General features: G+C 40.7%; 4 protein-coding genes across 4 annotated transcripts; 3 read left to right on the top strand and 1 right to left on the bottom strand.

The window, feature by feature from the left end:
* The first annotated feature begins 632 nt into the window (after window positions 1-632).
* On the top strand, window positions 633-9,063 carry LOC149289733 (eukaryotic translation initiation factor 2 subunit 3-like). The gene is made up of 12 exons (XM_089490202.1): window positions 633-701; window positions 3,179-3,242; window positions 4,221-4,348; window positions 4,575-4,696; window positions 4,900-4,994; window positions 5,225-5,383; window positions 5,681-5,815; window positions 6,105-6,199; window positions 6,746-6,890; window positions 7,233-7,402; window positions 7,577-7,749; window positions 9,000-9,063. Exons 1-12 carry the CDS (start codon window positions 633-635, stop codon window positions 9,061-9,063), a joined length of 1,419 nt encoding a protein of 472 aa, XP_089346328.1.
* An 8,947-nt stretch (window positions 9,064-18,010) lies between these two features.
* LOC149289732 (zinc finger Y-chromosomal protein 1) lies at window positions 18,011-26,372 on the top strand. Its single transcript, XM_089490303.1, has 7 exons — window positions 18,011-18,077; window positions 19,090-19,635; window positions 20,282-20,431; window positions 22,905-23,048; window positions 23,668-23,805; window positions 24,394-24,546; window positions 25,180-26,372. Exons 1-7 carry the CDS (start codon window positions 18,011-18,013, stop codon window positions 26,370-26,372), a joined length of 2,391 nt encoding a protein of 796 aa, XP_089346429.1.
* Window positions 26,373-35,666: 9,294 nt separating this feature from the next.
* LOC149289731 (lysophospholipase D GDPD1-like) lies at window positions 35,667-57,261 on the top strand. The gene is made up of 11 exons (XM_089490250.1): window positions 35,667-35,802; window positions 44,116-44,158; window positions 47,155-47,290; window positions 48,596-48,641; window positions 50,146-50,157; window positions 50,273-50,379; window positions 52,695-52,784; window positions 53,393-53,526; window positions 54,797-54,856; window positions 55,785-55,836; window positions 57,139-57,261. Exons 1-11 carry the CDS (start codon window positions 35,667-35,669, stop codon window positions 57,259-57,261), a joined length of 939 nt encoding a protein of 312 aa, XP_089346376.1.
* Window positions 57,262-59,902: 2,641 nt separating this feature from the next.
* Window positions 59,903-71,815, bottom strand: LOC149289730 (myeloperoxidase-like). The gene is made up of 13 exons (XM_089490249.1): window positions 71,740-71,815; window positions 69,670-69,763; window positions 68,461-68,636; window positions 67,878-67,998; window positions 67,308-67,437; window positions 66,319-66,525; window positions 65,760-66,078; window positions 65,182-65,342; window positions 62,477-62,729; window positions 62,187-62,357; window positions 61,385-61,622; window positions 60,971-61,182; window positions 59,903-59,925 (listed from the first exon to the last, which is right to left on the bottom strand). Exons 1-13 carry the CDS (start codon window positions 71,813-71,815, stop codon window positions 59,903-59,905), a joined length of 2,181 nt encoding a protein of 726 aa, XP_089346375.1.
* Window positions 71,816-72,089: the final 274 nt, after the last annotated feature.

Here is a 72,089-nt window from a genome sequence, read left to right as displayed (position 1 = left end):
ACTTTATCTTAGACTAAATGGAACATTGTATGTTACCTAAATTACTCAATTTCTTATAGGATTTTCCCAGCATGAAGCTGCAATTTTGTGGATGGAGTGTTTCGTTGATACCAACATAGCATGCGATGAAAGGTTAAAAATAAGCTTTTGGGACCTCAAGGATCTCTTCTTCAATATTCATACAAATGATCCAATAATGGTGGCTGCGTTCTACTAATAAATGAAAGGCACAGGCGATCACATTTATTGGGTTGGGATTGCATCATGCTGAAGGGCGGATCCGCGAGCTATTAGCTCACTGCCGTGAAGGGAACACTTCCTGTTGACCCTCCATCAACCCGTTCTATTCAAACGGATATCGAGCGAAAGGCTATGGGCTAAATGAATGAGCATTCGCTATGCCTCATTGGCGACACGCTAGAATTCGGCAGTGAAAGAGTGAATATTCTGCAAACCTGTCCCTGGGCGGGTCGATGAGTTTCTTTTGACCAATCGTCTATTAAGTTGCGAGTGGACGTAGTAAAGGGGGAGAAATCCAGGTCGAGGCGTGGAACGCAGCGTGTCCCGGAAGAGTCTGCATTGAGTATTGCGGGTCTGCCTCTAAGACAGCGAGCAACTTCCTTTTTACCAAGATGGCGGGCGACGAGCCGGGAGTCACTCTAGGCCAGCCTCATTTATCCAGGCAGGATTTGGCTACCTTGGTAAGTCTTGCTAGCCCGTTATCACATTTCAATTCACCCGGCTTCTACGGAGTGTGTATCTGCCTTCCGTGTGATGCGAGGGGTGAAGGAAATGTCGGTCTCCGGCTTAATGCTGACGGTTTATCTTTAGCCTTCTGCGCTGCGAGCTCTGCGCTCGCTCATTGGCTTGTTACAGCCGTTCCCCGCTCGTCCCATGTGCTCTTGGGGTTTTTCGCTGCTGATATAACTGATGGGCGCGCAAACATTCGGCCTGTTATACCCGCAGCCGCCCTGAGGTGTTGGTTCGGATACAACTACCCTGCCCAATCGTGCCCCTTCCACATCGAGCGTACGTTTTATATACGTTTCCGTTATACGTCCCACATTCATTGTCTCTACAGTACGTTCATGCACTGGTATCTATATACTGTTTCCATCTCTACAGCTGATCCTGCCTCAGCCATGCTAAGGCACCATATAGTGCTTATGTATAACATAATGTTTTCTTGTGGTGTAGAACCCACACATACACACACACACACACACACACACACACACACACGTACATATATATTAGCCATTTTTGGATTAAAAACTATATATGGCTTAACCTTGGTACCACCACCTTCTACTGAAAAATAAAACGGCAGCTAGTGCATGTAGTCTGTCTTTTTACTGGCCGGATGGCAGGCATGTTCAGACCTTGGTGCGGTTCTGCTGTGGGTCACGTTCTAGTGAAATAACAATAAAGGTAGTTCTATCTTGCCGGTGACATCTAGTAGCACAGGGCTGGATTAGGAAGTACAGTTGGATATCTCCATTTAATTTCTTCAGACTCTACTTGAGGTATTTTGGCGTACCCTTAGAAACATTACGTTCATTCGCTGAAACATTGTAGAGTATCAGACATTGTGGAACGTGAAGCAAATAATGATGAGCTTGAATCCGTCCAAACCCAACGACATCCATGGTTATGTATAAGGAGGCATCCGCAGCATCGGTGCTACCATATGGGTCGCTTTCCCATACCTCTTACCCCGATGGCCGATGGAATATGGGTGATCGGCTAATGCTGTGCTAAAGATGTGGAAGAAGAGAAATATCCAACTGAAACAGAATTTAAAGACCGATACGAACCATTTGGCCCATCTAGGCTGCCCATTGAGTCCTTGGTCTTGTTTTAGATCGAGGACAGCTTAACGACTGTCCCATGTATCTGACAAAAAAGGCCATCAAGCTCCAGAGTACCAGGCAATTATATATTATATCATTATATATATATATATATATATATATATGAGTGCCAACTGATTCCATAACGTAGCCTGGAGTGAAAATGAATGGGAACGTTAAATGTGGCACTATACAATAACACAAACACGTGCAGACAGAAGAATGTCATTGATTATATGTAATAAAACAAAGTGTCACCAATAACGTGGACCAGGTGAAAAGAAAAAGTGAAAAAGAAATAATAATAAATATCTCCTACACGGTCTGCAGCTCCCAAACAATAAACACTCCTAACAAATATTCAGGACAAGAAAGACTTCACAAAATTGGGGCGCAAGTACATGTAGAAAGAAAAAAACAACAATAAAAGTGCACTATTATTGTTGTTTTTTTCTTTCTACATGTACTTGCGCCCCAATTTTGTGAAGTCTGAGAATGTCATTGAGGCAGGGTTGTCACAGCTAGGAAGTTGTAACGCATATAATATACAAGATAAATGTACTCCTTCTTTAGCCTTGGCATTTTTGCGTATGGTTGTAACCCCTACACAATAAGTGCGTCATGGTTGATACTTTCAGCTCCCACATTAGTCTCCCAGCCTTACAGGTCTATAAGGATTGAGTTTACGATTCTACCCTTGATCTTGTCTGGGCTTTGCTGCCTATTCTGTAAAGTTATCGGGGTGCTCTGTGTGCTTTTGCTTACGGTTGTCAGCGGCCGATGTTTTCCTCTGGATGACCTGTGTCTACTTTGTGCTGACTTTGCAATGTCTGATACTTGCACCCACCAGCAACTTTCCATTCGTTGTGTCCTAGCGTGTGTGGATGCGGTTCTGTGTGATATAAAGAACTGTCTGTCGTGAGCAAACGTTAATATTAACCCAGTTTATGTCACTCCTTTACTCGGTCTTTGTAGTCAAAACTGGTGTTCGACAGCTTATTACGCTAGACGCGATGTTGGTTCTTAGACAAGCTTTCCCTTATGACATTGAGTCATCCATTTAAAACCAGCTTCTGTGCCCTTGTCATAGGGACATTCTCTATGCAGAACAGCTTAAATATATGCATTCTGGTATTGAAGTAGTTTTATATTTGAGGAGCTAAAGATCTGAGTGTTAAATTTCAATAGAAAATCCCCTCTATTACTAATGCTTGAATCTTAAACAAAAAGTACGTGATGCATTCTGTTTAGTAACCCTTTGCATTTCAATGTCCTCGTTATATGTATTTACTAAGTAACCTGTTTTTGTTTTGTTTTCAATATAGGATGTTTCCAAGCTGACACCTCTTTCCCAAGAAATCATCAGCCGACAAGCGACAATTAATATAGGTAAGTTGAGTGGGGTTTTCCTTTTGCATGCAAAGAACCCTTTTTGGTTTATGGAATCATAAAGCATCAACCCGTATAATTGAAGTAATCGTGGATCGTTGGACAGCAGCTTTTACACGCCAGATGTTGATGAATTACAACTCGTGTTGATAGACAGTATATTTTGGTAACAGCTGTAGAGCCATCGGTTGTGTGGCCGCCATGACTCTATTTTTAAATACAGATGACATGTTTTCCTGTTCGCTGTGTGCACCATTTTAACTCTCTGCCATCTGGATCTACTTAGCCATATACTTGCTGTGCTTGCTACGTTGTGTTGTCCAGTGAGTGTGTATAGTGCATTACTGGATTACTGAATGTGTTTGCATTGCTGCTCATATGCGGAGACCTTGTACAAGAATCTACTCTTTGGAATGGTGTCCTAGCTGTAATCGCTTGTTCAAATGCCAAGCACAAAATTCATCATTTTCTCCTGCAAGAGTCTTGTATTTGGAGCATTAAATGTGGTTCGAGAGAATCTCATCTACAGTTTTCAACTTTATGTTCCACCAAGAACCTCAGCAAGACTAAAAATTTCCCTGTGCACACTTATGCTACTGATTCTATTCCGATTAAGGGCTGTTGGCAATTTGCGTTTTAAGACTTCTAACATGATTCAGACATCTGTGTGCATTTGTGAAGTATTGTATTACTTTCTTTAAATCTGTTCAGTCAGCCTGTGATCAGGAAATGCTATGAGGAAAAGTGATCTCGCGCTGCAGATCTATTATCTGCACCAATATCTAGTAATGTGTCAAAGGGAAAAATCTAGTTGAAAGCTATTTTTAAATTCAAAACTAGCACTGTTGTGATTCACACTCTGCATTCATAGCGAAACATCGGTGCTCATACCTCCTGATAGAAGCATTTTACTTTTACAAGGTCCTAGTGGCGTAAGAGTTTGGTAACGTTTTTCACTATGTGCTTTTTCTTGTCTAGGCACGATTGGCCATGTAGCTCATGGTAAATCCACAGTAGTCAAAGCCATATCTGGTGTGCACACTGTCCGATTTAAGAATGAACTGGAGAGAAATATTACCATCAAGCTGGGATATGCCAATGCCAAGGTACATTTTAATTCTTTGCACCCAAATGTATGTTTTGTTTCTAATAAAGTCTGCATCCTCTTGGACACCCTATAGTTCACGTTATAGTAGACCTTGCATTAAATTAAGACCATGTGCCAGAAATACATTGTGAGCGTATTCAAGCAGTTCATTATTGAAATATTGCTGCTGACCGTTTCCCTTTAAGCGTTATTCTAATGTTAATGATGTTTCTTTTATGTTTCAGATCTACGAACTTGATGATCCCAGTTGTTCCCGGCCGGAATGCTATCGTTCCTGTGGCAGCAGTACACCGGATGAATTTCCGACAGACATACCAAACACCAAGGGCAACTTTAAATTAGTCAGGTAACTGTGTGGTTTTTTTCTTTTCTTTTCTTCTTCTTCTTCTACGATCCATGCAAAAACAAATGGTTAATTCCATTTATGTTGGGGGGGGTTGTATTTGATGAAAGGTGCATAAGACGTGGGATCGTACTGTTTACAAATGACTTGTTTTACTATACAAATTAGGTTCACACAGACTATAACTTATTTCTTTTGTTTGACAGACATGTATCATTCGTGGATTGCCCAGGTCACGACATTTTGATGGCTACCATGTTGAACGGCGCAGCTGTTATGGACGCAGCCTTATTGTTAATAGGTGAATTCGATCAGGCTGTCTATTTTATTTCGCTTGTGTGTAGGCTTCTCCTAGTTTTCTTTTCTCATAGTACTTTGTAAACCAAGAAGGTATCTGATTGCAGAACTATCTTTTGCAGTAAAATTGATCAAATGTTCTATGTTCAAAATGTGCTTTTATGAGCACTGTTATACTTAATACTGATTTTGTGCGTGTCATATAATAATACAATAACATTTACTGGTTTCCAGCTGGCAATGAATCCTGTCCACAGCCCCAGACCTCCGAACATTTGGCTGCTATCGAAATCATGAAACTCAAGCACATCCTTATTTTACAAAACAAGATTGATTTGGTAAAGGAGAGTCAGGCAAAGGAGCAGTATGAGCAGATCCTTGCATTTGTACAAGGTATGGTTGAATAAATCAAGAATTTCTATTCCACAAAGCCTATGACCGATGGCGCCTACTGTTTTTACACAGCTGATTTATAGAGACTTTAAATCACGCTTTAAGTGGTTCTTAGGTAGGCAAGTACTTTGTAAGACCAGCTTCTGTACGGTTTTGCTTCTGTAGTTTTAATGGACTGGTGGGACTTAACTTCAGGCCGTTACAGCACAAAATTGCTTGTTATAAAAGTAGGGAGTGCGTTGTCGGGGCCGAGCTTTGTTCTTTCTGATGTGTGACTCTTGTGGATATCTGTTACAGGTACCGTAGCAGAGGGAGCGCCTATCATTCCAATCTCTGCTCAGCTCAAGTACAATATCGAGGTAGTTTGTGAATACATTGTAAAGAAGATCCCTGTGCCTCTTCGAGACTTCACATCTGAACCAAGGCTTATTGGTAAGTGAATAAAAAATATATTATGCAAGATGTTTATAATGTATAAGAGTGCATATACCTTACATTTAGCTTCAAGGCTGGCATGCAAAGTAATATATCATTTGGTGTTATCCAGCGATCTAAAGCGCTTTGGGTAAACATTTATAATACGGAATGTGTGCATGTTGGCTCAGTCTCTGCAACTTAAATCCAGTAAGGTCCTGGGATTTATTTATATTTTTTTATGGATTGTAAGTGTCTTCCGTAGTATCTGACCTGATAAATTTGTATGGGTTGTTTTCAATTCCAGTTATCCGATCGTTTGATGTCAACAAGCCAGGGTGTGAAGTTGATGACCTTAAAGGTGGTGTTGCTGGTGGTAGTATTCTAAAAGGCGTATTAAAGGTATGCATGTTAAGCTCTCACGTTGGCTGTGATTGTTAGATTTAAAAAGATCGCCCAAGTGGTTCTCCTACTATACAAAGCTTCTATTTTTCTTCCCCACAGGGAAGAAAAATAAAAGATTAAACAGTAATTTTTCTTTATTTTGGTTATAGTTTAGGGATGTTGGTTTAGACTAGGCAGATATGTAAGTGACCTCGTTTAGACCCAAGGACAAATATTTGACAGCAGTTGTCTGATAACCTGTCACTGTTAAACTGAACTTTTAGCCCTCTCCACTGCTGTCGTTACACTGACAAGAGGTGCGATGGATGCTCAAATATACCCCAAATATAATGTGGCTTTTCTATACAGAAGTGCCTCCACCTATAGATAAAAAAAAACTACTTATAAGGCTATAGAAGCTACGAGATGGTTTGTTTTTTAAATGCAGGTAAATGTTGTACAAGCCATTAGCTAGATTTCAGCATGAACTGTGGTATTGTGGATTTTTGGTTCTGTGGTTATGCCGTACAGTGTTAAAATTGGAGTACTTAATCTTGTGTGCAGGTGGGGCAGGAAATTGAAGTTCGGCCTGGTATCGTCTCCAAAGACAGTGAAGGAAAACTCATGTGCAAGCCAATCTTTTCCAAAATTGTATCTTTGTTTGCTGAACACAATGATCTACAGTATGCTGCTCCTGGAGGCCTTATCGGTAAGAAGTGTTGCCTTTAACATGCGCATAGTTTTACACTGTGAGCTTTTTTACATTTAAATAGTGTCACACAATATGATCAGCTACACGGACCTATGATAGAGATGAGGTGAAACTTCATCACCAGGAATCCCTCTATAATGCGTTTTATGGGTGTAAAGGTTATTGTCGTCTTGCAGGTAACCCTGCCACTGATCATACTAAATATGTGGCCAAGAATGCAATGCAATTAATGCACAGATTTGCTATGTACTAAGAACCAGGACAAACCTTTTGGTTCACCGGTTATTTTATAAACTACTGTTTTTTGTGTGTGTTTTTTTTGTTTTTTTTTGCTATCAGGTGTAGGCACCAAGATTGATCCAACCTTGTGTCGAGCAGATCGTATGGTTGGACAAGTCCTTGGGGCTGTTGGTGCTCTGCCTGAAATCTTCACAGAGCTTGAAATCTCCTACTTTCTTCTACGACGACTGTTAGGAGTACGTACAGAGGGAGACAAAAAAGCAGCAAAGGTTGGTGCATTGTGCTTTCTGCTCTTAATTCAACCTAGCCTTGAATGTCATTTTTTGTGTGTCTTATACTGACTTTTAGTATTGTCTAACTAGACTGTAAGAAGGATAATGCAAATCTCATGTTTGTGGAATTATGTATAGAAAATAAACATTGTCCTCTTACTGTATTTGTAGGTGCAAAAGCTGTCTAAGAACGAAGTGCTGATGGTGAACATTGGCTCTCTTTCGACTGGAGGCCGTGTCAGTGCCGTGAAAGCTGATTTAGGGAAAATAGTGCTTACAAATCCAGTATGCACAGAAGTAGGAGAGAAAATAGCTCTTAGCAGAAGAGTTGAAAAACATTGGAGGTAAGATCACCCCTTTCTAGAGCATAAAATTGTGCAGAATCCATTTCAGATTCTTGAATAATACCATCTTTTTAAGTTGATCTTTACAGACGCAAACACTCTGCTTTTAAAATGGATTTAAAAATAGGCATGTCTCATCATAAATGTTAGTTCTATACACTAAATCCATGTAATATTATTTACAGATAAAAATCTGTAATGTATCTGTTAAAAACCTAACTTAAGTGAATACCAAGGAGAAGGATGTTAAGACACCTTTTTCTCAAGGTCTCTGTAATGTATTCCCTCTCCGTTGTGCTGACTGTTGATTGGTTGAGGCAGCCTTTGCATAGGATGGTAAACCTAAGGTAATTTTAGGACAGGGAATTTAGATGATGCTCGGTGTGATCATCTTTCTCTTTCCCTACAAGGAACATTAGGCTGTCTTGACAGCCTGGACTCTCCCCTGTCAGCAGAAGCCAGCATCATATGTAATGCGTAAGCATTACTCCGTACTCCGTTATATAAGTGTTGCCTGATCATGTAATCGGACGTTCCCCTTCTTGTAGGTGTCAATACCGACACTCACTAGATGTTTGGGAGTGACTCAGCAGGGTCTTTTTAAGCTATGGCGATGGGGACCTACTTGCTGATCAGTGTGATCAGGACAGACCAATCACAGGGAGGAGAGGGAGAAACAAAGTTCCTTTTACCAAAAAATGGAAACAGAAAAATTAAATATAAATAAAGGGATCTCAGGCCATACTGCATACAGTGCAAATGTTACTTTTTTTTGTATAAATAAGTGCTACAATATCCCTTAGCCCTACAACTACAAGTAAAAATGATGTATAAAAAATCACTACCTTATACATTAATACTAATATATAGTGTAAAATGTATGGATGTGTCTCTTTTAGACATATAAAAAACCAAATTGGTGTAATCGGAATGTGTTGTCGAATGTAAGTTGGGTCATTGTTCAGCTGCGGCACCTACTGTGCTTTTGGTTTATGTACGGTATCTCTATAATTTTAAAAGACCCTACATGTCCTGAACAAAACTATGTATAATTTGATGAGTTCATCAAATATGGTAAATTTTCTGGGGTAGAAAAAAAGCCCTGGTTCTGAACTGGTTGGTTTTTTGGGTTTTTTTGGTAGGGTTTTTTGTTTTTTTTGGTTTTTTTTTTTGCAGAAAGGGTTCTGTGAATTTAGGATGTATTTAAACATATTCTTGTAATATACTTAATAACTGATTTCTTTCTGTAGGTTGATTGGCTGGGGACAAATAAGAAGAGGTGTTACAATCAAGCCGACAGTGGATGATGACTAAACATAGCAAAAATGACACACATTTGCTTTTCTTATTAAATAAATGCCATTTTATTCATTCTTCCTGAAGGAACAGCAGCCTTCAGGAATTTTTCCACCAGTGAATGAATGTCAAAAATAAACTTTAAAAGACCAAATTCTTTTTCCATGTTTTGTTTCTTCTTAAATTATATAAGATTACTGTGTATACGGCAATCTTTTTTTTTTTTTTTTTAGGCAGATAACCTACTAAGTACTAGGTTATAATTATCCTTCTTGGTATACAGTCCATTATTGCAGTTATTATACATATCATTAGGCTTTCTATTTTAATAAACATTTTAGTGCAGTGATTTCAAAACCAAAATTATATGTGGAAACCTTTTTGTTGGTTTTTCTTTTGTCTTTGAAAACTATTTGGAAAGAGAAGTCATTAAATTGAAGTCGACCCCGAACCTCCTTATAGCCTGCTGACTTTCTTCTGCACCATGAAGACAACTTCTGACTGGGCTTTTCCAAAAAATAGATGGGTGTACCAGGATCCAGCTGTCTTCTGCCAATGCTGAGCTGATGGCACTGCTGGACATTTTCCGTTTGTGAAGGGAAGGAAGCATGATGTCTTTCCTCTGCCTGCGTCTACAGTCCACAAAATTGCCTGTTTTTGTGCTTCAAAAGAGCTGAGACAGAAAATCTGGAAACCCCTGTCTGCTTTGAAATTTCTGTCTGAGGTACATTGCTGATGCAGTATAACTACCTTGTCTTTTTGCTGTGCTTGGTCTTGCCATGGTCTGTGCAGGGCTGGACTGGCCCACCGGGATACTGGCCGACAGACCAACATTCAAAGCGTGTGCAGCCACAAAGTTCAAAACAGCCGCTGCATGGCTGCGAGCGGGATTGAAAGCGGCCGCCGTGCGGCAGGCTGCTGGCGCCTAATGCTCTTCGTCCCACAATAGACAAGAGTGCGCTTGGGCATCACATTAACCAATACAAAAGTGGCCGGGGCATCAATACACAAGGGAGGGGGTTAGTTGGGGCATCACATAAATCAATGCTGGGAGGCAATACACAAGGGTGTGGGGGAATAAATGCACAAAGGGGGCAATAAACAAGGTTGTGTTGTGGGGGGAAGACAGTAATCAATACTAAATGGGGACCTGGCTGGGGCATCAATATACAAGGGGACAAAAATACAATAGGGGGAGTTAATGACAAAGCAGTGTAGAAAATATTTTTTTATGCTTCAGTGTGGCAGAGCGTGTGTGTCTGTGGTAGAGTCCGTCCTGGTGGGTGTGTTGGTGTGGTAGAGCCCGTCCTGGTGGTTGTGTTTTGGTATCAGTGTGGTAGAGCCTTTCCTGGTGTGTATTTGGGTGTTGGTGTGGCAGAGCCTGTCCTGGTGTGTGGGTTTGGGTGTCAGTGTGGCAGAGCCTGCCCTGACTGCACAGACCAGTCAGGGTTCCCATGCTGACCTCTGTCCACTGCCAAAAGGCCTACAATGGGCACATAAGCATAAGAACTGGACCATGGAGCAATGGAAGAAGGTGGTCTGGACTGATGAATCGTGTTTTACATCATGTGGATGGCTGGGTGCATCGATTTCCTGGAGAACATATGGCACCAGGATGCATCCATGGAGGCCTCACCTCACAACTTACAGGACTTAAAAGGATCTGCTGATAACATCTTGGTGCAGATACCACAGCACACCTTCAGATGTCTAGTGGAGTCCATGCCTCGATGGCTCAGGGCTGTTTTGGCAGCAAAAGGGGGACCTTGTTTAGGCAGGTAGTCATAATGTTATGGCTGATCGGTGTACCTGACTTAATGTGCAGAATATAAAACTTAATTAGGAAGGCTCTCATCCCAAGCCCTTCAATATTCTCCTAATAACAAACTATAGGTATATAGATTTTTATTTCCAGTTGTCGAATAAAATATTAAATAAAAAGTATATAAGTCATACAACTTGTCTTTTTGGGAGATAAATGTTACCAGATGACCAGACGATTACAATTTGGAATCTTCATTTAAGCCCAGTGGTTGTAAGACTTCCAGGATTTACGTGACAGATATTTCTCCCTCTGTTGTTTTTATTTATTATTTTATGTTTTTTCTACTTCTTCTTTAAACCTATACTTTTTAACCTACTTATCCTTTGTTTCCATCCGCTCTTCCCTCAGCCTTTTCAACTCTTGTTTTGTCGACTCTCTTCCCCCCTACCCCCAATTTCAGCATCAGGGTATAAAATTGTCATCAGGACTTAAAAATGGCTTAAACCCTGAGTGCCACATAGGGTTATAGGTAGATCCACTATAAAAGTAAAAACTTCACCTTGCATCTCACCGCATGCATAAAGGCTATATGTGAGCACTGTTTTGATTGGCTTACAGTGAGCTTTATCCACCTATCACAACAGGTGTGAATGCAGGATGGGAGCAGTAAGATAGCAGCTAGACCAGAACAAGCAGGTATCAGCATGCTTTTGGAGGGGCATGTTACTGTGCTGAGTCTTATAATATGATGTCATAAATATGATGTGAATTGTGTGCATAGCCAGTCTGCATCAGCATAACCTATAATGACATGCCAGCTCCTCTTCCTGTTTCCTTGTAATTGGCAGGCCTGTTTTAAGCTAAGCTGCTGCTGTTTGTAGCAGTAATGATGAATCTTTTCCAGGTTTAAAGAAGAATCTAATAAAACATACATGTAATCTCCATTATCCTTCCTTGGAATGCAAGACAACTTTACCAGACTTGAATAAATGTTTCTACAGTGACACTAGAGTATGGCGGGCAAGTATTGTAATGGGCATTGGGTGCCCTTCTTTACATCAACCTAGACAGGACTAGTTGGTTTGCTACATTAAGATGTTGGGGTACAGCCATCTAATGGAGCAAACCCCTAAAGCTTTTAATCCTTACCCCTACATTCAAGCACCCCACCTCCTTTACTTCCATAATAGCTTAAACCTCTATCCATTGACAAGCAAGTTTCTGTCTAGCGGTGTAAAAAAAGTGGTTCATGAAACAATGGTGACCCACTGTAGGCCAGCAAAGAGTGCACACACTGCCACACTTGTGATGTGGGGTGACATAACATGACCCCACTGAGCGACCACCTCCTGACTGCACTGTGAAGCTTCTGCTACGCCATCTGGGTCCCCAGAGCTAAAGGAGCCCTAGGCACGGGCTTAGTGTGCCCACTTCCTAACGGACAATCTGACAATAATCATGCCCATTTTACCTGAACATTCCTTAGCAAGAGTTTCAGGCGCCATTTCTTCAGTAAAATCACCCTTCATACATTTAACAATAACATTTGTTGGTACTTTTTACCCGAGGGGGCAACTGAAATAGTAAGATCAAGTTGCACATTTTCATTGTATTGTTTTATGGATCTAATCAAAGGCAGCATTCTTTAGACAAACCATCTGCCATGTAATTTCAGCCAGACCCTTTGTTCCTATCACGTCATCCCTGAGCTATAAATACACAGCTTCATTGGACTTTCTTATTTAGTGTGCGCGTTGTATATGTCTATTGTTATTGATTAAGTTTTATGTATTTTATTTCGCACTGGGATGTTTGTTCATTTTCAATTAAACCAAGATACTGTGTTCCATTATGGAAAACGAAAGAATGGTTGGGTCTTGGTCTGTCCTAACGTTCATTGGCAGCAACCTGTCCTCTAGCCTTAAACTATTTAAATTTTTGCCCAAAAGTGGTGATAAAAAGCATTCCTGTCTTCGAGTCAGATTAATCATTAGATAAACCCACATTCATTTATAATAGTGTTCCCATGAATCACCTCATCAGGTAACCTAAGTCTTCTGGAGTCCCTGTCGAGTGTCTTCATGGTGAATCTACTGCGAGGGTAAAATGGTTTCTATAGCAATTCTTCAATATTTTGGTCATTGAGCAGACATACTGAATCACTGTGACGGTAGGAGACCATGCTGACCATCTTCTATAACTACATTTTGTATTTCCCACCCCATTCTTCTTTGACACCCAAATCCCGCAGGTTAACAGTTCCTGGCCTAAACTGAGCAAATGCACCCTACCGGTTGGCTCTTGCCATGTCTTTCCATTCACGCGTACAGACTTGGCTCAGTGCCGTGCCAGCTCAATGACCTATGGTTCTATGAACGTCAATGGCACTTGTTCACCTTCTTTTGACCATTTTGCAAGCTTTCATGGAAACGCCCTACTTAATCCCCAAAAATACACCTCTATAATTGACAGCTGACCTTGTTCATTACATTATTGACCATTTCCTAAACATGCTTCCAGTGTAGGTGTTTCCCATATCTTAGTCAGCTTCAGCTAAGTGGCTGGTCCATCCAGCACTCCTAAATTCCCACTTCTGTCAGACCACACAAGAATAAGTGGGTCCTTGAGCATCACTTCCTTAGAGGGTATCGCGTACTACTTCCTTAATTCCAAGTATACCCTTTCCCTCTGTGCTTCACCGAAGAACCTGCAGGCACATAAAAAGGAAAATGGATATATTGGATGTAACAAAACAAAACGGGTCTTTAGCTGATGCCTTTTCTTAAGCCAACACTAAAAAAGGTGCAATTACATAAATCTTTGGGGCCTGAAGAAAGGGTCTAAAAGGACCAAAAAGCTAACGAGAGTCGTAAAGACTTCATCTCGGTGGTGAATCACTGTAGACAACAAGGTGAATAGACCACTCGGTGCCTTGAACCACAACACAATAAAGTTGGGCTGGTATGTTTAGAAAAACACTTTTTCACCATTTTCAGTAAAATTCCATGTTTTCTATATTTGAAGTCACATGAACGTCTTATGCTCTCACAGCTTTTGTTTGTTAATATTATTCTGCTTTAATACTATTTACCGGATCCTGATCATGTGACTTCATACCATGCTTAGTTAATCGCAATTAACAGGGTTTTCCATATTTACGTACACTTGCATATTTTATAATATTAATATTTAATATGAAATGTACAACTTAAATATTAAAGGGTATAATACATACACTGTTTTTTTACACAATGCAACTGCATCAAAGAAATAAATCAAACGAATGTCATTGTTATCAGTGTATAAAATACACAGGCTGGAATATTTCACAAGCGATCGTGGATTTGAGGGGCGATTTCTGCCGTCCACGTTAACGCGCGTATTATATGTGCGTGATTCTAGTCGAGAGAAGCCACTACCATAAGCGGCTCGCCCTCCGCCCCCGGGTAACTCAGGTCCCGCATTAGGCCCTGGCCTTGGCTCTGTCGTCTAGCAGCTCGTCTACTTCGCACTCGGCCTCCCCCTTCCGCATTTTCCTGAGGCTCTGCGGCAGTGACGTTTACTGCTGACGGCGGCCCGGCCAGGAGAGCTGCCCGCTTTTTTTTCTTCGCTCCCTCCTTCCCCCATCTCTCTCACAGCCATCGAGCTCGGCCCCTCCCTTTCTGCCTCTCGCACTCACTCTATACCTTCCCCCCCTCCTCCCTCCCTTCGAATCAGCCACCGCGTTCGGGCCTAACGGACAGAGAACGCCGAACCCGAGGCGCGCGGGACAAGCCGCCAACGTTCTGAAGGTAAGGCCGCGACGGCCGGCAGATTGGGGCCCAGGGCGGGAAATGCGCGTGGGCTTCCGAGCACGGGGAGGCCGGGTACCCGGCCAGGCGTGCAACTGCCACCGCTTTGCTCTTACTTCGTGCAGGGAGCAATAGCGAAAACAAATGGGTCTGCTTGCTTTTTATCTGACGCTGTCATGGAGAGAGATGCCGTGATTTCCGTGCTTTTTAATCTAGGCCGGGGCGTCTGGATTAGGGCCGCGGCCTTCCACGGCCCGTTTGTAGGCCTCCGTTCGACCGCTTGCCCTTCCAGGCCTCAGAGGAGGCCGCAGCTAGGCCATGGTGGGACTGCAGGGAGGAGGGGGCGGCGGCGGCGGCTAAGAACACAGGCGCTTTCCTCTCTGCACCCCATTCGGAGGGTTTTAGGCAGCACTCGCGGGAGTGACGCGCAAAACTACACGGTCGCCGATGCTAAACCTGTGGAAGCAGGCCTTTTATTTTGTACTTTTCTGCAAATACAGATCGACACGCATTGTGAACAAGATGGCGGCCAGACACATGCTGCGTGAGAGGGAGGAGGGGGGCCTGCGCCGCCATCTTGGAATTCCCGGTGTGAAAAAATGTAGCAGGGCGTAGGAGGAAGGAACAAAAAAGAAAACGAATAGCTTTGTGCTAATACGCGCCTCGCCATATTCATTTAGACACTCCCTTGGTAATTGGCGGCAAGGCAGCTCTTTTTTTTTTTTGCTCCATCTTTTGTTAAAGGGCAACGCATGCGCAAGCAAATATATTATATGTATGTGTGTGTATATATATATATAAAATATATAATACACACATACATATAATATATCAATCACCTTTTATTGTTGTCTTAAATTTATATAAATATATTGTGATACAGAAGTTTTGTTTTCATGGGTAGGATAAATAAGATTTTTATGTATGTAAAATCGTAGAACAGGACTATGTATCTATAATCGTATATAGTGTATTTCGTTTATGTAATCTTATATAGCGTATAATATAGTTTATATAATCTTATATATAGTGTGTGTGTTGGGGGGGTTGTTTTAAACAGCCCTGAATAAATCTCTCTGTGGCTTTAAATTACTATGCGTTTCAAAGAAATTGTTGCATCTCAAAACCATTAGTTGTACTGATTGAAAAGCATAGCTGCTTTTTTTTTTGTCCTGAAAACATTGTAGTTTTCCCAATGAAGGTATTTTCTTTTGATCACTCGGATTCCCCAGATCTCAGGTGGTCCGATAATGTCTTCTGGGCTAGTAACGGTAGGGTGGGCAGGCTTCCCGTCTATCACCGGGGTATGAAAACGTATACCGCAGGTTATAACTCTGTTATAAAAACACCCTCTGTGAATTCTGGACACATATGTCAAAACATGGGGGGGGTCCTAGTATAAACCTTTCTGTTCTCGCTCTTCATATTATAAAAAAAAATGTAATATGTGGCGTTTTTTGTTACTGTAAACCATGGAAATCCGACCCAATTTAAGGATGCAGCTGGTCCGATGATCAACACTGAACCCCGCACCTTTTTGTTTTGTGCGATGCCTCGTTTGGCTATTAGGTCCGCTTTATGGAAATGCTTTTATATATTTTTTTTTCCCATTAAAATCTACCCGGCATCATTGTGCGATTGTTACTGCGTGTATCCTCTGGCAGCGCAGACACACACTTTAGGGCCCGTGGTTAGCATTGCTATGGGGAAGTGCCTTTTATTTAACTTTGTCATCTATTGTAAATAGGTAAGTAATATGGAAGTCTTTAATAACTTGTTTTCTGTAGTTACTAAACTCACTGTTGTGAGGGCTGATGAACAATGTTATAAACTCATAGAACCAAACTTCACAAGCTCTTAATAAAAAAAAAAAGGGGGGGGGTAATCCGGCAGGCAAGAGGACAAAGGGATTTGTTTCTCTAAAGAGAAACTGGAGGTGGGGGCTGGGGCGGAATTATAAACGAGTTGGCATTTCGTATTGTAGAGCGTGCCGTGCCGTGCCGTGCTGTGATTGGGACCTCCGTTGGGAAACCTGAAACTACCATCCTGTGGAAGGGCTGCGATGGACGTTCATAGTGTGGTGTTAGTAAATAACACCTCTCGCCAAACTAAGGACTGTTTGGTCTCAACTCCCTTGCTTCACTATTCATTCTGGTTAACGTTGCTAGGATTCTCCAGCATGGAGTGCTGAGCTGGCCCAAATCATTGTATGATTCAATGGATGAGGAGACCTCGCTGATTTCCCCGCAGCAAAATCTCATTGGGGCTGGCCTTTCAGAATGAATAGTGGAGGCATTGAAGCACAGCTATCCATTTAGTGAATAGACCCCAATAGTAAAAAAACATAGTCACTTTCTATTGCTGTTTGGTGAATAAACCCTCCTGTGTATCGTGATAGTACCTGGTTTGTGACCTTCCCATAAGAACCTGTATATCAAGCTTTAGTTGCAACATCAAAATGTATATTCAGCAAACCAATATTTAAAACTAGTATGTATGACGCTGCCAAACACACAGTTTCCATGGTTTTCATAGAATGGCATCATTGTCTTAGGTTTGGTAAAATGGGCCAGGCTGCATCAATACATTTTGTTGTAAAAACACAAATATGTAACTTCTCTGTGTTTAAAAAGAAAGGGAAAAAAGTGTTTTCATTCTTGGATTATTTGTTCGGTTCTCTGCGTCTTGTTTGCATTTACCGTTACCCTAGTTGGAGGGAACATCTCCTCGCTCTGTGCCATGATCCGAATGTCTAGTTACTCTCAGCCCCTCGTGTCTGGAAGGACTTGCAAGAACATATATTGTTCTGGAAGAAAACCTGTCACCCTTCAGCAGGACAGAAAAGCTAAAGCTGCCCATAAGCCTTATCATGGCTGAGAACCATGTTATCAACAAGAACGGACAAACAGATTTAGATGTATATAGAATCAGCTTAATTACCGCAAAAGGTGCGTCACAATGAATTCACAAAATTGGTTATAAATGGGGGTTTTAACAGTAAAAACACGGGAAGGACCACAGGGAAAGACTATTGTGAAAGGCGAAAGCCGTTGGTTTGAAAGCAGCAAGTGGATACCGTCCGTAATATTCCAAGAAGCATTCTGTGCTTTTGCGTGTATGTATGATGTGTATCGAGCTCAGACTTTTTTTTATATATATATATGGTACACATTGAGCATTATAAGCGTGTAGTTAGAGAACATTGGCTGCCGTGATTTGCGGTGCGTGTACCATCTGTCTGTTTTGCTATGAGTTACCAGGCATCATGGTATTATTAAAAATGTTTTTATTTCTGTATTTTTGGAAACGGATAATGTTTTTTAGATCTTTGACGATAAGTAACCTTTGCTTTTTTTCTGTGTTTCCCCCCTCCGTGTGTTCAGGGAAAGCTGCTAATGATTATTCAGTCATGGAAGAAGATGTAGCAGAGCTCGAACTGCAGACAGCAGAGCCACATGCGTTTTTTCATGCTGCAGGTACGGTGCACGTCGGATTTGTTCTGATGATGTCATTTTACACTTAAACAGAAATGTTACTAGATTAATAGTGTAAGAGGTGTGTAGTACATATCACAGCTCACCAACTCCACTAGAACTGAAATGATTATACAAAGTCAATCTCCCTCCATATAGTTAAGGGGGTAGATGCAGCAGACGTGAAACACTTGCTTCATGTTCTATTTACTACAGGGAGATTTGTTTCAACGCCTTAACTTCACTATACATTATGAAGTGCCAAACCCCAGTGGCATTCTGCTGCAGTCATGTGGAGCTACTGTGCCTGGGCACATGACTTGCCTAAGCGATGTGAGGATAGAGATGGTGTTCAGCTTGGCATCCATGAGTAATATATATATATAAGAACATTTAAAACGATATGTATTTCTTCATTAAAGGGACAGTTTAATGTCCCTCACGCCCCCCTCCAAAAGCATATTAAAGTACTGAGGTTTTTTTTTTTGGGGGGGGTTATGCGTTCTTCACAACAACAACGTACTTGCCTGACCTAGAAGCTGCAGTCCTGTTGCTGCAGCTGCCCTCCTCCTCAGCAGTGCATATGATGGCTGCAGTGTCCTTTTTTAAACCACTACTCCTTTACAAAAAGAAATAAAGCAGAATTGTCCTCAAATGTCCCCATCATACATGTTGGGTGTTTTGTTTGTTTGAAGAACACTTTTAGTATGATTTGTCCATTCTACCACCATCTGGTGATGGCTTTGGAAAGTGCCTAAAGCCCAAATTTTATTTTCTGTTACTTCAGCATTTTGCGCAATAAATGTGACATGACGGGAACAACCAGACAATAAGAGAACACATCAATTACCAAGTCCGAAACGTCTGCTTAATGGTTCAAGTAATACAAACAAGTCCTATAAAGCTATAATTATGAGCTCTACAAAGTCTTAATAGTATTCACATAGTTTTTAAATTAAATAAGTAGCATTTGAGGACGTTCATCTCCATCTCCATGGTTTTTTTCCCCCTCTAGGGTCTGGTGAGCCTCATCTTAATGGTAACGAAATAATTGTGGAGATCCAGGAGACTGTCTTTGTGTCTGATGGCGATGGTGGGATGGCGGTGCAGGGCTTTTCTGATGATCCAGAATCGGTGGTAATCCAGGACGTTATTGAAGATGTGGTAATTGAGGATGTCCACTGTGCAGACATCATAGAAGGATCCCGAGTGACAGAGACTGTCATAATCCCTGAGCAGGTCCTAGAGGATGAGGTAGACACAGCTATAGAGGAGCAAGAGCTGGAAGAGGATGAATTAACGCACTGTGATGTTCCAGAAAGTGTACTGAACTCTGATCTGGTTGAAAGCACGTTAGCGGCTTCTAGCACAGAGAGTGTTCATTCGGTCTCTGAACAAGTGGAAGAAGAGATTGCGGAGGCTGGCCTTGGGGAGGACATGATTTCAGGGGAAGTTCTGGTAGCAGACTGTTCATCAGAGGCTGTGATTGATGCCAATGGGATACCCATACAGGGACACGATGGTGAGGAAGTGAATTGCGATGACTACCTCATGATCTCATGTAAGTATAAACTCCTTGACCACACTATGCACGGCGTGATTATTAACAAAGCAAGCTTCAAATATTCAAATAAATCAAATATTTCAGCCACCCGCCTAGTAAATCTCCAATAAATGTGACTGGCTAGGCTTTGCAGAGTCGCATTTTAATCCATTGAGCACTTATTGCTTGTTGGTATATCCAAGAACATTCTGTACAAATGACACCATTTTAAGGTGTCAGTTTTGTGACAAAATCAACATGGACCAGAAGTAACTGCATGGATCGCATGCAACCCTTCATTGTACATTTGCACATTTTGGGCCTTATAAGCAAACACATTTCAGCTGATCTGCATACAAGCGAGTCCTTCCTAGATTACGTCTGCTCAGAAACTACTTTACTCTGCAGCGGATTGCTTTAGTAAATACCAGAGTAGTTATTGTAAGAATTATATTATTATATATTATATTGAATAAAGAGCTTAGTACATATAAAGCTGGGATTTTCTTTTACTCCCATACAGCCATGTCATGAAAAAGTGTATATGTTTTATAGCACGTTATGAACGCAAACTTTTTGGTTGTTTGTAGGGAACTAATGGTGCTTTTGACAAAATGTTGTGGATTCTAATGTTGCTTCAACCCTTTTATTCATGTGTATTTAGTGGATGATGCAGAGAAGATTGATGAAGATTGTACAGATGAAATGGCTATGGGGGAAGAAGTCGATGGTGACCCCAGCAAGCTGGATGGGTCATGTCCAGAAGTCATCAAGGTGTACATCTTTAAGGCTGATCCCGGTGAGGAAGATTTAGGTAAGAAATGGCCCTTAGTTTTAACCCCCTTCACTCTGTGTAGTAGGGCTGCAACTAACGATTATTTTCATAATCGATTAGTTGGCCGATTATTTTTTCGATTAATCGATTAATCGGATAAAAAAATGAATGTAAATTTTTCATTTATTTAAAATAATTTAATAAACAAATTGTTAAATACAAACATCAGAATAAAAAAAAACTTTGATAAAATACATTTCTTGTCTTTATTTCCCAACCAGCCCCCCCCAATTTATGCACGTTTGAGCCCAGGCTTGCCACGCTGCCTCCCACATATGCCACGCCACGCTGCCTCCCACATATGCCACTCCACGCTGCCTCCCACATATGCCACTCCACGCTGCCTCCCACATATGCCACTCCACGCTGCCCCCCACATATACCACTCCACGCTGCCTCCCACATATACCACTCCACGCTGCCTCCCACATATGCCACGCCACGCTGCCTCCCACATATGCCACTCCACGCTGCCTCCCACATATGCCACTCCACGCTGCCTCCCACATATGCCATGCTGCCTCCCACATATGCCACGCTGCCTCCCACATATGCCACGCTGCCTCCCACATGTGCCACTCCACGCTGCCTCCCACATATACCACTCCACTCTGCCTCCCACATATGCTACGCTGCCTCCCACATATACCATTCCACGCTGCCTCCCACATATACCATTCCACGCTGCCTCCCACATATGCCACTCCACACTGCCTCCCACATATGCCATTCCACGCTGCATCCCACATATGCCACTGCACGCTGCCTCCCACATATGCCACTCCACCCCCACATATGCCACTGTGCCTGATACGCCTTATACCCCCTGATACACCACTCCATCCTCCCCAGACATGCCACACTACCTCCCAGACATGCCACGCTGCCCTCCCCACATATGCCACTCCAGTCTACCCCCAGATATGCCACTGTGGCCCCAGATATGCCTTATACACCCTGATACACCACTCCGTCCTCCCCAGACATGCCACACTGCCCTCCCCACATATGCCTTATATACCGTATATGCCTTATACCCCCGGATATGTCTCTCCGTCCTCCCCTGATATGCCTTATACCCCCCAGATATCTCATGGTGCCCTCATAGAGTCACAGACCCGTTCACATCACACTGACATCATACTTTTTTAAATAAGTACTGGGTTAATCTTCACTGCCCCAGGATTTAGATTCCCCTTAGTTTGGCCCCCCTTTATCTCTAACTGCACCTTAAGTTAACTTTATTAAATTAATCAAATTAACCCTCAGTCCTCATCATTAAATTAACCCTAAACACCCCATTAACCATAACTACCCCTAAATTAACTCTAAATACCCCATCAAAACAACTACCCTAAATTAACCCTAAACACCCCATTAACCATAACTGCCCCTAAATTAACCCTAAACACCCCATTAACCACAGCATCCCCTAAATTAACCCTAAAGACCCTGTCAACCACAACAGCCCCTAAATTAACCTTAAACATACCATTAACCACAACTGCCTCAAATTAACCCCAAACACCCCATTAACCACAGCTGCTCCTAAATTAACCCCAAACACCCCATTAACCACAGCTGCCCCTAAACACCCCATTAACCATAACTTCCCCTAAATTAACCCTAAACACCCCATTAACCATAACTGCCCCTAAATTAACTCCCACTTACCCTAACTTTCAGCAGCCCAAATATTAATTTTATACTTACAGTTAGATGAGTGTCACAGCCATGTGGTTCTGGCCTTCTGGGAGAAGGAAGGGGGCGGGGCCAGTTGTCACAGTGATTACAGGGAGGGGCTGGTAAGTAGGAGCTGCTGCTGTGAGTCAGACTAAACGGATTATATAATGAGGGGTATTTTTCAGAGCGTTTGCTCTGAAAAAACCCTCATTTTATAATCGATAATAATCGATTCAACTAATCGATAATGAAATTCGTCGGCAACGAATTTCATTATCGATTATTATCGATTTTATCGATTAGTTGTTGCAGCCCTACTGTGTAGCAGTGAGTAGGTAAACCTTGAGCACCTTAAAACATATAAACATTTTGCTAATCATGTTTTATGTATGTTACCAGCTGTGTTTTTGTAGCAATTCTGATTGAGCTGACTTTGGGGAAACTACATCTGCAGCTTAATGTGTGATCACTACTTGATTCCTTTCTAATACAATGGTTGGTTGCTTTAAGCTGAATAAAGATGACATACATTCTCTTTCCGTTATTAAAGTGCTGAAGATTGTAAAGAATATTACTTTATTGTATATCATGTTCATTGTAGAACTTTCTGCACTTCAAAGCAGTTTAGAAACAAAAAAGCATTTTGTACGGTTATACACAGTTACAAAGTGTTTCCTGTGAATGCTTACATGATATTTTTGTGTGTGTGTGTGTGTACAGTTAAACACAAGTTCGTTTTTTTTTTGTTTTGTTTTCTTTCTTTCTGTAGGAGGCACGGTAGACATTGTAGAGAGCGAGTCTGAGAATGATCATGGAGATGGCCTTCTTGATGCCCATGCTGGAGGACGCCTGCCTCGTGAAAAAATGGTTTATATGGCTGTGAATGACTCGCACAATGAAGACAATGACCTTGGTTAGTAACCGTAACATGCCACCGTAACTTCAGTGAATATGTTGTATGTGCATTTTGTAAGTGGATTCAAAACTCTTCATTGTAGGTGGGGAAACAATTATGACACCTTAGGTTTAAATAACTTATGGATGAGCTGAAAAAATGAGCCCCTATTAAAATATGCATTATGAGTAGTGTAAACTGCGCTTCTAATATAAGCATTTGGCAGTTTCTTTTTAAGCACAGATACACGTTTCTGAGCTGTGTAGAGTTTTGGAACTACTTAGCTGACCCCTTCTGTAATGAGTTTAAAAAAAAAAATGTTCCCATATATGTAGAATTTATATTGTCAGTATTTTTTTTTTTTTTTTTTAAACAGGTATAGGGTTTTGCATGGGTGTCCCTAAGTTTGCATTTTATCACAGTGCGATTTACTGGTAGTACATTCAGTGTTTACTTTGGTTGTTTTATGTCTCCTTTGCTATCCAGATAGTAAATGGGGAAGTCTAGCCTCAAATGACATCCGAAGTGCCATATATGCCAGTGTTGTTTCCTTATTCAGAATAAGGAGCGCATTGCTGTGTAAAATGGGACAGACAATTCTTTTTACCCACGTTTATATGTTCCCTTTCCTCTGCAGATGTTTCAGAGATTGCCGATGAAGTCTATATGGAAGTGATTGTTGGTGAGGAGGATGCTTCAGTAACGCATGATCAGCAGCTGGATGATGCTGAACTGAGCAAGACTTTTATGCCGGTTGCTTGGGCTGCAGCTTATGGTAATCTTGTTGTGTAGGCTATATTTATACTTAGATTGTTGGAAAACAGCAGTCAATTCATAGAAAACTCTTTGCACTCTACAACAAAATCACTTATTAAGGTTCCTGCATTAATGGGTTCCCCCAATGTCATGGCCATCTGTGAGATGTGCCTGTTTTAACCCTACGTCCCCTTCAGGAAGAGTTTTCAGAAGCCTGATGATTCTGGGATCAGTAACGCTAAAAAAAATGTAGGGGCACCGTACGATTGTTCTTCACAGTAGTTGTATTCACCACATTGAAAGGCTATATCCCTTTTAATTATGCTGGCACCCACCAGCTAAAAAAAAATTGCTTAGGAGGGGATCAACAAAAAAAACCATTAAATGATTAGGTGTTTCTAAACTCCGGATAGTCTATTTAGCAGGTGTGTTTTCATTAGATTTTGTCTACCAAAAAAACCCCCAAAAAACGGCTCTGTCCTTAAGGGGTTAATCATCAACTTAACTTTTGAAATCGCATGTATTAGTGTTTTAACAGATTTTTACTGTTTGGTTTTAATCACGCGTTTAATTGCTATATACATAAATGGAGCCGTTTTTCTCCTAGGTAATAACATGGGTAACAGCATGGACGGGGTTGAGCACAGGAACGGCACTGCCAGTGCTCTTCTGCACATAGATGAATCTGATGGACTGGACAGGCTAGCAAAACAAAAACCAAAGAAGAAGAGGCGAGGAGAAAATAGGCAATACCAAACAGGTGTGTTACTCAACCGCCACTAAAGTGAATTGCTACATAGTGATACATACATGCCGTTGCGTTATTTGTACTATTTTTCTATAGCGCAGCAGTTTTGTTGCATTCCAGCTGTTTCTACCTTGTAAAAGCCACGTGTAAATGTGTATATTTTTATTATATTTATAATATTGCCTTTATATGTGTTCAGCAAAACTTGTCATTCTCTCCCTATTCCACAGCAGCCTACATACCGAATCATAGCATGTTGTGGGGTTTTGAAATGTAACTGTCTCTGGCGCATGTGATAATTCTCACTGCTTTTAAACACCAATGATGCGTTATGTAGCCTGTTTACTACAGCAGTTGTATATGTTTAACCCTTTCCCATTAAACACAGCATGCTTCAGTCCCGCTTTCAAATTCCATTGTGTTTTGCACACAAATTTTCTTCAGGATAACATAATTAAAAAAATGTTGATGGCTGATGAATTTGTTCAAGACTAATACAACAGAGCCATGATAGCTTGGAGTCTTTGAATGCTTTGTTTCATATTTCAGGAGTACCTAGAAGTAATGGCTTCACAGCATAACATACAAAAGATGTTATAATTTCAGTATCTACCATAGTCTAATGTATTTGTTCTCTTTTACTAGCCATAATAATTGGTCCCGATGGCCATCCACTTACTGTTTACCCGTGTATGATCTGCGGCAAAAAATTCAAGTCTCGAGGCTTCTTAAAGAGACACATGAAAAACCACCCCGAGCACTTGACCCGCAAGAAATATCGCTGCACGGACTGTGACTACACCACCAACAAGAAGGTGAGCCTGCACAACCATTTGGAGAGCCACAAATTGACTGCTGCTGTCATTAAAACCGAGAAGGAACTGGAATGTGATGAGTGCGGGAAGGTGTTCTCGCACTCCAATGCTTTGTTTGCCCATAAGTTAACCCACAAGGATAAAACGGGCAACAAGATGCATAGATGCAAATTCTGTGACTACGAGACAGCAGAGCAAGGGTTGTTGAACCGTCACCTAATGGCTGTTCATAGCAAGAGCTTCCCACACATCTGTGTAGAGTGTGGGAAGGGTTTTAGACACCCATCTGAGCTAAAGAAGCACATGCGCACTCACACTGGGGAGAAGCCCTACTTGTGTCAGTACTGTGACTACAGGTCAGCTGACTCGTCCAACTTGAAGACACATGTCAAGACGAAACACAGCAAGGAGATGCCCTTCAAATGTGACATCTGCCTTCAGACGTTTGCAGACTCCAAAGACCTGCAAGCTCATGTCCTCATGCACCAGGAAAGCAAAAGTCACCAGTGCCTGCACTGTGACCACAAGAGTTCCAACTCTAGTGACCTTAAGCGGCACATCATCTCTGTGCACACCAAGGACTATCCTCACAAGTGCGAAGTGTGCGAGAAGGGCTTCCACAGGCCCTCCGAGCTCAAGAAACATGAAGCCGCACACCGGGGCAAAAAGGTGCACCAGTGTAGGCACTGTGAGTTCCAGATTGCTGATCCTTTTGTGCTTAGTCGGCACATCTTATCTGTCCACACAAAGGAGTTGCCTTTCAGGTGTAAACGTTGCCGGAAGGGCTTCAGACAGCAAACAGAACTGAAAAAGCACATGAAGACTCACAGTGGCAAAAAGGTATACCAGTGTGAATATTGTGAGTACAACACCACCGATGCGTCTGGGTTTAAGCGCCATGTCATCTCCATTCACACCAAAGACTATCCACATCGCTGTGATTACTGCAAAAAAGGCTTCCGTCGCCCATCGGAAAAGAATCAGCACACCATGAAACATCATAAAGAGGCCGCTTTAATGTGATCCCAGACATCGTCCAGAACAGACTGGAACCCCCCCACCCCCTCCACACTCACCCGTTCTTGTAAAAGAGACTTTTTTTTTTTTTCCCCTTTATTTTTTTGTCTTGTTTATTATAGCATTACAGTTCTCTCCCTCACAAATAGAACTTATTTTTATACTCCCGTTCTGCAATTTGTTTAATAAATTAACAGTTGCAAATCCGAGGCGGGCAATGTAGCTGCATCTTTTGATTCCGGCTTCTGTTCTCTGGTGTTTCGGTCTTTTTAAAAAAAAAAAAATGGAAGAGTAGTTTATCTTTGGAAAAGCTGCTACGTGTTAATAGTCAATACATTTTAGCTCGTTATTATTGCTTAACCCATAAACATTAAGTTGCTTGCATTTCCTTGCCATTTCGCAGGCCCGAGTGTACTGGGGAGGGTTGTTGAATTGAACTTTGTTGAAGTGGGGTTTCATGATGTAGAAGTATTTTATTCTTTTTAATAATTAATGCCCAATATTTTAAGACACGTGTCTTTGGGAAAAGTGGGAAAATTTTGTTTGGTAGCCGGCCCAGTTTTTTTTTTTTTTTGTTTTGTTTTTTAAGCCATTTTTACTAGATGCCGGGTGGTTCTATTTTCAGATAATGTAATACTAACAAAATGTTGATTTCCCTACACAAAATGCTCACAAAAAATCTCTTTTAAAAACATACTGTACTTCAGTATCAACCTGAATAATGGCAGCTTATAGGCGCGATGGAGCAAAGAGTGCTTTTCGTGCATCTGTTTAGCCAGCTGTGTTACGTTTCTAGTCGTGATTTCTACTCCTTGTTTTCCCGTTTGACTGGATTAGAGCATTAGGTACAATGTTTCTTAGTGTTTTAGAATAAGCAAAATGTCAGAGAAATTCAGTATTTCCGCGTAACATTCTTTTGCTTGTTAGCACAATGTGCTGCTCCTTGGAAATTAACATTTTAGGAAGTTTCCCCATCAGCAGCTGCTCTATTTGAATGCAGCGTTCCCAACGACTCTGTTACCTTTCATATAGCATTAAATAATTGTTTATTTAGGGGCAATTAAAACCGTGTTGATGGGTTTATAAATGATGCTGTGCATTCTTTATTGTCCGATTGAATGTTAGAAGCTCAGGTGCGCGCTGTGCGGCTTTGCGGTTGTCTATATACTTACATGTCTCTGTGAAGGTGTCGGTGTGTAACAAACTACTGTATGTGAGATGTTTAGAACTCTGTTTATAATCGTTCAGCCCCATATTTGTCATGTTACGCCTTTATTATATGATAAGTGATTAACCAAAGTGAATATTCACATTTAATGCTCCGGTTAAAACAGTCACAAGCCGCGTTTGTGGCAGATTCAGGACTGTATTCGGGCTTCCTGGTTGTTTTATTTGGGGCGTTTTTTAACCTATAAACATTCAGGCACTTTTAATTTTGGCAGTTTAATTGTATTTGCTGCCTATACATTATATCTACAATTGCTGTATGCAGTACACAACAGCCAATGTTTAAACTCCATTCAACAAGGTGAGTGACGCTTACTGTCAAAACTACCCACAATGTGTGTTTAGATCTTATGGGGAATTAATTCCAAATTGGGAGCCATGTGTTTTTTTTTGTTTTTTTTATTATTATTTTAGTACATGTATATGCTGCACATATTGATGGCACTTTTAGCTTAATGACTATATACACAACAAATTTTTATCCTTGTATATCTTTCCGTCTGCTGCCGATTAGAATTTGATTAGAAGAAAAAAAAAAAAGGAATTTCTTTTGGTGCAAAATATCCTTGTAGTGAAATAACCCAAAATCAGATTGAGGCTTATTCGGCATCCGACTTTCTATCTTTGATACTAACTATCGCTGGATAATTTGCAGGGACTTTGGGTTTGTACAGCTGCTATGAATATCGAGCAGCAGAAAAGCAAGACGAGTGTATTCGCTAAACCGGGAATTTTCTAGTGAATTAAACGTTTCTACCCGGACTTCACTGACCGTGGTGGTGGCCGGATCTAGTGGTCTCCAGCAGTAAAGGCTGAGCTTGCCCTTGATAATTTGGTAGCACGACCCTCAAGGACTATCCCCACATAAACTGAGCCCCATGTAGGATAAGTGCTGCATTGACTGGGTTCGGGTCCCCCATAATGCAGTTCAGATTTAGCGAATGAACCCTCAAAATTGTTCGCTATCGCAGCAGCTCCGGAGTTCACATTTAGCGGCAGAACACAAATGAATTGAACTTTATGTATTTGTTAAAAAAAAATATAATAAACCTTGAGATTGCTCCTGCACCAGAGGCAACATTGGAGATACCTGCAGAGCAGGTGAATGCACGCTGGAGGTTAAACAGAAAAGTATGTTAATTCCATTAACAAAAGATGGTATTTCAATGCTATTATGTTCCAGCAAATAAGATTACAAAATTATACTTGGTTTTTTTTTTCTTCTTGTTCTTAACCACAAGAACGGGATTGTATAAATATATGTACATTATATTTTATTTTTTTAATCACAATATTAGATCCTTGAATTAAGGCAAGGATTTGATGATGTGGGTTTTGTAAAATATCAGTCTGTATAAAGAGATTGTAGTTATTGTTTATGTAAGATCTCTAGCTACATAGTTTTAATTCGTTGACATTCATTTGGCAAGTGCTTCAACATTTGAACTTTTTTGGTTGAATATTTTAAGAGGTACAGGTGTTAACTTTTTGTTTTTGTTTCTTTGTTTTTTACACATGGACATGTAAATTATTCATTAGTCACGGCTTGTATAATATTGTATTGTCCTATTCTCTGTACAATTTTGTATAAAAAGTAAAGCTGGATATAGGAATGTGAGATGACATTGTAATTGTGTAATTGATGATGTGCAAAAATAAAGATCAGAATATTTTCCTGCCAGTGTATGTATGAGTGTTTGGTCCGCATGGGTGAGAATGAAATGTAACAATCGATTGTCTCCAAAAAGGATTGTTTGTCATAAAAGGGCATTTCTGAAAGGGTTTAAGAAATGGTAAACAATTAAGTGTAAAGATCTGCAGCCACCTTTTGTGTTATCTCTCGGGGGTTTCCAACCCTGTGTCAGAAAGGTATACTCCAGTGTCTCAGGGAGCCCTTTAAGCAAACAATGTGCATTAAAAAACTGTAAAAGTACTTTGAATATGCAATCTTTAAACCTGTAATCAATATGAGTGCTTACCATGTACGTGGAAAGGGGGAGGTTGTGTGGTGATGTGGTCTGAGCCCAACAACAATCATGCAGCCAGCGTCGGACTGTCGGTAAGTATATCACACGGCGGGAGATGTTTGGCCGAACGTGCAAATGGGGGAGTTAAGGAGCAAATGCATACAGGGAGATATGGGCTTTCTATAGGGTTGGGTTGATTTATACCAATAATTATAGAAATCTGAAAACTCTTAGGCATTAAACAGCATTGATTTTAAGCATCTCTGTTTAAGGTAAAATTCCACTTAATTTTCTTTTTATGGATAAAACAGACAGATCTGTCACGTGCAAGTCTACCTTTATCAATAGCAAAAAAAATATATGTTGCGTTGACACACTGTATGGAAGATATAGACATACACACAGTATCTTTAGATTAACATGCACAATTTGTAATATTGGGAACAACTTGTCTCTACTGAGTTGAAGTAAGATGACAAATCTAATCTCATGACACAAACTTGTGTAAGCTTGTAGAGCACGGTTAAAGTGGTTTCATCTTCATAATTATGGCCCCAGAGATATGGTTTGGGATGCCTACATGCTAAACTCAAGTGTATGGAACATTATAGAGATACATCAGGTGATGGATATATAATGGATGTGGTGTATATAGTATGGGTAGCGAAACTCAAGTCCTGTTGGACCAAAGTATAAGATATCTCATCGATTTAAACGCAGCACGGCAAATATTGAAAGCATAAACCAGTCACTACAGCGTGTTAAAAAAAACAAAAAAACGCCACCTGATTTGGCAGATCCTGTTCATTACTATTTGTAGTTCTAGGGTAATGTGGCGCTTGTTTTGGATACAATTAATATTTTTAATTGATTAAAAAGATAAGTTATCTATTATATTGGCCAAGCAAATTAAGTTCAAATTAATGGTTAAGAGTGTAACCGTATTACAATGAATTGTAAATGACAGTTTGCCGAAGAGTAACAATATCTGGTGTTCACGCCCAACGCCGGCATGATAGGAATAAACTAAACGGGTAACATTTCATAGCGAAACGGCTGTGATCTGGGACGCCAACATCATTTGTTTTAATGACCCCTAATGAATAACAAAAACATATCTCATCACTGGCCCTTTAAAGGGAACTTAAATCATTTTGTTATTGGTCTTTGCTTGTAAGGAATATAGATGTAGTATCTGTCACAAGAAGTTGCATAAATAGAACATTGTTCCTTAATTTCACACACCTGATCACCTATCCATGATCCATGCAACTAAAAACAAACAAACTAGTTCTTGCGCGCCAAAAGCCTCTTGGAGATCTTGAATGGGTCGCGCATGGTACAGGATGCCTTGTAATAGTGTAAATAATTATGTCTCATAGTAAGTTTTTCTGCTCAAGGTAACAAAACCATTGGGAGTGATTTTTTTTTTTTTTTTTAAATTAATTTCCTGTAGAACAGGGGTGTCCACGTTTTTTTCTGCAGTGGCCCACTTCATCAGAATTGTATACGTGCGAGGGCCGCACTCATTTTCCACTGTAATTTTTAGCCTTTAATAAAATATGCAGATTAAAATAAAGTAAATGACACAAAACCTTTACTTTTCCTCTCACTGATTTCTGGGCCTAAAAAGTTTTGTGACTACAAATTCAGGATTCTGGATAAGTAAAAAATAAATAGTTCTATTTATTCTAGGGATGCACCGAATTGAAAATTCTGGATGGAAACCAAAAATTCAGGGTTCACCTAGCAGAAGCTAATAAGCAGAAAATAATAAAAAAAATCCCACACTTAGTAAAAGTATGTTACACACCAAAATTGTACAAAAAATGTAATGTTTATATTATATATATATATATATATTTCATGATTGTTAACAGCAATCTCAGCCATACCCAGATTCCAGCATGTACTTGTTGGCTGGGCATGATAGGAGTGTGATTGCTGGCAATCATATATAAATTAATGTTGTATTTTTTTGTTCAATTTTGGTGTGTTGCTTACTTTTAATAAAAGTGTGGTTAACACACCACAATTGGACAGAAAATTCAACAATATCACTTGGCATGATAGGAGTGTGATTGCTAACACACACACACATTCATTCACAGATTCATTCCCTCAATCACTCATACTCATTCAAACACCCTCCCCCACCCCCTTACCTGCACAGCAGCTCTCTCGATGCCACTCACAGACTTCAGCAGGGGACCCGGCCTCCTTCTGTGTTCTCTTGTACTGCACAGAGGAAGCAGGACTGGAGCAGAGTCATGTGATGTCACGTACGTTCACGTGACTCTGCTGGGTTGTGCTTCCTCTTTGCAGTACAAAAGACCCTCCCACAGGTAAGCAGCAGGGCCCTTGTGATCTTGGTTGCCCTGGCTGCCGATCTCATGCAGGCCGCACCTGGAGGTCCCGTGGGCCGCATGTTGGACGCCCCTGCTGTAGAAAATAAAAAACTTAAATTAATCACTTATTACCCAAACAAGTTATACAGTCGTGTGAAAAAGAAGGTACACCCTCTTTCAATTCTATGGTTTTAAACATCAGGACACAATCAATCATCTGTACCTTAGCAGGTCTAACAATTAGGTAAGTACAACCTCAGAAGAACAACAACAACGTGACATATTACACCGTGTTATGGTTTGTTCAACAAAAATAAAAACAAAACGGAGACGCCATGTGCAGATAACTAAGTACACCTTACGATTCAATTGTTTTCTGTATGACTTTATCAGTCTCTCACATCATTGTGGGGGAATTGTTGGCTCGCTCTTCTTTACAACGTTGCTTCAGTTCATTATACTTTTGAACAATGTTCTGCATATTTTCCTTATTAATACATAATGGCTACAGAGGCACACAATGCCATAGCAGTTAAATAAGGCTCCACTCCCATGTACAGATCTTAGATTCCCTCCAATAGAATATCTCGCAGGAATCTGCCTCTTGCTGTTTTCTGTGCATCTGTGATTTTGTGGTGTTCAGATGCACCACACTCTGCATTCTTTGGAGCATTATCTGCTCATTAAAGAGTTTATTGGTGTGCGGAGTAACATCTCATTTGTTTCTTTAATTATGTTAATCATGCTCAATAACAAAGCCAATGACCTATGAAATACATGGCAGCTGAAATTATTCAGGTTTGCATGCATGTAGTGATTTTCTTGTGGTAGACCCAACAGATCAGGAGTGTCCAACCTGCGGCCCTCCAGCTGCTGCAGGACTACATCTGCCATACTCCTCAGCCAGCCCCTTAGCTGAAAGAGCATTATGGGACATGTAGTCCTGCAGCAGCTGGAGGGCTGCAGGCTGGACACCCCTGCAATATATCCTTGTCAGGAAGAGGGGACTTTGAGGACTACTATTGTACAAGCTACCAGAGCAGCGGCTAGTACTGTATAATCTTTGTCAAGACAGGCCAGAATTTAAGTACAGGGGCTGGAGTTTGGAAAATATTTGGGACCAGGGTCGTGTACAAAGTCAGAGACTGAAGAACGTTCTTGGACAAGCCAGGGTCATACACAAGGCTGGAGATTGGAAAGTGGTCAGAGCCCTGTACAGGAGGGCATAGATCGAAGGATTTTTGGAGATATGCTAGTTAGGACACTGATAAAGAAGCAATAAAAATGCACCAAGATGACAGACGAGTTGACTTGCTGAACAGGAATAGTTGCCAGTGATCACAACCATCAGGCTTGTGTCCTGGATGCTTCCTCCACCCAAGCAGAGTTCTGATTCTAAATACTACTGGCTAGTGGGAATGTTCAGTGCCCAAAGCCAGGTACTGAACATGTGCAAAATAGGCAGAGATGGCACATTCTGTGTGCAGATTACTTGCTAATGTCCAAGTGGGCAAGATGTACTGCAATGCCAGGACAGGGATCCAAATGTTGGTAGAGATGATTATGAGGGTATGTAGGCAGAATCTCCACCTAACGGATTCTCAAAGTGAATATATTTGTATGCAGTTCCTTATAGCGAAGGCTAGTTTGTGTTGGGCCAAGGCATCCATACACTGAGTTCCGTGAGCATTGTTTTTGATATGCAGTATTAACTGGGAAATCTGGTTGGACTCGCCAAAAGGGCACATGGAGGATTGACACCTGTCCTAGTTTTTTCAGAACTGCCTAGGATTAAAGAGGTAAATTCTAGAGTGTGCTGTAGGGGCACCAAACACCACTCTTGCCTGGGGTGCCACTTGGCCTAGGAAAAGCACTGTGTTTCTACTGTTCCCCTGAAACAGGCAAGTGGGCAGGTCATAATTGCACCCGTTAGCCAAATATTGCCATCCAATCATTAGCCAAATGTTTTGTTTTTTTACAGTACATTACTGGACGAGTAGTTTGAGTTTGCCCCATATAGCACCAGTCTGGTATATCGGTCTGGTTCACCAGCAGATCCCAGCACTGCTCTTTTGTGGATGGGATTGCTTCTACAGCCAATCACATGCATGGATTTGGTCAGATGACAAAGGCAATGCTGTCCTTCTTCTCACTTGTGAGCTGAAGAGAAACATTGAAAAGTAAGAAAACAGCAAGCCCTGAAACCTTACAAATATTGAATTTTTAAATTATTTTTAACTTGACCCTATGGGGTTTTATATTTACTATTTAATTTACATTGTGTAGTTGGTGCGGTGGGGGTTAATTACTGTGGAATTAGTTAGATAGGGGTAGGAAAAAGATAAAGAAAATTTAGAAAACTTTAAATAATTAAAAATTATATAGGGTGGTTTCCAAATCAGGACAAGTTAAGGAATATATTTTTGGGATTTTTTTTTCCCATTTATACTAGCTGTGTATAATTTACATATCTGTAAAACCGCAAATACATTTTTCAAACTTTTTAAAACCATTTTTTTTTAAAACGTATTCATAAAAAAGAATGCCTTACATGTATGAATATGGGTTCAAAAAAGCCTTACTTGTTCTAAATATAAACATATATATATATATATATATACATATATAATATAAAAAAAAATATAATAAACATAAAATATATATATAAAGTATATAATTTGTAAATGAGAAAAAAAACAAACGGGGGTCGATTAAAGAGACCCAGGTGCCTATATGTGGAATTGCAAATAAAACCCGCAAAAAAAAAATCCAGTGGCCAATATCTAACTCAGAGCAGCCCACCAGAGCACCCTTTGCCAGCCCGCCCCTGTGACCTTTTAAGCAGGCTTCTCTCTTTTAAGGCCTTGGTCCCGCTTCCTAACTTGCCCTGACGAGGCACAACATACGGTAACCTTCTCGGAAGCATAACGTACATATTCTTGCATAAGCCACAGCAGCAAACTCACGAGAGAAGGAGGCAGCGCATGCGCAGTAAGACCGTCATGTAGGATTCACGCATGCGCAACCATATGGCAATGACAAGTGTGGAATAACCTGCCCGGCTGCAGGAAGAAGCTGCTGCAGTGCGCCCAGCCTGCCGGGCAGAGCACACGGATAGAGCGGATCTACCCCGCACACCCCGAGGAGGAGCTACAAATCTGCTTACACATCACCAAAGGGACCATATCCACCCAGAGGGAGTCTGTCTGCTGATATATAGGACATACAGCCAGATGCACAGTGTGTACCGGACACTGCAAGACCAGCCCTGAAGCCCCTGAGCTATTCGCTGACACCAAAACCTTCATTGATTGTGACCGGGTCCTGCGGAGGTCCTAGGAGCTTTCCTTACTGCGTCAGGGGTAACCGGAGTACCAGCTCGTCCCTGGGAGCACGACCTGTCAGCCAATCGGTCATGAGATACGAATAACCGGCGATCTACAAGATTCCATTCATAGAACCAGCAGCAAAGCATACCTACACAGAGGTCATCGAGATACATCACAGCCCTGTGCCTGCGCATAACACATACCAGCACCCAAACAGCACCCTGCAAGATCACATCCTAGTGAACCCCATACAGAGGAGCCAAGAGATCACCCTGTGGGTCAGAACCCTGTAGTGTCAGAGATCGTCACTCCTGCACCTAAGGGACTTCTCCACAGGGACCAAGCACACTGATCACTCACACACATCTGTTCATTCACACCTGGCAGAAGGTTACCTGAGTGCTGGTGGCTACTGAAACAAGAGGCATCATGTCAGCAGCCTTCTACCTGCTAACCACCCTGGGGGGTTATGTGATCACCTCTGCTTTACTGCTCAAATTCCCCAACCTGCTCCACAAGAAGAAGCAACAGAAGTTCAGATGCAAGCACATCTCCCACCGGGGAGGTAAGGATACTGCGGTGTCAGAGTTTGGGGGGAGCTACATGTAACAATCAAGAGTAAGGCAAACAGTACCAGAGCACTTATCTGTAATGGAACAGTACATATAGCATGTTCTAAGATGCAACATATTAAGTTATACATTCCAGGTCTTCTGGCTACTAGGGAGGTCCAGCCATGGGTTCCTGTCCAAATACATTGGAAGCTGATATGAGTATCCAGGTGTTTTAACAATGAAAGCAGTTAAAGACAAGATAGGGGTCTGTTCCCTAAAAGGGGATAATGCGTTATCAATGGCAAACCCTAATAATCATCTTTAATTACAGGTGCTCCTCACTCATTTACCAATGGATTATACAGAGACAGCTCAGCTTGCCCCCGATAATGCATAATAGTGATGTCAGGCAGTTGAAATGTAAAAAACCCTTTTAAGTGAATAAACCCCAAATGCACTTGAACTATACCGGTAAACTTTTCGTATTCACATATATTACAGTTTTATGTTCAGAAACCATCAAACATGTCACTTGGTCAAATGTATAATTATGGGCAGTTAAACCTATGGCTACCATTGTCACTGTCACTGAGAGAGAATAAAGAAGAAATGAATTGCCCACGACAAGCTATTATGTGCTGTAACTCTGGAAATATTTCACTAAAGCTGCAGTTTGCAAGAGAGTTGTCATTTCATTATGCATTATATAAGGCGAATAGGCTTCTTCAACAAAAACAGCATGATCAGCCCCATATAATATGACCTAAGTTCGCATTCTGCGGATCCAGCTCGGCTCTTCTCACTGGTGTTGGCGGTTCATTACGCCAAACAAGATCAGTGAGTTGAAACCACAACTCTCACGTGACATTACATGACCCCATAATAGTAGCATAGCAGTTAGAATGAGTGTGTGTTCCTTATGGTGTGTGTTGAGGGCCACACAGCATGGCATCACCAATCTGTCTAATGTAAACCAGATAAATGTGCCAACCACAACATGGCATCACCAATCTGTCTAATGTAAGCCAGATAAATGTGCCAACCACAACATGGCATCACAAATGTGCGAGATCTAAGGCAGATACATGTGACAGCCACAACATGGCATCACCAGTCTGTTTAATGTAAGCCAAATAAATGTGACAACCACCGCATGGCAGCACTAGTTGGTCCGAAATGAAACACAATATAGCACTGTTGTTGTAAATAACATAGGATATAGGCATAGGATGCAATAAACATTACCGATAAATTGTGCGCTATACTGACCTTTGCCCATTCCAAGCTTTTATTGTAACCATAAAACACACAAGCAATAAGTTACCTTATCAGAAAACAAGTCAAAGCAACACTAGGCACTAAGGATATCTCTTGGTTTAACCCTGTGAGTGACGGGGGCTCACATGATTCACACTCAAAGTGACAAAACTTTGTTTGTAGTCAAGGCAATGGATGTGCTGCATATTCTCACCTTTTCGTTTAGAAACTGCATGTATGTTTGATTGTTTCGCAGTATTGCACACATTAACGTTTAGAAGTGCAAAAGGGTTTTTTAGTGATCAATTTGCCTTTTAAATGTAAACTTGGATTAGCCAAAACACCGTGCCATTGGGACACAGGAGTGATGGGAGTGATAAACGCCTCTGTACGGCTATGAAGATTTTCCATTAAAAATCTGTTCCATTTCATGGAATATACCGGTATATGTACCGTATATATATCGTGGGAAACAGTGCACAAAAAGGATATCATCGTTATAACTACAGACATCACGAGCAGCAGATGTCAGTATCAGCTTAAACAGCGTTGTGGGGGTCCACGTTACGCCTCTGTTAACATTGTGATTGTAATGTTCATATTACATGGTTTTATTTATATAGATACGTGTTATACAGTGTAATTATGGTGTGTAAAATGTCAGCGCTGCAGTATGAGAAGCAAATAGAAGACGGGTGTTCTGCAGCACATGCGCTTCATGCCAGTCCTGCATTAAATACACAGCGCATGATATGGGAGATACAGTGTAGCTATAAGTATTATCGCACCATGACGCTCGGCAAATGCAAAGCGCTTATTTTATTATGAACAGGTTTTCTTTTAGTTTAATGACTAATGGCTGCATTGATGGTGGTTAATGGTTTTTGGTGTTGTACGGTTCCAGTGTATATGTATTGTGCAACTAAGAGGTCAAGGCAGTGCGCTAGTACTGATCAGACTAAAAATCTCATCACCCTCATCCTGCTGTAGCTGGAAGGTGTAGTCTTGCATTAAATAGCTGAGAGGTTCCTTTACATTTTCATAGCGGTATAGGGAGATTCTGCAGAATTCCCCCCTTCCCCAAGCCATTCCCCGTGCAGGAGATGTGTTTGGCTGAACATAATATACTAACTGCCGGTAGGCTCCAGCTCTGTCTCGGTGAACGCTGCAGACCCTGCACACACGTGTACACTTATGGAACACGCTCCCATGGATCTCTGCCACAGAACCAGGGGTCGACCACGCTATTAGGTGATCAGGCTCCCCATTGTGCCACTGCTCAGTGGGATGGTTATAAGGGAGAACTTCAGTCTCACCAACTGGCTCATTTTTGCCATGAAGCACTGTGCCTAACTGATGCCCTTAGTTAAGCCTAAGGTGGCACCTGAGGCAAATAGATCACCGCTGCCACCTGCCATTCAGCACAGATAGTCAGCTGGAGATTAAGTGACTTGTAATTCCGCCAAACTACAGAGATCAGCGATGTCGTCACCCAAGGCTCTTCTGAAAACCCGGCAGTGATTTTAGGCTCTATCTTATTTCACAGTCAAGGAACAAGCTTACAATGTAGATGTAGTTCAGCATTCGTCTTAAGCCTGCACAGACAACCATATGTATTGCTTTGTAAACATATGGCATTTATAGCATTCGCTGGGTTCGCTGGATCCCACATTCCAGATGACTGTGAGATCTGTCTGTCTCCATCACAGGGAGGCAATATTTCAAGGCAAGTCCTATACCAAGTTGCAGCCCAGAGAAATTGTGACTTTGCACCCCCCCACACAACACACACAAATAGAATGCCAATGTGGTCAAAGTCCTCTTGTTGCCCCCCCCCCCCCCCCGTTTAGGCTTTCATTTCACCCCTGGCAGGTGTCACATCTACTTACCCCCACAAAATGTCCCCGATGTGTGAAACAGCCAGCGTCCCCTTCTCCTGGCCAGATGCCCCAAGCGGTTGTCTTAGTGGCCTGATACTAAGACCAGCCATCTTCTACTTGTTTTAACACTAAAAGTAACCTTCCCTCCTAATAACCTTACCTGCACCCTAAACAAACGTGTGTTCATCTTATCACCCATTTACTATGTATCTATGTATAATTTAGAGGAACAGCCAGTGTTCAGGACATATCTGTTTACTCCTTGAGACACTATGCAGGACCCATTATGTGATGATGGCAATAAGGCATATTCCAATATTCCAAAAAAAAACAAAAAACTTGACTACTATGCTTGCACCATTTGATAATAATGATGTATTTTTTATACAATTTGATTTAAAACCATATTTTCTGTTGTCTTAATAATAATAAGATTTATTATTATTAAACAAAACTAATACAAAGTTTTATGTATCAAAGATATGAAAACATTATTCCAATAAATATTTCAGTTCATATACAATGATATTCAATTGAAACATAAAACTATCCTTAGATCCTCGTTATCTGTTCATTCATAGGTGCCGGATATTATCACATTTTTCAAGCTTCTCTAGATTATTAAGATGGGACCCTTTTTATTTACAATGTCTTTTAGGGTTGTAGAATACTACGATACTTATATTCATACCTGCTTAGAAAAGAGGGGCATCCAGTGAGGAAATGGGGATAGAAGGATCTGGGGCCGAAGACAAACACTTAGCATCTAAGGACATGTGTAGACATGTGGTGCCTATTATCTCAGATTCCTGTAGAGCATGACAAGCTTTTGACGGCTCAGGATGAACCCCTAAGAATTTATGGCTGAATAGCAGGCCTTGATGTTCTATCATACAGAGGAATAAGAAAACTGCCGACGTCTTTAAGAGTTGCTCCAATTTTTCTAGCTTTCCTTGGTTGACGTGATCTGCTTAATGCTCAGAAACGCTGATGAATTATTTGCAGCTCCTCAGTGTTTGAAGGATTGTAATCCTGCCCTTTGCATAAAAGAACGCATTAACCCTGGTATTTGATGCTGGGAGCTTGGATGACTTCTGTTCCAAGTGAAGTGTCCCCTATACACCCAAATTATTAATAGCGACAGATGAACACCTACCTAACGAGCTAGTTTAATGAAAATGAGTAACTCAACCAACCTGTCAATTTGATCCTCTTTGTTTTCCAGATTGATATTTTTTTAACTACTGTTACCATTAATCATTAGGAACAAAGAGCAACAGACAGAAATAATAATGAGTGTCAGGTTGTGTTTCTGTATTATTATTCATTATTATTAATTGACTTGTATAGCACTATAATATACTGCAGCGCTGTACAATGAGTAAATGATGTAACATAACAATTTGTGGGGAGATGTAACCCCCCATGAAAATATGGGCAGAAAAGTAGAAATATACCTAATAATAATAATAATAATGCAGCACTAAAAATGTCTCCAGCAAGAATTACTGAACTGGTCCAAAAATATGCATAATTAGTATGGACATAGGGTTACTATTGCGACAACACATCATCAGTAGGGTAAACCTAACCTGTCTCACGACGGTCTAAACCCAGCTCACGTTCCCTATTAGTGGGTGAACAATCCAACGCTTGGTGAATTCTGCTTCACGATGATAGGAAGAGCCGACATCGAAGGATCAAAAAGCGACGTCGCTATGAACGATTGGCCGCCGGAAGATTTCCGGCACTCAACATTACAAGCCGGCACCGAGACCGAACAGGGAGACTCGCCGCAGGACTGCTGAAAGGTAAGTACAAGGGGGGGGGGGGCGGCAGGGACGGAGGGAGAGGAAGGGTAGATAAGGGGGGAGCCGGCATTTTAAAATTCGTCCCAGGCGGCATTTTCCCTTGGGCCGGCCCTGTCCCTGAGCTCGCCTTAGGACACCTTAGGGGTGTATTGCCCCAGTCAAACTTCCCACCTGCCTCTGTCCTCGGAGCGGCTCGTCAGATATGTGGTTGGCCAGAAGGATGCTCTTCTCCTAATTTTGCAGCATGGTCATTTTGTTAAGGGTTTACTCAAAAACACAGGTTTCGGTGAATTAACCCCATGATGTAATTGTGTGTTCTGCAAGTAATACTACTAGGAAAATCCTTCCTCTGGAGTTTAATAAAGGTGGGGATGCCACTCTGTAGCTGCAGCTTCTCCCTAAGCTAAGAATTTTTTTTCCACTTTTAAAAAATGCATATTACTGTCAGGGGCAGTAAACAATCCATTTAAAAAGTGTAAAGGCAATTAGTGAATCTGCTACATTTATTCTCAAGTTACCACCACAGTATAAAACAAGCAATCTTAGTTCACTTTACCTTACAACGTATTAAGCAATAATGCCACTATTTGCGTGCGAAGCAGTTTTTACGATGATTTTTTTTTTATCTTAGGAGTATCTGTGCGCGTCTGCAATTATGGTATGTAAAGCAACTGTGTGATCGGTGAATCCTTACATGACTCACAGCATTGCATAAACCCAATCTCAATAATGATTTCATCAGAGCAAGTCACTTAAAGTTCCCGTAAACTGGATTACTGTGTATCTTTTTAGACCAGAATCAGCCAGTCCAAGATTATTCATCTGTTTGCGGACTTCCATTTGCCTGATCTTTATTCCTAGATTAAAATAATTAATTTAAAGAGATGTCACACACGTGAAAGCATGATATATATATATCAAACTAAATCAGAAATCTTCAGTTCTACAATTTAATTCGCAGTATTACACTATTCACACTACTATATAGAATGTAAAAACATTCTATATACCGTATTTGCTCGATTATAAGACAAGGTTTTTTCAGAGCAAATGCTCTGAAAAATATCCCTCGTCTTATATTGAAGTTCGTCTTCTAATCAGACCTAAAATAGAGGTCTAACTATAAGACTAAGATCCAGATCCCCCGCAGCGCTGCAGGGGACCTGGATCCTCCTCTCTGGCAGCCTCTGCTGCTGCCAGCACTTCCTCTGGGGTCTTCTATGATGGAGCGCTGGCGTCACATGACCTTTTTATTTATTTTTTTATTATTTTTATTAAATATGAAAAAATAGTTTATATGTGAATGAATATTTACTGGTAAACCTTTTTTCTTATAGGGTAGTCTTATATTCAGGCTTTTTCTTTTTTCCTAAATTAATATTCAAACTTTGGGGGGGTCATCTAATAATCAGGGTCATCTTATAATTGAGCAAATACAGTAGTAGTGTGAATAGTGTAATACTGCTGTTGTGCTGTTGTAGTTAAAATATGTATTTGGATCCACGCCTTGGTAGAAGTTTCATAATATGTTTTGTGGATAGAGCTATAATATACTTAATGATCAAAGAGTAATTTGTATTTAGCCAGGGGTGTCCAAGTTTTTTCTGCAGTGGGCCACTTCATCAGAATTGTATACGTGCGAGGGCCGCACTCATTCTTCACTGTGAGAAAATATGGCCTTTAATAAAACATGCAGATTAAAATAAAGTAAATGACACAAAACCTTTACTTTTCCTCTCACTGATTTCTGGGCCTAGAAAGGTTTGTGACTGCAAATTCAGGATAATTAAAAATTAAATACTTCTATTTATTCTAGGGATGCACCAAAATGAAAATTCTGGACCAAAACATTCACGGTTCACTTAGCCAAAACCCGAAAATGACCCCCCACCTTTAAAAATAATAATAAAAACTCACATTTTTAATAAAAGTAGGTAACACACCACAATTAAAAAAAAATAGCAATATGACTTGGCATGATAGGAGTGTGATTGCTAACAGCAATCACACTCCTATCATACCCAGGCAACCAGTAAATGCTGGTAACTAGGCTGTGCTTGCCGTGATTGCTGTTAGCAATCACACTCCTATCATGCCAAGTCAGCCAATACATGCTGGTACAGGGTGGCTGTAAGTGATGTGTAGACCCCATACTGCTGGCAGCATCAATACACAAGGGGGGCAGCTAGCTAGGTTTCAGCATGTACTGGCTGACTTGGCATGATAGGAGTGTGATTGCTAACAGCAATCAAAGTCCCATCATGCCTAGGTTCCAGCACTTACACATCCATGCTATCACACACACACTCATTCATTCATATACTCATTCATTCACAGATTCATTCCCTCAATCACGCATACTCATTCAAAGACCCTCCCCACCCCCTTACCTGCACTACAGCTCCTCGATGCCGCTCAGACTTCAGCAGGGGGCGCGGCCTCCCTCTGCGTTCTCTGGTACTGCACAGAGGAAGCAGGATGGGATGATGTCACGTGAACCCTCCCACAGGTAAGTAGCAGGGCTCTTGTTGTAGCAGGGCTCGAGGTGCGGACCGCGTAAGATCGGTTGCCCTGGCTGCCGATCTTACGCGGGCCGCACCTCGAGGTCTCGCGGGCCGCATTTGCAGCGTTTCTATTGGGGGGTGGTTCCTACGGCCCTGGGGGGATTTCTTCGTTATCTGTCCCCCCCGCATGAGTTACTGGGGGGGATCTGTCCCCCCGGTTCCTACGCCCATGCCCATACTGCTGGCAGCATCAATACACAAGGGGGCAGCTAGCTAGGTTTCAGCATGTACTGGCTGACTTGGCATGATAGGAGTGTGATTGCTAACAGCAATCACAGTCCCATCATGCCTATGTTCCAGCACTTACACATCCATGCTATCACACACACACTCATTCATTCATATACTCATTCATTCACAGATTCATTCCCTCAATCACGCATACTCATTCAAACACCCTCCCCACCCCCTTACCTGCACTGCAGCTTCTCGATGCCGCTCACAGACTTCAGCAGAGGGCACGGCCTCCCTCTGCGTTCCCTGGTACTGCACAGAGGAAGCAGGACTGGAGCAGAGTCATGTGATGTCACGTGAACTCTGCTAGGGTCCGCTTCCTCTATGCACTACAGAAGACCCTCCCACAGGTAGGTAGTAGGGCTCGAGGTGCGGCCCACGTAACATCGGTTGCCCTGGCTGCCGATCTTACGCGGGCTGCACCTCGAGGTCTCGACGCCCTTGTATTTAGCTATATTACATTGCCTAAGATGTATATTTTTTATTTCTAATATTTATCTCCATTTAATAAACTTGATTCCCATCAGTATGTAAAGCAAATTCTATGGAAAATAATATTTCTATTTCTATTTTTTAAGGTGCAGGTGAAAACTTGGAAAACACAATGACCGCTTTCCAACAGTGAGTAAACTACCTTTTGAATATCAATTTGCGGGGTGAATATTAAGAATCATTTGACTTGTTGGTTCAGTGGTGTATAAAGCTGTCAACCTAAATCTATACCAACCTGATCCACACATGGATATGACATTATTGTCCTCAGAGTAGAAATATTAGAACAAGAGGTCTTTGCCTGAAGTTAGAGGATCAGCGCCTTAATGTAGAGACGTTTTACCTCACCGAGAGAGTGGTAGATTAGTGGAATAGCCTCCCGGCAGAAGTGGTTAATATAGTAAGGTAATTTAAATATGCATGCGAGTTGTACAGAGATAAAGTTCATCTTTGTGGGAGTTGTGGTTAGCTCCTACGATATCAAGGGGCCAGTTAAGGATCTTTTAGTAGTTATTGGGAAATATGAATAAACCTTGTAATTATAAAACCTGTGGATTTTTTAGTAGATTATAGAAAATTTCGTTAATCAGACCTACCGTACGAAAGAACTTCCATTTCTTCAGTAATTGTACCCTCCATATATAATATTTAGAGGAGCTTTTTTCATTTCTTTTTAGATTATATGTTATGGTTGGCTCTGTATTAGTTCTTCATTATACTGCTTAATTATTTGGCTTGTGGAGAGTACATCATCGGGTCTGAGGGCAAATCCGTGGTGGGCCGCTGGTCTCATGGACACTGATGGGAACATTCACCCATCAACATTGAGAGGAAAGCAAGTTACCCAAACCCTCAATACCTTGTATTCTCTAGAAACATTCAAACAGTCTGATGAAGGATCAAAGTACGCTGATGACCTGCAGATTCCCAGTGGCTTAGATTTAATTACTTCTAAACTCAATCTCAATTCTCCAATTAATCTTGCTAATGTAGCTGAAGTACCCGTTGGTTACAATATTATGTCAAAATCCCTCTGTGCTCGATGTTTTTAATCAGATTTTGATATAGCCAAGGCAATAGCAAAATGCTTTTTTTTTTACCCGAAAATCGCTGTCAGGCATATGGTTGGATGTCTGAAATTTGTTTTGTATAATATCTTTACAAAAGGAAGATATAAATACCGAATATCTAGTTCACGGGTCACGATGGTCACCCCTCGCATGGTGAACTGGTAAGTTGAGTTTAAGCCTCCATGAAGTTACTTCTCTAGTACTGTGTACACAAGACTTGTATTAGTTCCAATAGTCATAATAATGGGAACCTTGAAATTTGGCAAGAATGAGCACAAATTCCAAATAACAAATGTATCCTTGAAAACTGTAAAAATATCTGCAAACATGCGAAACTTTATCAAGGAACATCCTGAATCCAAAGAAAGAGTCCTTGAGATTAATACTAGCAAAAGAGCCAAGGCCGCCTTTAACATGGAGCAGCTCTCACGGGTCCGAGCTTACCGTAATGTTATCCATTAGCAGAAGAGACAATGTGATGCAAAAAAATACTCAAAAGTAAAGACTACCATTTGCCAGTGGCCTCAACTCAAATGGAAGATGCATAATATGATGTTTCACACCTGCTGCATAATATAGATGGGGTGTAAAGTGCCATCAGAAATCAGTCTTGGGTCAACGTAACATTTTGTCCCAATTAAGTAGATCTGTAATGTATAATGTGATGCATGCCGTTAAAAAAATCGACCTTAAAATCGGAGCATATGTATTGCATTCAGTCGAGTCATGATGACAGTGTTGTTTTTTTTGAGTGGTGAAGTCATGTACAATATCTGTCTAGTCAAGTGACCAAAAATGAGTGTTTAAACAAATAATATGTGTAGCTTATGTAAGCAGAGAGGTTACTTTGCAAATACAAAATAAGAGTAATTGTTCTAGTGCTTAGATAATATACTTTTATACAGCTGCATGTTATCGGTTTGTATGTATTCTAACCCAATCTACTAGGCAAGCACCCTGACTCATTACCACACTGCCTTGTGCTAAACATTAGAATGGCTTGTCTTAAGCAACCAGTTGCTATTGTACTATGGCCATACCTGGGAACTCACTAGGTTTCACCTGGAGACTCCGGGTGAAGCGCCGTTTCTCTGGGTCATCACCGGGAAAGTCCAGGTGACTTCCCCGTCAAAAAGCGCGTGTCCTGCGAGGTCAGCAGGACGCCCACTGACGTTAGTGGGACCGCCCGCAATGTCAGCAGGATCTCCTACCCGTATCCTGCAAGGGCTTGCTGATAGCCAGAGCCATAAAGATCCCAGGCATGGGCATGGCATCCAGGCTGCTTAAGCATGGCACTCGGCTTGCAGCATCTGGGGCAGCTGCCCTTCTTGCCCCATGGAAGTAATAACCCTGGCAATGCTCAAAGAAAATACATGTTTTTGCCATAGGACATAGCTTATACAGTCTAAACAAACATTGGTAAGAAAAACACAAAATAGTTGGCAAATCCACTGCCCAGTTGGTATCATTCTCACAAAATTAAAAGGCCAGCATTGCTGCCAATGAGAACAGTGAATGAATAGTTTATGATTACTATCAAGTCTCTGGTATCCAGAAACTGTGGTTCACAAAAGAACTGGCCTCAAATCCCCAGATTTCCTACCTTTTATCGTAGATCGTATTGAGTAAATAGCTCAGAAAAAGTACAAAGTACATTTATTCAATCTCAAGGTATAAATTCAAAGGTTAGACCAGCGTGGAAAGCACCTTCATCACTCTTTGATGACACTGAAACTTTAGCAATTTCTCATTTGGTCACCAACCGCTTAGTTTTCATACATGTCCCTTTCACACGTGACAAATACTTAAGAAATAATCAATGAGAACCAAAATATAATTAGCATTTTTTAATCAAATGCATGCTTGAGTTGTATTTTGTAGGGCTTTGCTGCCCTTCTGTATAGCAATGAGGTTAATTATGTGAAATTGGTTCCTATGTTTTTAGCTGATTTTTTTTTGTTGGTTCCTATGGTTTTAGCTGATTTTTTTTGTTGGTTCCTATGGTTTTAGCTGATTTATTTTTCCACTTATTTTGCTTCCCCTCATGTTTCATAGTGCGGTCAGCCTTGGGACTGACATGTTGGAGCTCGATTGCCACCTGACAAAAGATGAACACGTTGTGGTGTCACACGATGGAAACTTGAAAAGGTCGACTGGCGTCAACGTCAACATTTCAGACCTTAACTACTCTGTAAGTAACTTTATTTCATTTTAAGGATATATTTAAAAATGACAAGCTAAATCAATTAAACCGAGGGCGGTATATATTTTTTCTAAATTAAAAAACAAATACAAGAAGAAAACGCATTTGGCTCCAAGGTTACTGAGCGTGGACACAAGGAATTTTACAAACAATGAGATTACTGATATTGTACCCCTGCGCTCCATGGTGTTATGTCTGCTGCTTTGTACCAAATACCGTTGGATTTAGGTTAAGGCATTTGTTAAACTGATTGAACTGGCTGAGCATATTTCAAACAGTCTATGGAACGTCCATTATTTCTCTACACTTGGCAACAACTGGGACGTCACACGAGGTGCTTGGTGGCACCAGAACCACCATCCATATGGTTGCACTACTTTACGGGGCTCAGGCAGGCTATTTACTGTATTAAAATCGTTTCCTGCTGGATATATATTAAGTCCAGGAAACATTGCAGTATGTTTAGCTGATTAACATTCCACAGTTTGAGAGCTAAGTGAGGGCATGAGCATTTATCTAAAGACGCATTACCTCCCAAGAGGAGGAAACTAGGGTAAAGGCCACTATTCGTTAATTCTCTTAGCGTAAGCCTCACGTACATCGCTATATGGCTAAATAATTCAGATCTTTACAAGTGTAGCCTGCGATCTGTATATTGCTGTTTTTGGACTATTAACCCCTTAAGGACAATGGGCGGCCCCTAAACCCATTGAAAACAATGCATTTTGAGCCCGTACATGTATGTAGGGGTTAAACAAGAAAGAGAGAGAGAGAGAATACTTTCTGTGCTAATATGAAACTTAAACGTTTAAAACAATGATTGTGTAACATTCTGTCCTCCCCAGAGTAAGTAGGATTTTAATATATTAACAAACACTGATTTCAATCAATAGGGCTTTGAACCATCCCATGTAGATCAAACACAGCCTGTTATACAACATGAAATTGCAGTGTTATAGATTCCAAAGTGAGGGGTTTGTCTCCTGTGTGGATTTAACCACCGATTTAAGAATTTTGTTTGCCAGTAAACACAATGTATATGCTGGCCACTGGTAGAAAGTACCAAGCAACTGTTCCTGGTTCAGTGGGATGGTCTTTATTTTGATCTTCGTTATCTCGTTTAGTGTTTCTCTTATCTTGGTTGAAAAAGCTGGATTTCTATAGAACTATGAATCGTCCAGCAAGTGTCAGAAATGAACATCTTTGTTATATTCATATAGGGATCTTCATTTTATTTGTAGGAAAGAAACAATCGTATTGATGAATATACTGAATACATGTTTATCTTTACAGGATCTCCCTACGTACCTGTGCCAACTGGATGTCACCTTTGAAAAGGGTAAACATCATAAACTATTTTCTATGAGTCTTTCGGTTCATTTGTTCTGAACGGCCACCTGCTGTGCCACCACCTCCAGCTTTAATCGCTTCTAGGCTGGATACGTAGTCATGGAGCTTGACCTATGTTTTTTTGAATAGGGGTTGGCCTATTTTAAACTTGGTTTAAAATTAAAATATTAACTTAAAATTGTACAAAATGTTTAAAGCTACAAAATGTTCAACCAAGATCGCCTTTGCTCTTTAAGGGCTGGTGTGTCTGAGATAGATGAGGCACTTGTGGCTTTATAACTGTGCCAAATGATCATCAGCAGATGGCACAGCGAGGAGAGCAATGAGTCGGAACAGTCACGCCCGGGCCAAGCAAACATTCATTTGTCAGACATTGGAAAGAACATGTGAGGGCTGTCAGGGAGGGAACAATGCACTATTACCCGAGCCTGGATCAGTATACTTTTATTAAAAGTTAAACATTTGTTTAAGCTACACAAAGGTATACAAGACATGCAACAAAACAAACAAAGCATTCCAGCTTGTCAGATGGGATGATGCGCACTCAACGCCATCTCCATCAGGGGCTTATCATTAGTTCCAGGGATTGCCACATTAATAATGCACAGCAAGCAAGAAGTGACCATCTTCATTATGGTTTCTGACAGAACACTGTTTTCAGAGATGCTCAGATGAGAAACAACATTTAAAAGCTTGTTCTGCTATTGAATGTTGGCCCAGAGGTATAAAAAACAAGCCTGGAACAAAATGCCGCGTGGGCCATTTAGCTGGAGCACTCATTGATTGTCTGTGAATTTTCATTGACTCTTTGAGCATTTAACTTTTGTGAGCACTCAGAGTAGATGAGATGCCATAGGCCTCTCTGTGCTAAAAGCTGATGCCCTGTAGATGTTAAACACAATCTATGATTCCACCGTTCACCGTAAAGTTACCCGACACACTGAAGTCCCTCAATGATCATACGGTTTGGACCAACGCAGCAGCTGGTCATTTTCCAGTTTGCATTCTTCCCCCCCTCCATTTTTTCTTTTTAAATGCTTGTTTGTTTACACAGTATGCATGCTTGATTTTTACTTGTTTGCACGATGTAGGGTTATGTTTAGTATTTCCCTAAACTTTTACATTAGCCTTTGGAGACTGGACTTGGAAAGTCCCCACTCAAAGTCTTCAGTTAATGAACCTCTTGGACACTCCTTAAACATTATCAATACATTAACACATTTCTTTGGCTTTTTTCTTTATATCTAACTCCTTGTAGCCCATTTGCAGCTAAAAGTTTCCCAAAATTATTCATCTGCCCTTATATGAGTGAATAACAGCTGGTTACTAACTAACCCTAGTCTATTGCTGTGGTTATAAACCTTTAAGTCATCTACCCTATCATGCTGCACTCCATATGTGAATCCTGCTTGTGCTTGGCATCTACAGGTGACAGTATGGGTCATAGACTCGGACATCATGTTGAGTGGACAGATTTGCCTTTTAACGTTCAGAGTCCCAGAGCTGTAAGAAATGCTCTGAAATTGCTTGCCCCACTGTGATTTAAAAGATTCCATTTGTTGGAAATTGGGTTAACCTGTTAGTGACAGATGAACTTTGTTCCAGATTGCTGCTGTGAAGCTGGAGAAGACAAGCGTATCCCTTTGCTGCGAGAGGTGTTTGAAGCTTTTCCAGAGACACCGATCAACATTGACATCAAAGTGAATAACGGCATTCTTGTTAAAAAGGTATTCCGGCTCTTCCATTCCTTATTCCACATTGATACCATCTTGGAGAGAGCGCTATACCAGCAGAGCCAGCCTTATGTGTTCTGGCGCCCTGTGCGGACTACTCCTCTGGCGCCCCCCATCCCCTTCTCTCTGCCTCCCCCACTCTGCCCCTTCTCACTGCCTCCTCCACTCTGCCCCTTCTCACTGCCTCCCCCCCTACCCCTTTTCACTGCCCCCCGTCCTCTGCCCCTTCTCACTGCCTCCCCCACTCTGCCCCTTCTCACTGCCTCCCCCACTCTGCCCCTTCTCACTGCCCCCTCCTCTTCCCCTTTCTCCCTATCCTTACTTACCTTGTTGCCGCGACGGAGTCACGGAGCGTGAGGGGCGCTGAGCGGTCCCTGAAAACTTCACGAGCGACCACTCGGTGCCCCTACCCAGGACTTAAATTGAAACATCGTTTTTTTTTGTTTGTTTTAACTTTATTTAACATCCTCCATGTAAAATAAAGTTAATTTTTTTTATTTAATATGGAGGATGTTAAATAAAGTAAAAAAAAAACATTTTTTTATGCTTTCATTTAAGTCCCGGGCAGGCGCCCCTTATGCCATGGCGCCCTTTGCGGCCGCACAGGTCGCAGGCCCCTAAGGCCGGCCCTGCATACCAGTAGCTAGCAGAAATAATTAATATTTTATGGAATATTGGCTTACTGTCCATACACAAGGGCCAGCTTTCTCTGAAAGGGGTAACTAACAAATGAACGCACATCTCTACATATACTCATACCTTACTTTACTCCCGATACTCACTGTGTGCTGTAACCCTACTACACCCTGTTACACCACCTCTGGAGTGGTAGGACTCAAACTTCCCTCAAACAATATTTACGTTAGGGCACCTTCCTTTTTGGTCTGTTGCCTGGTTTTACATTTTGGAGGCCATGTTGTGTTTCATAGATGAGGCCGTTGTACAAGTGCCTTTAACTCATAACAGAGCTAATTTATATCAGGCAGCACAACTTATCAACCTTTTTTTTTCTACAAGTACCCAAACAACATCCATGTGCCAGCATAGGTGATTGGGTCCTGGTTATAATAAAAAGTACCCCCATATACATAGAATACCTCCCAGCACATCGAGTTTCCCATGGGGAGCACTGTGACGGTAGCAGTTTTTACCGGACTCTTTTAGGCTTGTCGGTTCCTGAAGCGTTACGGCTTCTATCCCACTTCTCAGCTGGCTGGACCTTGAGTTCTCTTCTTTTTCTGGAGCAGCTGAAATCATCTAGTAGTAAAGCTGGTTTGCAGCCGAGACTTTACTATGAGAATTACACCCAGGAACATCCTTTATGAACCAAAATGTACAGTATATCTACAGTTTAGACCTAGACTGCTAAAGATTGAGACAAAACAGCAAGAATTATATGCACATTAGAGAGTCAGTGGGGAGTGGAGAAGACTAGTGAGTGGTATTGTTTTAATAATGTTATAAGCAACGCAATGGCGGGGAATGGGTAAATCAGAGAGCCTAGTATGAGGCTGGCTTAGAAATAAACCAATATTTTCTCAGCTGATAGGAATGTGTGTATTTATACTCATCGTAAATATTTGTCTTGTTGAATGTTCTGCCCGGTTTGTCTGCTCACCGCATTTCTCTTTTATCGCTGCAGCGGCCGTGCAGTGTGTGCAGTGTTAAGGGCTCATCAAGGGAACTGCTTGCCAGATGACTCACAGTGTGTGGCTAGTCTTAAAGAAATAGTGAATTCTCAAGCCCACAGCTGGAAAACTCTAGACTTTTGACATTAGGCTTAATCAACTGACGAAGACTTACCACCCTTTGGAAACGCGTGAAGATGTTATAATATTGATATCCGAAAGGAATCTAAACGATGTGTTTTTGCTCCTTGAGAAAGTGGTCCATTGTGGCTGTCTCCTGCCGGTATTAACCGGTGAGATGGGCAGTGCCACGGTGTGAAGAACCCGGCTTCATTTAATTGTCGCTCGTTCATGACCAAGCCGGTGTTTATAACGGTGAAGCGTGGCGGGCACACTTTCTCTTTGTTTTAGGTAGCGGGAGGGTCAGCTTAGAATGCAATCCTTTCTTTTAGGGAAAGATTAGAACAATCTGTGATTTGAGCTCCCGGCTGCCCGCGAGTATCCTCTGCCTGCGGCGTCGACGATATGAGGGTGCTTATGGCGGTCGAGTTGTGGAGATGATATAGTGATCTCTCTATTCTGATTGTCTCACCGCTGTGGTCAAGTGTAAAGTTCCTAAACAATTCCATGGGTGTAGATTACTTGGAAGAAACCATTACAATGATACGTCTTTTGCCGCAGGTGTCAGAGCTGGTGAAAAAGTACAACAGAGAGCAGCTGACCGTGTGGGGCAATGCAAACTACGAGATTGTGCAGAAATGTCACAAAGAGGTAAGTGTGGCAAAAAACAAATATCAGTTTATAAGTAAAGCGGTATTTTAGCTCAGGGAATTAGAGATCTTTGGCCAAAGCTGTTAAAATCTTTCTCCATCACACACCTAATGTACAAAGCTGCCAGAACCAATAAGGGGAGAAATAACTCAACGAACAAGAGCAATAAGTGCTAATTGTTGTGAGAACAGGCAGTTAAGATGACTGCTCCCGTGGTATAAATATGAGTTGGGTCTCTAATATTATTTTAATATGTAAACACTGTGTTATGTAGGTCTACTTATTGTACTGAACCGTGAAGCGTAGGACTTGGGAAAACGACAGCCCTACATTAAGCTGTCACATGTTGCTGCTTTTAGTTATTTGTCCTTCTTTTATGCCATTAACCCTCTGGATGCTAGAGGCTTGCAAATACATTGTTCATCCGACTTCTATATCGCCATGGTTTAAGTCAGCCACAACTTGAATACTTCCCGTTTTTTCACTTTGAGACTAAATGGCATGACTTTTTACGCCATCTCATACGGTATCATCATTCATGTGATTGTGTATATTTGTTTTATGTTACAGCTTTCTATGATATTTATGATCCATCCTTGTTTTTCCAGAACTGTGACATCCCCCTCCTCTTCTGCTTTCAACGAGTATTACTCCTGGTGGGATTGTTTTACACCGGACTCCTGCCGTTTGTCCCCATACGAGAGCAGTTCCTGGAGATTCCAATGCCCTCTATTATAATGAAGTAAGAAATAAAATACAATGTCCTCCACTTTGTTACAGTATCTGAGCAAGCATGTAGGTCCCAGCGTATATCATTGGTAACTAGTACCAACTGGTATGTTCTGGCCTAAGTCAGCTAGGCCTAGACCTACAGCTGCAGGTCCACGATCCAGTGGTAAATGGTCCTATTGGCAATCAGGCTCATTGGGCCGATTACAAGAGAGACGGTCCATTTACACTATGAAGGACCATGCTGAGCCGGCATAACCTCCGTAGCATGCTGTTCCCGGTGACCGCACATCCTCAACGGTGGAGCTCAGCAGTAACACAGACAGGAGAGGCCACAACCACATGGCCAGTCCTGAACATAGAATGAATTGTTCGGGTAAATTTGTTTAAACTGGATACAGATATAATGATTAAATAGGTGTGTAGTTCAGAGACTTCTTTACTACTTCCACGCAGTGAGTAACCGGGAAACGGAAAGTAAGTAGGCCTAAGGAAAGAGGAAATCGTAATGAGACAATGGAAAGGGATCATAAGAATAATGCATTGTAAGCTTATCCTCCTGCACCAGTAGGTTGTAGTCATTTATTTAATTAATAATTGTGTATACTGCCAATTTTAATGTTTTTGTTTAAATTGTATTTTATCCTATTGGGAATGCAATGTACTAAATGCTTGATGAAGCCTCAGAAGAAAGTAATCCAACGTGACCTGAAGATGCAGATATCGGCACGTTATTTACTGGCATCTTACCCATATGTACAAGGGCACTCACAGTTCTGATCAGTAATGACAGGCTCTCTCAACTTAAACTTACCATATGTAATGCATATGATAGTGGTCCCTTTAAGTTTTTGTGTGGTCGGTTTTGTAAATGCATGGGTGATTCTGGCGGATCCCCTCAAATCCATTTGCCCCTTTCTTCTCCCAAGCTTAATGCCCTGCAGGAGATGCATTTGGCCAAATGTATCTCCCTGCGTGTGATGCACTACTGAGTGCAATGACTACTTGTGCAGTGGCTCTGCTGAATGCTGGGGGGGGTTTCCGCATGTGTAAAGTCTTTCCCTTGATCTCAATGGGAACACTTTCCTGCCCCTTATTGGCATTAGACTGTCCCTTTGATGACCTTGGCTGAAGTGGCATCCCCAAGGACAGCAGCAGTGACTTTTTTTTTCTCTTATGTAGTAAAGGATAGCCTTATATGTGTAAGGCCTGGGGTCTAGCACCTCGTACGAACCTCGGATAGCAGAAATAAATACTTTTGCAATTTCACGCTTTTTCTACAGACTTAAGGATCCCTCAAAAATGAGCAGAAGTCACAAGTTTGTGGTGTGGATGGCAGATGCGTAAGTATCTCGGCATTTCATTGCATGGGTCTCAGTATGCCTGCATTGCTCTTTTTGTTGAAATGTATTTTAAATGCTCTCGCACAAAGCACCCGGCCAGTTTCAGTACTAATCTGAGCCGGTTATTATGGGTCTGACTGGTGAAGATATATCAGGCTGTCAATGCTCTGCAATGTGTAGCCTTCCATGGATTCTATTCCGGAGGAAAGGAAAAGAATCTATACAAAGCGGATTAATTGTACGTTTTGTTTAAATTATAGGAGAAGGAGCCACAAAATATTACATGATGATGTGTGTTATTTTGTTCTCACACAACATATAGTCTTAGTATAAAAAGTCAATCACACAAATGAAAAACGTCATCACCGCACCATTGTTATCCAGTATGAATGACCAAACCCAGGACTGAGCTGGTCCTTGCTGGTAATTCAGCAAGATTAATGTTGTGCTCTGATCTCCATAACTTATAATAAATTGCTACAACTCACTAAAAACCCACCGAAGAGTGCACAAATCACATAAGGAGTTACGGAAAATAACGATCCAGGTGCCATGTTGAAATGTCCACCTCCCATCATAGCAACCAATCGAATGGTCCAGTGACCAGAATCATACTGTCTATTTCCATTAGATCCAGATTATTGATTAAACCGCTCTTCATACATTCTACCACGATTCTACCAGAGATGTAGCTTTATGTATATATTTCCTTCTGCTCATGAGATGCAGTTATAGAAAGGCATAGATATAGCCATAGATATAGAACATACCTTAGCCATTATCTAATATTGATCTGGTTTGATTGAAACAATGAATGAAAGCACATTAATGTAGATTATTCCTACTGCAAAACACAGCCCAATGTGTTTGGTAATTATTATGTTTATTGAAAGTAAGATATCCATCAATGAGTTGTTTCCTGTTACAGGTTAATCATGAGAAAAAGTTTGTTTGATCACCTTAAAGCAAGAGGAATTCAGGTAGAGTATTTTCAATCACGGACGTCTCAAAAAACAGCATAATAAATGGTGCAGTGGTTTTGGCTGAAGGTCATGCTCTGTATCCATCATTTTAGTGAGTACTTGGAAGGGTGGGTCACATTAACATGCAAAATTACTAAGGACTGGAATTTAGGGGGAAATATAATAAAATCACCTTATTTTAACAGAATGCAAACATTTTAGCAGCATTTCTTAGTAAAAAGGAATCTCTTAAACTTTTGTTGCTGAAAACAACAACAACAAAAAAGCTTAATAATTAGTCAATATGCAGTATATTATATGAATTTAGGGACCTATGTCTCTATAAATGGTGACATGCCTTAAAAATATATATTGCAGGGCAGCATGAATATATTTTTTTTTATTACCAATTACCGAATTTGCGCGATTATAAGACGACCCCCCCAAAATTTGAATATTAATTTGAAAAAAAAAGGCTGAATATAAGTTTTACTAGTAAATATTAATTCACATGTTAACTATTTTTTTATGTTTAATAAAAACTATGATTAAGAAAAATGCTTCTATGAATGAGCACCGGAAGGTCATGTGACGCCGGGGCTCCGTCATGGAAGCCCCGGCAGAAGTGCCGGCAGCAGTGGAGGTTGTCTGCGCGCATCGCTGCCGGCTGCCAAAGAGGAAGATCCAGGTCCCCTGCAGCACTGCGGGGGATCTGGATCTTAGTCTTGTAGTCAGACCTCTACTTGAGGTCTGATTAGAAGATGACCTCGTATATAAGACGATGGTTATTTTTCAAAGCATTTGCTCTGAAAAAACCCTCTTCTTATAATCGAGCAAATACGGTACACTATACATACAGGTATTTATCATAAACACCTGTGGCTGTCAGAAAGAGAGGGTCTGTAGTGCTCTATAGAAAGGCTCAAGATATCAAATAAGATAAAAAAGATACTTCGAACTTTTTAATGGAACAATGTCAATTAATCAAATTAATGCAAAATAATGAGGCGGCTGTGGCCTCCTCGTGCCCCGTAATTTATTGCTATGACAATCAACATAGTTTGCACCCCAAATCCCTTGAAAATAGCCATTTATGTCTTTGATACAGGCATTGTGCTGCCACTTCCAAAAAAAAGAACGTGCGCCAGGACAGCTGAGAGTCACATAATGACCCTAGTTGACAGGACTGTCTCACCAAATACGAGACTGTTGCCAGCTACGCCTGTTCTGTTGTTGCATGTAGCTAACGTTGCAGTCTGTATTCCTATGTATAGTTGCACGGACGTGTTCCCCGTGACTTACGCAGCCTGTTCTCATCAGGTGTACATATGGGTACTAAACAATGAAGAGGAATATAAAAGAGCTTTCGACCTCGGTGCCACCGGCGTTATGACGGACTATCCGACCAGACTGAAAGAATTCCTGGAAAACCACGCACACTGAAACTTAACATCAAACGCCGAGCTGCAGGAAAAGGTCTACTCCGGCCATCTGATTGATATCTTGCTGTGCATTAGGGCCATCATACCTCACTCTCAACGTAGTAAATAGTTACTTATACCTTTATTATATTTATGGGGATCATGTTATAGTTTACATTTTGTAAATAAGCCGAATCAGGACTAAACCTCAGTACTGTATATTTAAAAAGTAAAAAAAAAAACATTTTTTAATATAAAGAGAGTCTGACATGGAATGTACTCAGTATTTAATCTGTTTTTATTTCGATTCTGGCCGCAGATTATATCGGTTTTCTTTGAAAATAAAATAATTCAGCCACGTTAGCCCTCAGAGTAGGGAAAACTCCCTGTTTTAGGATTTAAAAGAGCAATAGCAAAAGAGCAGTTATATTCTTAAAGAGGAGAAAAAGCAAGGATTATGTCGGAAGTGTTAGACCAGAAGACCACCCATGATCCTTTAATGTATAGAACAGAGAATAACAGATACGTAAGGGGTTATGTATAGAAGTCGTTCGTGCCGTTTGGACTATTTTATTGCATATACCCCAGTGTGGAAACTTACTGTATGTTTAAGAAAAAGTAATGAGCTTTTACTCATTATGTCGCCTTAAGTCCTGCTTTAAGTAATTAATTTTTTACATTTTTTTTTTAAATGATTTTATATTTCCCCGATTACGTGTACGGCGCTTGCGGTTAACGATCTGGTGTTTGTATAGGAAGTGGAAGCATCTTGTTATGTTATTGTTGGGACGAATAGACAAATCAGTCCGATGTCTCCGCGTATTGCATCGCAAACAGCAGTTCATGTTGTGGATTTTAGTAAACTAAACTTGGGGTTCTGATGCTGCTACTACAGTCTGCACACTGAATACGACTTCCCAGACAGAGACTTCAGGGCAAATGTCCTTCCGTAGGAGCTCCGCGGGGTCATCTTCAATATGGGACAAAACGGGCAGCAACTCCAAGCCCGGGATTACCTTTGGAGCGCACAGCAGCTGTCCCTTGGACTCATTCAACCCCTGCAATGTAATTATTTAAATATTCACCGGGACGTAGCATTCTGCAAGACAGCCAGACACGTTCCCCTCTTTCTACATGTCTGACGGAAAGCCATTTCTTACACCCTTCCATGGCCCGTTCCAATACAAAGCCATTATTTCATTTGGGATAAGATTCATGATGTTGATATGCATGTCATATTTTGTTAGGAATATATTATTAATAAATTTACGACTATTCTTACATCTCAGTAGTGAATCTATTTCTACGCGTTCATAAAAAGTGAAGCCAGAATTTTGAGGGCCCTTGGAAACACATAAGCCATTAAAACCACAGAGAAAGCGCAGTAACATTAACCTGATCTGTTTCCCTGGTTTGCAAAATTCCTTATCGTTCTGTGTAATATAAATCATAAGAAACATTCTCTAATAAAGCCTCTTTTTTATACAAGTTGAATTTTGCTTTATTTACAAAATCACAAAAGAGATGCTGGAGTCATCGTGGATGCTGGAGAGCATCTTAACATCCAATGTATAACTTATATAGGAGACTAGTCTAAAGACAAAATAATTCTTTATTATTCAGTATGCTTTATGCAGTCCTACCAAGCTAGTGCATGGATACAGTTTGTACAGGTATCCGAGTAAAGATGGGCTGTATCACAGATATTCTGGATTATGTTTACGTGAAAAAAGTTAATATGCTTTAATAAGTAGTTTAATGGAATATCTTCATAGATGTAAAACGGTCATTTATCACTCCCATCACTCCTGTGTTTCAATGGCACGTTGGCTAATTCAAGTATACGTTTAAAACGCTCATTGATCATTAGAAACCCTGTAATGATGTTACAGCTAGAAATGTCCTTGCTTGCCATGAAAACAGCTAAGTGACCCCAAACTTTTGAACAGACATGTGTGTATATATATATAAAGTCAAGTAGTACTGGCATAAGGTTTTTCCGTACAGTAAAGTAATCTAAGGAAAATTTATTGCTGTGTCTCCCTCTAGAGTGCAGTATTTTAATTTTTTAGTTAAGAAATAATGAAGCATTGCCAACCACTAACTTACATCCCCTGAGAAAGCCTAAAGAGTTGTTTTTTTGCCAGAGAATTCCCATTAATAAAATAAATTCCCATTTCCCATTTTTTTGTATTAGTAATAGAAAAAAGCAGCCAACAAACAATGTAACCAGCACTGGAACTACACAAATTTTGTTTGATAGAATCTGATTTGATTTTTTCTATATTCCATTAAACAATGTTGATGGGTATCAAGGGACCAAAATGGAACATTTTGTATTTAATTTGTCATTTGTGATCTGCTACGGTTTTTGTCATATTAAACTGAGAACAAGAATAAGGTAAAAACCGGCACCTTTCTAAATAAATCTTCTGCGGTCTGAGCACGCACACACACATACACTTTAGATTAATGCTATGGGGTAATGTGTTACGGTTATACATTTCTAAAAAAAAGATGGAGACCAGAACAAGAAAGAGGAACTGCTGAATTCTGTAGTCCAAAGACTCTTTCCAAAAGAGTTTGTTAAAAAGATATCAATGCAGTTCTGCGCATGTCTGGCCGGAACGCCCCATAGACAAATATATCTTATTCTGCTCTGTTTATTCATCGGGGTCCTCAAATTCTGGAAACAAAAAATAGAAGATAATTTATTAAAAATGATTACGGTATTTAGTATTTATTCACATTCTGGTTACATTCTACTAGCAGGGAATATTGTTATTTGCATCCCAGGTAAGTTCCCAGGTAGGCTCCCCAGAGCTCTCAATTTGGTGTAGCGGCTTTGAGAAGGGCTAGAAAGCCATTATTGGGTGGAGTGTATGACTTGGGGGCTTCAACCAGAGACTCCAGGTCGAACCCACAGAGTTCCCCGGTTATACGCCACCAATTGTTATCCACAAGCCTAATATATTTTTAAGATGTTATCATTGACTTGCTATGCAGTATGAATGTCCAAAACTAAAACTTAGCCCCTACTTAGTGAAGAGTTAAGGCAGGAATATTAATGGAAAGTAAATAAATCATGCAGGTCCATCTCAGACCTTCTCAAAAAGGATAAGCTTGACTTATTTGCCCTATGTAATGTTCCTCTCCCCTACAAACTCCTGGTTTAGTAAATTTCCCCTGATAAGACTATGCATTGCACAGTGGAAACAGTCTTCCTGGTATTGCTTTCCTGCATAATACAGATATAATATATTTTTTTTATTCTCACTGCATCTAAATCTAAAATGGAAACCCAAGATGATACACTTCATATACTCAGACATGATTAATTAAGCACCCAAAGCACAAATTCAAAGTATTTATACATAGGACAGTATGAGTACATAGCTCTGCGTACATCAACTCGACATCTACTTCACTATTTGCCTGATAATATTAAGGTTCTTCGTATTGAGATCTTAGCCAGAATCCGGCCTTGGACAGAGGTTTATCTGACTTGCCAAGATTGGGGTACTTTGATGTATTAAATGTACCTTTTTTATCGGCACCCCAAATTTGTTATTTTTATGCTTGTTAGGGTGTACTTCCTTTTTTGTATTTTTTTTTGTAATTTTGTGAGTCTACAAAAATGCCACCCCATTAAAATATTAAAAAGGTTATTTATAATTAAATATGTTATATTTTCTATAAATGATGTAACACGGATCCTGTGATTTTCATACCTTCTCCGCTTTTCCTTTTTCTCCATGGGCTTAAATCTAGTCTTGGGATACTGGTGCAGTTCACAAAATCTCTTGGGTACTCGTTAGCCACAAATACATTTTTGGGGACCTTAGTAATCCTTGTGTTGTCACAAATGATTCTTGACATTGTCGCCCTCTGTATTGCATTCAGTTGAGCCACCGTAAACTCACCCGACTTCTCGTAGTAAAATCTGCAAAAAGAAATGTTTAGAATTAAGCACCAAAGAGGTTTCGGGTTTAGTTAAAGCCCTGCTTATTTTTAATCCTATGAGACTGGAGACCCAAGGAAGCCTGAAGTGTAACCCGAGTTTTGTCACGTAATAATGTCATAGTGTTTGGTTACTGGAAATTTCAATGACATGCAAATGGTGTTACCGAGATTGTAGAAGTTACCTGTCCCCATCACGGCTCCTGCGGAACTGGTCCCCAATTAAACAGGCCAGCAGTTTGCCCACTCTGCCACCTGTGACCAGCGGCTCAGCAACAGCACCCATCCAGATGTCAATATTGTTGGGTGTCCCGTACAGCGACATCAATTTCTGAGCCAGTTGTTTATTGCCCATCACTTGAGCCAGTTGTGTGAGATTTTGAGGTTGAGAAAGCCCACAAAATCTCCTAAACGCATTGTATCCTAAATAATTACAAAATATAAAAACGAGTCAGCTGAAAAAGTGAAAAATATATACAGATGATATACACGATCAGTAGGAAATCAAACAATATGTTATTGTACTTTGGTATTGTGGCTTCCACCATTAAGTTCTCAGGAGGGATGGTGGAAGCCACAAGCTGAGGATTTTGTAGAAACTGTCAACCACATGAAAGGCATGTAAAAAATAATGGAGCAAAATATATTTTTAAAGAGATGGAAATGCCAGGGTAAGAGGCCATGGAGGGCTGGGGAAGAAAGTTCAGCCAACTGGCCCAGAAATATGGCAGCTCAAACCATTGGAAAACAACATGCTTAATGGTGATTATCTAGTCCTGCTTACAGTGGTTTTCATGCGGTCCAGGGAGATTATTTTTATGATGTCCTTCATAAAGCCTTCAAATGGAAAATCCTTCATTGCTGAAATGTGGCACATGCATTTCTAAATACCAGATAATACTTTTTGTGTATATTTATTTAACAATTTAACATATTATTGTTATGCTTTTTAGATAAAGGAATCCTTTTGGTATACCATATATTTACCTGGGAGCCCATGTTCTCGGCCACGTTGCATGTTGATGGCACCTAAATCAAGGCCAAGCCTTTTGAAAAGCTCAAAGAGATGTTCGCGGAGCTCATCAACCAAAATCTGGTTCTGGCGGTTTAGTTTGGCCTTATTTGCCATAAGGCCACGAAGAAGAGGGTCAACACCACCTGTTAGAGAAATGATGGAGAGTCACATTAGAACAAATGAAGTAAAATTGTGACAACTTATACAGGATAGATGGATAGATATATCAAACACTATAAAAGAATACAACTACTATTTTTACCTTCTCTTACTACCCTCCAAGTATTGAAGAAGGTAAGGTGAAGAGGGACTGGTGGAAGGCTTGATGAACGTCTATAATTTTCCACCAGCCTGTAGATGAACGGTTGGATCATTGTGTGGCCCATACGAAATACTAAACTGAACACATTTGATGCCCCAGGGTTTACAGATTCATTGTATCTTCTGTAACGAGGGAGCACACGAGACATTTCAGGTCCCAGCAGCAAAGGAAGCCAATCCCTGTAGTTTATTTTCTGCCAAAGTAATAACATAATTATTTACAAGATGTTCCCAATATATATATATATATATATATATATACATACACACACAATAAAATATATATATATATATACATACACATACATAAAATTATTTAACTGTATTATTTGCAGTTTCAAGGTACACTCTGCATATGGCGTATACAGTATATTGTTGCTTACAAGGTGTATATATGCGTACAATACACAAGTTCAAGGTGCACGCCATGTGTCTGGGGCCTGTAAATCGGAGAAGCCCCCGTGCCAATCAGATCCGGGCCCCATGCATGCACCAGTCCTGGTCACCCCAGTAACTGAGATGCCCTTCAGAAGAAGAGCGGTAGCTCGCTCAGAGAGCATGAGCTGTGCTGAAGATAAAGGCCATGCGGGGGGTAAGAGGGATGGGGGTTATCATAGGAAAGCTGTGAGAGTTGGAGAAGCCCGAGTGCTGTGATGGAGAGATAGACATGGAGACATATAAGAGGGATAGCTGTGAGGGAGAGAGGGAAAAATAGAGAGCGGTTAAAAAGATAGCATGTGTATGTGTGTGTGTGAGGGGGTTTGTTAGGGTCTGTTGGTAGCATGAGTGTGTGTCAGGTTATGTTAGAGTGCCAGTTGTGAGCTTAGAATTAGTGGTGCATGGTGCAAGGCAAGTGAGAGTCAGAGTGCTTGTGTTAGTGTATGGTGTTAGAGTGAGTATGAGGTTAGTGTATGGTGTTAGAGTGAGTGTGGGGTTGTTAGTGTATGGTGGTACAGTGAGTGGGAGGTTGTTAGTGTATGGTATTAGCGTGAATGTGGGGTTATTAGTGAGTGGGTGCCAGAGCAAATTAGGTCACAACTTGGGAGGCAGGCATATTTCACCATATATATATACTGAATCTAGCATAGTACTGTGAGCACAATGAACCGGCCCTGCATATACAATATATATGCGAGGCGTCCAACATGCGGCCCGCAGGCCAAATGCGGCCCGCGAGACCTGGAGGTGCGGCCCGCGTAAGATCGACAGCCAGGGCAACCGATCTTACGGGGGCCGTACCTCAAGCCCTGCTACAACAAGACCTCTGCTACTTACCAGTGGGAGGGTCTTCTGTACTGCAAAGAGGAAGCGAAACCCAGTAGAGTTCACGTGACATCACATGACTCTGCTCCAGTCCTGCTTCCTCTGTGCAGTACCAGAGAACGCAGAGGGAGGCCGCGCCCCCTGCTGAAGTCTGTGATCGGCATCGAGGAGCTGCAGTGCAGGTAAGGGGGTGGGGAGGGTCTTTGAATCAGTATGCGTGATTGAGGGAATGAATCTGTGAATGAATGAGTATATGAATGAATGAATGAGTGTGATATCATGGATGTGTAAGTGCTGGAACCCAGGCATGATGGGACTGTGATTGCTGTTAGCAATCACACTCCTATCATGCCAAGTCAGCCAGTACATGCTGAAACCTGGCTAGCTGCCCCCCTTGTGTATTGATGCTGCCAGCAGTATGGGGTCTGCACATTACTTACAGCCACCCTGTACCAGCATGTACTGGCTGACTTGGCATGATAGGGGTGTGATTGCTAACAGCAATCGCAGTCCCATCATGTCTAGGTTCCAGCATTTACTCGTTGGATGTGTAAGTGCTGGAACCTAGGCATGATGGGACTGTGATTGCTGTTAGCAATCACACTCCTATCATGCCAAGTCAGCCAGTACATGATGAAACCTAGCTAGCTTCCCCCCTTGTATATTGATGCTGCCAGAAGTATGGGGTTTGCACATCACTTACAGCCACCCTGTACCAGCATGTACTGGCTGACTTGGCATGATAGGAGTATGATTGCTCACAGCAAGCACAGTCCCATCATGCCTAGGTACCAGCATTTACTGGTTGCCTGCCTGGGTATGATTGGAGTGTGATTTCTGTTAGCAATAACACTCCTATCATGCCAAGTTATATTGCTAATTTTTTTTTGTCCAATTGTGGTGTGTTACCTACTTTTATTAAAAATGTTAGTTTTTAGTATTATTTTTAAAGGTGGGGGGTCATTTTCGGTTTTGGCTAAGTGAATGTTTTGGTCCAGAAGTTTCATTTTGGTGCATCCGTAGAATAAATAGAACTATTTCATTTTTAATTATCCTGAATTTGCAGTCACAAACCTTTCTAGGCCCAGAAATCAGTGAGAGGAAAAGTAAAGGTTTTGTGTCATTTACTTTATTTTAATCTGCATATTTTATTAAAGGCCATATTTTCTCTCAGTGAAAAATTAGTGCGGCCCTCGCACGGATACCATTCTGATGAAGTGGCCCGCTGCAGAAAAAACTTGGACACCCCTGATATATATGCACACATTATTCCTTAGCTGTAACTGCATCTGCTGAACGCTTATTCTAGATGTCGAACAGCTAGTGGTAAATAGTAAAAGTCTTGCAGGAAGATCCCTGTCACAGAATGCCAAGCAGTCTTACCTGATTCACTGCTCCAATAATTCTCCTTGTCTCTTGGAATAAGGTTTCTCCAGTCCACCTTGGATTTAACCTGCGCAACTCTGTAGCTATACGGTTGTGTTCCCGTACAAAGATTGTATGAAATGCAGTAAGTCCGGGCTGCTCACTCACACGAGCATCCCCTGTGAACACAAGCAGTAATACATTTACTGATCATAGTTACCGTTGCATGTGTATATGCAGAATTAATAAGCTAAATAAGTACCTCTCATTTCAGTTCTCAGGGTATCTATAATAACAATCCTATACCTCTGTTAATAAAGCAAGTAAAATAAGTTTTAAGTATTTATTGTGGACCTGTGTGGATGTCAATGTAAGTGTCTATATATTGCACCAGCCAAACCACTAGCTAATATATAGACAAAAAGATACCGTATACTTATGTAAAGCTGTAATCAACATTAATTACCTATCACATTTTATTATATTCACATTGATTTGCTTTTTAATTTGTTGGTAGATGATGTTATAATTATAGACAAAATACACGGTTATTATACACCAGGATTGTAATCCGACTGACTTTTTCCAAAACTCACCTGCAAAAAAACAGGGCAGACCAGACGTTTTGTTTGTTAAGCGACAGAAGTCTTCTTCACCACCAGATTGAAAAGGCAAGTAAGCGAGGCCACGATCGGTGAACCGGTTATTAACGGCCATCAGGCCCAGTTGATTGCTATTGTTGCGGAGTTCAGAGGCTACTTTATTGGTGCTGCCATAGACCTGGCTGGCATCTATGTACGAAGTAAGAACATTCATCTGCTCACGAACGGGACTACCCTTTACACAGGCTGGAGAGGAACGGAACAGTGGTATGCAATCTGATCGATTGCTTATTCGAGGATCATTTGGGGGAATCTGTGAATTAAAATGACACTGTCTTACTATTTCTTCTAAAGAGGATTTTAATAAATACTTTATGTAGTTTAATATCCTTCACTGAAATAGTTTGTCAAATGTGAACTTGTGCATCAAATCAATAGAAGGAATGTTGAATAGATGGTTTGTTGTGGCGTGTCTGGAATGTGGCTAATGTTTGTCGACTTGCAGTGTGATCTTCACATAAATTGGTATACACAATAGTATTTAAAGGATTACCCGTAGGGGGAAGCAGGGTGGTGCACGGGCACAGCTGACATCACAATCTATCCCCTTCAAGAAGGAAGACCTTGCTGGAGTCTCTGGGGCTAAGTCAAGGTCATGATCAATCCACTGACCCCACTGCATGAACATGAGAGACCTTCGATTGTCCAGCGTCTGTTCTTTTTCGGGAAATCGGATAATTTGATTGGATACATCTCGTGCCTGTATAAAAATCAGAAGTCAGTATCAAAAATTTACAGAAGCGCTTTCTCATCTCCACGTCTAACATCCTCCCTTACATTGTGTGCAAATTCCTTATCATCTGTACTACTCTGCAAACCACTCCATTGTCACCTTCTCAAGATCCTTAGACAGACACGCAAAGCTCTGAATATTATTGCCCATACTTACTCCAATCACATATTTGTTCTAATTCTTTCTCCCCTTACTATATGTGTAGCCCCCCCATAATGGCAGCACCACCATGCACATTGCCCTCATCTATTACATCTAATACCCCTCTGCTCTTAACTGTCTGTCTACAGCAGGTACTTTATTATGTTTTTATTGTGTCAAGTGTGATCGTACTCTTGTTAGAATCATACACAGCACATAGAACTTTTTGTAAAGTTTGGAAGAGCCTGTGGTTTTGGGTTACCTTGTGTTACCAATAAGAAAAATCATTCCTAGTACTGCCCCCCCAAAAAAGAATGCCTCATTCTGAATGTTTTACTGAATGCTTCATTGTCAGCTAAGGTTGTTGCCACAGACAATGAAACACACTATCCACCCTAACAATGTTACTGCCTGGGGATAACCACAAAAGAAACCATAATTAAGCTTGAATAGTAAAACCCGTGTTGGGTTATCACATAAGATTACATATGGTTGGGCTATGAAATGATATTATTAGTAAATCCAATTTTGATGACATATTTAGTGCTGTTCTGACACGGGTCAAGTTGGCGTCAGTCATTTTAGGGGATATAATATAATTTCATCACCAGGGGTAATTGGAATCCATTGATTTTTCGGTTCTCTGTCCAGCCTCGAGGAAGTGATATGCCATCTTCATACTGTGCTGGCAACAACCGTGAATATGGCTTTTGGGAAACCCCAAAATCGGGGAATCTCCTGTGAACAGGGAAATAACCATCAAGAAGATGCTTGGATATTAACATAAAAATATTTTAAAAGGTCATTTAAGCTTGGTGTAAATGATGGAGGTTATGCACATGTAACAAATTAACAAAGTATAAATTAAATGTATGTAATCATATTTTTTTTTAAATTAGTTATGGAGTATATGGTGACGTAATTGAATATGGAAATCGGTTGTGGAAGAGGACCAAGTATCTGGCACTGAATTTGCTTAAAATTGGGCTGAATTGTGGGATGCTTTATGTGGAAGTAGTGTTTGACTGAAAGTTTTTATAGTGGTTTAGAAATGTGGAGCTCCCTCTCCACGCATGTGTCCAGTTTCTGGGTCTATTACCAAATAAATGCCGGTCACAAGTACTGTATTACATATAATATGGGCGTTAAAATTATAAGTATAAAAACACCCATTTTACCTGTTGTTGCATTCACCGGTGAATGTGCGATATCGACTGTTTGGACAAGGTTTTGGCAATTGCAGGAAAGCACATCCGGAAACCTTGTATAGAGTGTCTAGCTGGTTTGCTGTCAACACATCTGTTAAATAAAATGAAGGATATGTCGAAATTCCCCGTGAGACAGTTACAAGCCATGTAACCGTTTACATATGGAGAGAACTAAAATATAGTTGTGCTGAGCAAATCACTGTGGAGGAATCTTGTTAATGGAGCTATACATGGGAAATCTTGAACGTTCCAGGAATTGCAGGTCTCAAGACCCCTGATCTCAAGGTGTGCGCAAGGTGATGATGCACTGGACTATGCCTGCCTGACTCCACTTACTTTCCACACATCTGAGTGTGACCATAACCTCCTCTGGTTCCACTCTTATAGGGAGGAGGAGACCAGACAAGTTCCTTTGTAAGGCTCGTTGGGTAAATGTACTGAGGTCCTTCTGGTTTACAGAGCATTCTCTTTATTTATCTACTTTCTTTAATTTTTAATGCATTAGAAAATGTAAATAAATGTTTTTCAAATGGAAACGTGTGACATCTGGTACCTGAGATGTTGAAGGGTCTGCTGTAGATGCTCTTCACTTTCTCAGTTAGAAGTTCAAGGGTTGTCTGCATGTAGTCAGCAGCCCTAATGTGTGTCCTGCTGGTGGCCACTGGTTGTTTGAAATATGCCATGACATCACTAGGGCTCACAGATTTGCTTTTCAGTCGATTCTTGAGGCTGGGAACACATAGTTATCCATGTATTTATGTTATATATATATATATATGACTGCATAATATATTGAGAAATGTTCAGTTACAGTTTATGTTAAATGGAATAAGGAAAACATGCCACTTCTAAAAGTTTTTAGACCAAGGTAGTGCTCTTTGCCCCTTCCCCTTTCCTTCTCAAGCCCTTGGGGATGATGCAAGTGTGATAACAAAGCTCTAGATCAGTAATTAGAGTGAAACAGTAACGGTAAGCATCTAAAAGACCTGTGTTTATATGAGGAGATCCTGAAAACATATCTTGTTGGGTATACTTGAGGATCAAAATCTTTTCTGAGCACACTGGGCAAATGGAGCAGTTATGGTTGTATCCTTTTTGTGGGAAATAGTGCAGTTCTCTGTGGAATTTTGGTTACAAAATATAAAACAAAGACTTGATTAGCCTCTAGGTAGAACTGCTATACATAGGTCGGTGATGTTGTTGCACACAACAGGTCTTCTTTGTTTAAATAATGGATTACAAAAAGATAAAGACCCCAAGGTTCAAGGATCAGGCATACTCCATACTAAATTACAAAAAAAATCAAACAGAATGACTTATAAAAGTAGACAATGTATCAACTGGTTCAACTTGGTCAGAGACGGAAGATGTACTAAAGCTTCTCTTCAAATCGCTCCCATCACACAGAACACCTTACTCAGTCACACTCACTGCCCATCACTGTGTAAGTGTGGACTTTGCTGTTTCACATCCATGAGCGTGAAATGGGAGGTGGAGGGGCTCTGCTGTGATGTAATACATAGGGGAGGGATGACAGGACTCTTTACGAAACACGGAGCATTAAAGAAGAAAACAAAATGACAGATAGCTTTCTTTTACTCCTCTCTACATGATGCAGGACATATCTGGGGATATTATAAGAGCCCCCCTATGTGGAACAGCTGCTTTTATAACCAAACTGCTATAGTGACACTACTTATCCATGGAATTCAGATTTTTTTTTGACATCACAAGAAAGTCTATTGCCAGGACAAGATCTTACAGTTCACGGGTGTGCTTATAGGCAATGTCCACAAACTTCTTTGCTTCTTGTGACGCTCTTAGGATAACATCATTGTCCAACTCCTCAATCCCATCTAAAAAATACAAATAGCATAGCAACCGTATTAACAATTTAATATGACAATAATTCATAAAAAAAAGTCTGTAGTCCAAAGTAAAATGCAATGGTAATTAATCATAATACATATTACAGCATAGTAAATACACTTAAGATATAAACCCAAGGTGGAAAAGCACAAGGTGGAAGAGTACTGGGTGAGATCCGTTGGACAATGTTGGTGGTATAAACCTTTATCAATGGTATGGCTGTTGTTAGGGAGATCTAATACATCTGTGTTTGTGCCTTGATACTTTATATTTCCTTTTTAATTGTATATATTATTCTTCTTTGAAGGCTTAATACACCTGCATTTCAATTGATATAGCTCTAGAGCAGACTATATCCTTTTTGCTACGGCTGTTTGGCAAATCAACTTATATCTGTCTGCAGACAGCGCTTATGTGTTGTTGACGTCGGTTATATGGGTGCTTTTTAACGACCAGATTGTCATGCAAAATGCCTGTGTTTAAGGATTAACACGGCATCTCTCATAAATACCACCAAACCTTTTGTTAGGCCTGATTCTGCCAGAAATGTTATTTGGAAACCTGACTATAAAACCTGGGTGTGAAAGGAAGAGGATCCAAGAAGGGCATCAGATGTCCTGTCATGGATGCCATGAAGTCTTACAGGGGGCCAGGCACTGGGGTCGCACAGCACCCAGCATCTTCAGAGAGATGATGTAAGAAATAGAACAGTATCATAAGGTGGAAGTGGTCTGTGCGCTGACAGAGTACCCTTCAAAATGATAGGAAACATGGCAGCAGAGGGTCAAACAGGGCCTAGGCATTAAGATGGGTGACATGTTAGGTATCTGTACGTTTGTACACCCTAGAGTTAATAACGTTAATAACGTACTAGGTACCACAACAACAAAATATAGCTTTTAAAAGTATTAGACAGAAGTTCAATGCCAGGTTTTACGACCTGACTCATTAGGAGTCATAAAGTGCCCGGGCTCTACGCTCCGCTCCCACATGACACCAAATGGGCGCCTCACAGAGACAAAGGAAGGAGATTCCAAGAGAAATGGAAATCTGAAGGAGAAGCTTTGAATTTCCATACATTTTGACAGTTTAATATCTTACATCTTATTTTAATTTGTATAGTGTACGTTTCCTGTCTTTTATCCTTGTTTATTTTAATTCTGTTTAGTAAACTCTTAGCTTTCGGAGACAGCATGTTGCTGTTTTTTTCTGATTGGACATTTGACATTTTTTTTTGTTGCTAAATTGTGGTTATACATAGTTGAACAGTTCAGGGAGTTACAAACCTTTTTAAAACCTTAAATAGAACTTGGTAGTGACAACGAGTAGAGTTTTAGACTTGTGGGCAAACAGGTTTGGGGTTACTAATACTAATTAATATAATATAATATATTAAATAACATCTTATTAAAATGTAGCTGATATATATATCAAACAAATACAATAGTGACATAAAAATAAAGATGGATATATAATCTCATGTGAGCCAGGTGCTGTGGACTACAACTATTATAATGTTGATGGAATGTTGATTTGAATTTCAGGAACAGAAAAACTATAAACTATGACGAACATACAGTCTATATGTGTATATTCATATGATTAAAATTACAGTTTAAAATTCAAATGTTATTACATGTATACATATATATATATATATATATATATATATATATACGGTATATAAAATATAATGTAGAAATATAATATAAAATATATTTTATTTTTAAATGTACACATTTTTGTTCTACTATATATATATATATATATATATATATATATATAGATATATAGATATATATATATTAGAACTAAAAAAACATTTTTAATGCAAAACAATGTTCATATATTTCACCATAAATACAATGAATAAAAGAAATGTCTAAGTGTTATTTGGCATTCTGAATACCCATTCATTAAATTGCATTGTCCCATGGGTTATATGTAAAGATAAATGGATTACCATAGAAAGAAGTCGTACTGATCTGTACCAGTCCAAGGATCAGAAGCAGACCGACACTGACATGTATGGAAGCCATCTGAAAAATGCAAGAAAAGGAAGAAATTTAAGTCAGCGCACAGTTGGTATGGGATACCTTGAAATAAGAACAGTCCTGTTAATAACCAAGATACTTAATTTAAAGGCAATGTGCACCTTGTCTGCTCTGGCAACAATGTACAAAACCCCCACTTTGGGCTGACTTTATAAAGAACAGCAGCTGGGGGTTGCATTAAAAAGTGAAACCACATAGATGGTGTAATTACCATTTGGGGAAGACCTAAAGGGGAAGTCAAACTGAAAACAATGACAAA

This window comes from Sceloporus occidentalis, unplaced genomic scaffold, assembly GCF_023333645.1.
Source record: "Sceloporus occidentalis isolate IW3139 unplaced genomic scaffold, rSceOcc1.0.p SCAF_43, whole genome shotgun sequence".
Classification (NCBI taxonomy): domain Eukaryota; kingdom Metazoa; phylum Chordata; class Lepidosauria; order Squamata; family Phrynosomatidae; genus Sceloporus; species Sceloporus occidentalis.
The sequence above is the reverse complement of the archived record's forward strand: the minus strand, read 5'-3'. Positions and strand labels throughout refer to the sequence as shown.

What these genes read in the sequence shown, in the direction of transcription:
- LOC149289733 (XM_089490202.1), top strand. Translation starts at nt 633, where the DNA reads ATGGCGGGCGACGAGCCGGGAGTCACTCTAGGCCAGCCTCATTTATCC. An exon ending in TGGGATATGCCAATGCCAAG is followed by an intron (nt 4,349 to 4,574) that starts GTACATTTTAAT and finishes TTTATGTTTCAG; the next exon opens with ATCTACGAACTTGATGATCC. An exon ending in GGCAACTTTAAATTAGTCAG is followed by an intron (nt 4,697 to 4,899) that starts GTAACTGTGTGG and finishes TTTGTTTGACAG; the next exon opens with ACATGTATCATTCGTGGATT.
- LOC149289732 (XM_089490303.1), top strand. Translation starts at nt 18,011, where the DNA reads ATGGAAGAAGATGTAGCAGAGCTCGAACTGCAGACAGCAGAGCCACAT. An exon ending in TGACTACCTCATGATCTCAT is followed by an intron (nt 19,636 to 20,281) that starts GTAAGTATAAAC and finishes ATGTGTATTTAG; the next exon opens with TGGATGATGCAGAGAAGATT. An exon ending in CAATGAAGACAATGACCTTG is followed by an intron (nt 23,049 to 23,667) that starts GTTAGTAACCGT and finishes TTTCCTCTGCAG; the next exon opens with ATGTTTCAGAGATTGCCGAT.
- LOC149289731 (XM_089490250.1), top strand. Translation starts at nt 35,667, where the DNA reads ATGTCAGCAGCCTTCTACCTGCTAACCACCCTGGGGGGTTATGTGATC. An exon ending in ACGGCATTCTTGTTAAAAAG is followed by an intron (nt 50,380 to 52,694) that starts GTATTCCGGCTC and finishes CTTTTGCCGCAG; the next exon opens with GTGTCAGAGCTGGTGAAAAA. An exon ending in ATGCCCTCTATTATAATGAA is followed by an intron (nt 53,527 to 54,796) that starts GTAAGAAATAAA and finishes CTTTTTCTACAG; the next exon opens with ACTTAAGGATCCCTCAAAAA.
- LOC149289730 (XM_089490249.1), bottom strand. Translation starts at nt 71,815, where the DNA reads ATGGCTTCCATACATGTCAGTGTCGGTCTGCTTCTGATCCTTGGACTG. An exon ending in TTATTGGAGCAGTGAATCAG is followed by an intron (nt 62,730 to 65,181) that starts GTAAGACTGCTT and finishes TTACTTTGGCAG; the next exon opens with AAAATAAACTACAGGGATTG. An exon ending in CCGAGAACATGGGCTCCCAG is followed by an intron (nt 61,623 to 62,186) that starts GTAAATATATGG and finishes GTAATTATTTAG; the next exon opens with GATACAATGCGTTTAGGAGA.